Below are 68,548 nucleotides of genomic sequence, written 5' to 3' on the forward strand. Positions count from 1 at the left end.
ATACTACTTATCAAGTAGCACTAAAGTGACACTTGGAAATGGACAACCTTAAATGCTTATTGTCAGGAAAGAGAGACTAAAAATTGAATTAAATATCCAACTCAAAAAATTGAAAAAAGAATCATAACACAATAAAAAAAAGTAGAGAAATAGAACAGAATAAAACAAAATAGAAAATTGAGGCGATTAGCAAAATAAAAAATCTAGGGGCGCCTGGGTGGCTCAGTCAGTTGGGCGTCCGACTTCGGCTCAGATCATGATCTCACAGTTAGTGGGTTTGAGTCCCGTGCTGGGCTTTGTGCTGACATCTAGCTCAGAGCCTGGAGCCTGTCTTCAGATTCTATGTCTCCCGCTCTCTCTGACCCTCACCTGCTCACACTGTCTCTTTCTCTTTCAAAAATAAATAAAGCATTACAAAAAATCTAATTCTTTAGAGAAATAGTTTGTATTCCCAGAAATTAAACTGAACAAATCAGACTTGGGATGAAACAGAATCTAAATATACTGATAGACATTAAATAACTAGAAGTAATAAAAAATCTACCCACAAAAAATATACCAGATCCAGACAGTTTTACAGTCAACTCAATGTTAAAGGATTCCTGCCTCATGTACTCTGCTCTGGAGTTCGGGACAGGGTCTGATGTAAAGAGAGAAAGATGGATATGATGAGCTTGCAGGCTGAAGCTCTGATTTATCCACTCAGCAGATATATGCTGCGCATCTACACCCCACCAGGCACTATTCCAGGGCTGTGGACACATCTGTGAGCCACAGGAGCCTACGTTCTCATAGGGCAAGACAGACACTACACAGTAAAAAAGTGAGTAACGGAGTTAGAAGAGGTGCTGTGGAAGAAAGAGAAGCAGATCAGAGGAAGGGGTGGAGCAGCGAGGGGAGGAGGGTACACTGGAGAGAAGGGCAGTCAGTGGAGGGCTAAGAACAGATTGCCCCACCAAGTTGTCATGGAAACCAAGCGGGTGTCTGGGGAGCTGGGAGAGGGCCCCACAGGAGGGCAGGGTTGGGATTTGGGTGAGGAAGTGGGCCCCAGGAGTGTAAAAGGAGGGAGGGGCACAGCCAAGCTGACAGGAGGCAAAAAACTTGGGACCACCAATGCTGGAGGGGGCTTAAGAATGTGAGGGCTTGGGGGTGCCTGGGAGGCTCAGTCAGTTAGGCATTCAACTTCCACTCAGGTCATGATCTCACAGTTCGTGGGTTCAAGCCCCGCGTTGGGCTCTGTGCTGACAGCTAGCTCAGAGCCTGGAGCCTGTCTTCGGATTCTGTGTCTCCCCCTCTCTCTGACCCTACCCTGTTTATGCTGTCTCTCTGTCTCAAAAACATAAATAAAAAACTTAAAAACTTTTAAAAAAAAGAACGTGAGGGTTTGGAGCATCAAGTCAAGGGTGGCAGCTGACTGAGGTTTGGGAGGCTGAGGGGGCACGTGTGGAAGTGGGCGGCACGAGGGAGGTGGGAGGCCCTGCATGGTTGTGGGCAGGGGCTCATCTAGGAATGGGCTTGCTCTGTGCCAGGCACTGTTCTAGGCGCTTTGACTACATGAACATGGGTTTGTCCTATGAGGCCTGTTTGCATCTGAATACGTGTGGTGGGAGAATGTGGGAAAAGATCTTTCTGGAATCTTGGTTTGGATGGAAGGAGTGGGAAGCAGAGGGCCATAGGTCTGGTGACCCCCTCACCTTCAAGGACAGATATAGGAGCGCAGAGGGGGCTGGGCTGGGCCACGGAGGTGGGCAGTGGCAGGCAAAGGGTGGTCCTGCCTGAGAGGTGAAGTCTGGCAGAACCTGGGCTGCTCAGGAGTCGTAGGGGAGGTGGTGAAGGGCCTGGGTCTTTTATTCTCAACAAAATAAAGGGCAAAGACACCCACTATCCTTTGCCTTCCTCCTCTATAAACCCATCATGTTGCAGGGATGGAAGGACATAATGTGGGTAAAGTGCTTCTGTGTATTGTTATTTTTGCTGTTTGCTGGGGTGGTGGCAGAGCTGGGGGGGGGGGATGTGCAGGCTTGGAATTCATTCATTACGTGCCCACCCTAAGTGCCGGGCACTTTGTGGAACCAGCACAGAACTGAGCAAGGCTCTGGTGTTACCCTGGACAGTGTCAGGCCCAGCTGAGCCTGGAGACCATAAATCTGTTTGTTGGTTGCCGATCAGCAAAGATATGAGGTTTTCTCCCAAAAGGTTTGATGGCCACAGTGCAGGACTCGAGTGGGACTCACCCTGGGCAATAGGTTGGTGACAGAGGCCTGGGAGGCTGAAGGGGCTCCCATGAGGTCCAGGCTGGGTGGGCACAGTACCACAGCCAGTGCAGGGGTCTGGGGCTGCTCCTCTTGGGTTTCCTCCTTCATCGACCCTGAACCAAGGGCTCTACTGAGCCTGTTTATGACCCAGCATCAGCCACAGCAGGATGGAATGCCGAGAGCGGGAGGGAGGTCACGTGGGGGTCGTGGTGGGGGGGCTGGGGAGGGCAGGGTGGGCAGGAATTGTGGGCCTGGATGACTTGGTGGGAGGGGGGCAGGAAGATAGTGGAGACAGGAGAGGGGCTGGGAAGCATTAGTTTCCTCTCTCCGGGGCAGGGCCACAGGAAATCCAACCCTCGTGCTTCCCAAGGTGCTTCCTGAAGATACAGCGGCCTTCTGCTGGCCCCTTCCTGCTCCCGCCTTTCCCCAGCCCTCCCATCCTGCCCCAGCCCCCAGGGGACCATCAGCTCTCCCACTCAGGCCCGTGGCCTTGGGAAGAGCCTGGACAGGGGGGTGGGAGGTCTGGGCATCCTGGGGCCACGCTTCCGGGCAGGGTGGGTCCGCCCAGGCTTGAGGAGAAAGCAGGAACAGACCCACAGACAGCGCTGGAGACTCGGCTCTGCGGGGTCAGTGGGGAGTCCTGGGAGGCAGAGATTCTCCCTAAAGCGGTAGTGGATGGACGAGGAGAGAGCCAGGGCTTGTCCTTGGGAAGAGGGCCTCCCTCTGGCTTGATCACAGACGGTTCTGGGGGCAGAGAGGTGGGTATTGGTGGGGAAGGGGCTTCGTGGTGGGAGACACTGGTCAAGGTGGCTCTGTGAGGAGAGGGTCTGTTCTTGGAGGGGTGCCAAGCACTGTTCCTGGGGGGTCAGGGTGTTTCTAGGTTGTGGTGGGGGAGGGGGAGGGAGATTTTCTGTGTGTAGGGGGGGTTCATTCAAGTTTGTTCCTAGGAGGCTCAGGGGATCTAAGGCTGTTCCTGGAGAAGGTTTGGCGAGGCTGGGGGTGGGGGCCAGGGGCTCTTTTCTACCAGGGAACAGACGGTGTGCCCATGCTTGGTTGTTCTGTGAACATGATCAAGTCTGCCCAGTGAGAGAGTGAGCAGATCGGCTGGGGGGTCAGGGCCAGCTCTTCAGGGGCACCGTCAAGGCATGTTGGGGAGTTCTATGGGCGTCAGGAGCTGTTTCTCCGGAGTTCAGGGATGTTCCTACATTTAGGGGCTGCTCTTTGCTCTCGGGGGTCGTGAGGGCACGGGTTTTGCAGCACTGGGGTAGTTCTGTGAGGCTTACCAGTGTTGGGGGGGCCATGCTCCAATGGGGCGGTGGTGCCTGAGCTAGTTTCTTGACTGCGCTCCCCTCTTCTCCGCCCACTCATCACCCCCTCCCGCGTTGCCACGACAACGTGTAAAACTAAAATTCACTTTCCCGTTGCAGGTGGAGACTAGTAGCGCCCCCTCCCCTAAGCCTGTCCTCATAGGTCGCACCCCCATCCTGTCGTCGCTAAGGTGACGGGGAGGGGGTGACGGGCACTGGATCTAGGCAGACCAGGGGGCCTGGGGACTGGGGAGGAGGAGAAGCGGCCTTGGAGTCCAGAGCGAACTCACAAAACTCGGCTGGGGATGTGGGAAGCCCCGCTGAACACTATTCAGCGTGGTCGTAAGGGTTAAGTCGGAGGGTTATTGGCTCCGACCGTGGGAGAGCCCCAGGCCGCCGCCCCCCGCCCCTCCCTGGCCCGGATGTCTCCTCCGTCTCACCCCCAGGACTGGGGCAGTGTTGGTCACCGTCTCCCCCAGGCCTTGAGTGGGGTGGGGAGGTCGGTAGAATGGGGGGGAAGCTGCCACCCCCGGAAATTAATTCTCCTGTTTTTCTCTCCCCTTCCTGCCTCGTCTCTGGTCCTTGTGCCCAACGCGGACCCCACCCCAGCTTCAGGACCCCCTCCTCGCCAAATCTTCCCCGGTGGTCCGCGGATGCTCGCGCGCAGCCGGAGGGCGGCGCAGCCTTCGCGGCTCAGCCACTCCCCCCACGCCGAGGCCTAGGATTCCCCACACCCCCCCCCCACCCCGCGCGCAGCCCCCAGGGCCCCCGCCCTGTGGGGCGGCCCAGGCCCTCCGCACGACCCTTCCCACCTCCCCCGGGGACCCGCCCGGTCCCCCTCGCCCCCGGTCCCCGACTGGCCCGGAGCCCTCCCGGCCCCCGCCTCCGGCGCAGCCCCCTAGCCACCCCCGCTTTCCTCCCGGCTCAGGCCCCCTCCCCCCGCCGCCCCCGCCCCCGGGGAAGGCAGGCGCCGCGCGGAGCCGGGGCCGATGCAGCTGAGCCGCGCCGCCGCCGCCGCCGCCGCCCCTGCGGAGCCCTCGGCGCAGCTGTCCCCCGCGCCGGCCCCGGCCCCGGCCCCCCCCGGCCCCCTCCCGCATAGCGCGGCCGACGGGGCTCCGGCGGGGGGGAAGGGGGGGCCGGGGAGCCGCGCGGAGCCCCCGTGCGCTCCGCTCCCGGCCGCGAGCCGCCCGGGCCCCGGCCGGGGCGCGGGCGCGGGGATGGACGGCCCCGGGGCCAGTGCCGTGGTCGTGCGCGTCGGCATCCCGGACCTGCAGCAGACGGTAAGCCCCAGCGCTCCGTCCCGGCAGCGCCCCAGCCCTCCTCGCCCAGCCCCCCCCCCCCGCACCCCCACCCCCACCGCGCACTCCGAAGCGGGCGCGGAAGACCCCAGGTCCGCGGCTACTCACCCCTCCCCCGCCACCTCCGCGGAGACCCTCCCCACCGGCCGGGCGGGGGCGGGGCCCAGAGAAGCACCGCCCTCGGGGCGGGTCCTCGCCCGCCGGACGCGGAGGCGCGGGGTCGGCGGCTAGGGCTGGGGAGCCTCGGACTCCTGCAGGGGGCGGGGGTTGGGGTGGGGTAGGGTAGGGTGGAGTGGTGTGGGGGGTTCCCGGGACCTGGTGCCCTGCGCGGGGTCGGGCCGGGCCAAGCTCACGAGCTCGCTCCGCTGCAGAAGTGCCTGCGCCTGGACCCGGCCGCCCCCGTGTGGGCCGCCAAGCAGCGCGTGCTCTGCGCCCTCAACCACAGCCTGCAGGACGCGCTCAACTACGGACTCTTCCAGCCGCCCTCCCGGGGCCGTGCCGGCAAGTTCCTAGACGAGGAGCGGCTCTTGCAGGAGTACCCGCCCAACCTGGACACGCCCCTGCCCTACCTGGAGGTGAGTGGCGGGCAGGGGTGCGCGGTCCAGGGAGGAAGCGAGCGCGCAGGGCGCGACCACATTGTTCCGTGGCAAGAATAGTGAAGGGCACGGTAGCGACGGACGCGGACGAGAAGAGTTAGTGTGGAGCGGTGTGTGTGTGCCGGGGGGGGGGGGGGGGGGGGCGGGGGGGGGGGGCGGGGGGGCGCCAGGGGGGGGGGGGGGGGGGGGGGCGGGGGGGGGGGGGGGGGGGGGGGGGGGGGGGAGGGGGGGGGGGGGGGGGGGGGGGGGGGGGGGGGGGGGGGGGGGGGGGGGGGGGGGGGGGGGGGGGGGGGGGGGGGGGGGGGGGGGGGGGGGGGGGGGGGGGGGGGGGCTGTGTGTGGCCGACGCAGCGAGCGGTACGTACCGTGTGTGTGCGGTGCGCAGTGTGTGGTGTGTGTAGCGTGTGAGGTGCGAGCAGTGTGCAGCACAGGCGGCGAGCCTTGTGTGTGGTGTGCACTCAGCATCTTGTGCGGTAGGGACGCACCGTGGTTCTGCAGAGTGGGATGTGAGTGTGCAGAGCAGTGTGTAGAGTGAGCCGGCGCGTTACCTGTACGCACATTTGTCCCCTCCCCTGACATGGAGTCTCTGAAGGCAGACCTAAGTCTTTCTCGTTTGCTCCCCCCTGAATAATGGAAAGGATATTGAATGCGCTGTCAGACGTGGGGACACAGGCTGTAGTTTGGGGTGGCGGCGGCAAGTGCCACGAGCGTTAAAATATGCATCATGGTGGCCGAGCGCGAAGTTGGCCTGGCCTTTTGGCGGCACAGGGAAATAGGGTGAGTTCTCAGAGAGGACATACCGGGAAGGGAAGCCTGGAATGAGGTCTTGGAAGAGGAGTGGGATTTTCCAGGGGGTCCTGGGGGTGGGAATGAGAGAGGAAGGGTGGGGCAGGACAGCAGGCATGCGTCCCATCGGAGCTTGGTGTTGGCTCTGTGGCAGTGGCAGCGTGAGCTTTGTGTGGCTGGCAGGGTGAGTAGCAGGGCTTGGTTTTGTCCGTGCATCTGCTCACTCAGCCCAGGTGAGTGCCTGTTCTGTGCCTTTTCTTTACCTGAGCAGTTTCGATACAAGAGGCGAGTTTATGCCCAGAACCTCATCGATGATAAGCAGTTTGCAAAGCTTCACACAAAGGTAAGGAGGCAGCCACAGAGAAGGGCTTCCAGCCGTTACCTCCAGACCCCCACGAGCAGTGCTGTCTTCACCCCCCCGCCCTAGCTGGGCTTCCTGATATCAGAAACGGCCCTTAAACATTTCTGAGAGCCCGCCTTGAGCTCCAGCACCCCGCACCCTGGCTGGGGGCTGCGCACAGTCTCTCCAGCCCGGCTCAGCCTGTTTTCTCCTGTGAACGGGTCCGCAGCCTGTGCTGGAGGGCTGGGCGCCGCTGTTGTGGGGGTGGTCTGGTGATGGGTTCTAGTCAGAACAGACCCTGGCTGACCCCTCTGGTGGGCCCGGCGCTGGGTGTGGGTGGAATATGACAGGGCATGGTGTCTGGGTGGGGGTGGGATGGAAAGAAACAGGCACCTGGTGTTCTCATTTGGGGGACCTGGGAAGGGGTGGGGAGCACAGTGAGCCTAGCACTTAGTGGTCGCCCAGTGCTAGGCACTCATGATCGGGCACCTCCTTAATTTTCTCCTGGGAGGGACTATTATTATCCCATTTCCCAGATGAGGATACTGAGTCCCAGAGAAGTGAAGTGACTTGCTCACAGGTGTGCAGCCAGTGAAGCTGTGGTTGAACCCAAATCTGTCTGCCTCTGGGACCCTGTGCCTAGGCGTACTTGCTGAGCACCATTGCTCAGTGGGCCTGACCCTAAGTATTCTCTGGGAGGCACCTCACTGCCTTCTCTGAATGTAGGAGAGGCAGTGTGGGTGCCTTAGCCCCTACCCACAGGCCAACTCCCTCAGCTTCCACCTCAGGCTCCAGTGACCAGCGGACATTTGCTTGTTGGACTTATCATTGATAATCTCTGGAGCCTGTCTCCTTCTAGGAGAAGGATCTGAGCACTGTCACCCCTGGGTCCCAGTGACCCCTCTGTGACCCTGGGGCCTCCACGCCAGGTCTCTCTGCTGCCCCTGGGGCACATAGGGGTCAGAGACCGTGATTCTGGCTGGGCAGAGACTGTGGTGGAAAGGTCTCCCTCTCTCTCCACTCACCCCAGTGTTTGACCCTGTCACTCTGGGTTGCTCCCAAAGTGGTTACCTCTTCCCTAAAACTGTTCCGAGCAATTCCTAGGACACTGGTGACTATTGATCTCCATGAGTCCCACTGGTTTTTAGAGTGAGTTTCAACTCCTTACCCCAGGCCTGTGTTTCTACCTGCCTGGACTCTGACCCCACCCCCACCCCACCCCCACACCATCCGCCCAGGGTCTGGCTGAGGTCTCTCCCCTGTCAGGAGCACCCTGACATTCTCCAGAATGTCATTTCATTCTCCAGACCTACCTTGGTTCCCAATGGGGTTCTCTCCCATTTCTGATATACTCTGATTGTTTTTAGAAGACCTGGGGCCTCCAGCCAGGGCACCTGCCTTGTGCATGTAGCTTCTGTAGCACCAGCCTCAGTGAGGCTTTGCTGAGTGAATTGATGCATGACTCGGTGAATGAATGAAAGGCAGTCAAAGTCATGTCACAGGAGGGGCCACTCATGGGAGGGGAAGGGCCTCTGGGGTGGGGCTCTGCCTTGCCATGATCTCATGAGGAGGAAGGAGCAGGCCACCTTGGGAGTGATGGGCCACCGTGGGCTGTGGTGAGGGTAGCTCCTGCCTGTAATTCTTTGGCTGTTCCAGGCTGGGCAGGTTGGGGCACCAGAGCTGGGGGGAGGAGCCAGGGGTGACGTTGGGGTAGGGACTCTCAGGGGGGCATGGCCAGGGCAATGTGGCCTTGATGAGGGGCTGGCTGGGCTGACACTAATCATTGCAGTGGGCTTGGGATGCAGGAAAGGACTTCAAGCAGCACATGGGCCCAGTTAAGCTGGGATGGGCCATCGTGGGGGTGTAGGGCTTAAGGTGGTATGAAGGGATGACGAGGTCACGATGTAGGGTGACAGGTGAGACTGGGGGTATGGGGCAGTAGATGCTCCACAGGTGGCCTGAGGCTTCCTGGTGGAAGGTGGGTGACAGTCAGATGATATTAGCCGTGCTGCTGAGCTGACCGGGATGGCTGCGTGTTCCAGGCAAACCTGAAGAAGTTCATGGACTACATCCAGCTGCACAGCACGGACAAGGTAGCCCGCTTACTGGACAAGGGGCTGGACCCCAATTTCCACGATCCTGACTCAGGAGGTAAGAAGCAGAGCAGGAAGGGGCATGGCCTTGGAATGGTTGAGACCTTAACCTTCATCTGTCCCTTGAACCCAGAGTGTCCCCTGAGCCTTGCGGCCCAGCTGGACAATGCCACCGACCTGCTGAAGGTGTTGCGGAATGGCGGTGCTCACTTGGATTTCCGCACCCGAGATGGGCTCACTGCTGTGCACTGTGCCACGCGCCAGCGGAATGCAGCAGCTCTGACGGTCAGTGTGGGTGGGGCCCTGGCCTGGAGGGGCACGTGGCCCAGCAGGGAGAGGAAGCTGGGCCCCGCATGAATGCCGAGGCTCCTTGCCCTCAGACCCTGCTGGACCTGGGCGCTTCACCTGACTACAAGGACAGCCGCGGCCTGACGCCCTTGTACCACAGTGCCCTGGGGGGCGGGGATGCCCTCTGCTGCGAGTTGCTCCTTCACGACCACGCCCAGCTAGGGACCACTGATGAGAATGGCTGGCAGGAGATCCATCAGGTAGGCAGGGAGTGTGAGGGTGGGGAGTGTCCGCCTCTGTCTGGGGGTAAGCTTGAGGCTCCTGGCTCCGTCAGGGAGTTCGGGGTTTCCCGGCCCTATCTGTAGGATTGAGGGTCTGCTCTGTTGCTCTGTTTGGGGAACCCACAGCACCTCCCTTCTCCCCCAGGCCTGCCGCTTTGGGCACGTGCAGCACCTGGAACACCTGCTGTTCTATGGAGCTGACATGGGGGCTCAGAACGCCTCAGGAAACACAGCCCTGCACATCTGCGCCCTCTATAACCAGGTGTGACTCCATGCGTACACATGCATGTGTGTGCGCACGTGCCCCCGTACAGTGCTTGCGTGTGTGCGCGCGTCCGGTCCTGTGTGCTGCTTCCTGAGTGCATGTTCTGTGTCCTGCTGTGATCTGTGGCCTTGTAGGCCTGTGTGTGCACATCTCTTCTCTGAACACACATGTCCCTTGTGTGAACTGTGCACACCTGGGCTTTCTGGGTCAAGTGGACCTGTGTGTGTACATGATGTGCTGATGCTTATGCTATGCATATGTGCGCTGGACGTGGAGGTGTGGGTGTGTGTGCCCTGCACCCCTGTCTGTGCCCCGGGGTGTGTGCATGCTGTTGCGTCCTGACCCCACCTCTCCAGCCAGCCAGTTGTGACCCCCCACTCCGACCTTCCCAACAGGAAAGCTGTGCTCGAGTCCTGCTTTTCCGTGGAGCTAATAAGGATGTCCGCAATTACAATAGCCAGACAGCCTTCCAGGTACAAGAGTGATTTACAGGAACATGAGGCTGACCGATGGGTGTCTGTCTCTGTGTGACTTGATTTCCCTGGACCTTGGTTCTTTCCCTGTAAAGCAATAATGGAGCTCTCACTCGAGGATTGGCTCAGGGTGAGGTAGAGGAATTGGGGAGGGGGGGGCCAGTACAGTGCCCAGTCTGTGGCGGGGGAAGGGGGAAGTTCCCTGTGGTTGGTTTCCTTGCTTTCCTTCCAGGGAGAGAGGTGGGTCATGGAGCTCTGGGGTCAGGGGAGAACTACTGTGGGCTTGACCTGAGAGACAGGCAGATACAGAGGCCAAACCAGGGGTGAGAGTATTGATTCCAGCCCCTGACTGAATTCAGGTGATGTCTCTAAGCCCCTTCTCCAGCCGGGTTTGGTTGGTGGCACTGGGATGAGCACATGAAGGGTCTCTGTACGGCCCAGGGTTCGTGGGTAGGGGAGATTTCTGGACCATGGAGGGAGCTGGCATTCTCTTCTCAGCGAATGTGAGGGCTTTCGGAGGTCTCGTCAGAGGCGTGAGGAGAACAGGTAGACCCTTCTGTGGTTGTCCAGTCAGGGGGCAGACGCAGCAGTGGAAGAGCCTGATAGGTTTGAATGAGCCTGGAAGGGCCTATTGGATGACTAGATGCAGGGGTGAGGGAAGGAGGGTAGCAGATCTGAGGCCATGGCTGACGCTGACCCTGCCTCCGTGCTGGTGTGTGTAGAGGGCTGTGACCAGGATCAGGGGGGTGACCTATAGGCCCGGCCTGTCCTAGTTTTAGCTCTGAAAGTCTCACGTCCCAGGAAACCTCTCATTCCTAAGCAGAATAGGGTGGTGGGTTAGACAGGGGCCAGGGTCCGAGCCTCGGGCCCCCACCAAGGAAGGCCCCACAACAGTAGCCCAGGCAGGATGCACAGGGGCCGGAGGGGCAGGTTTGGCGTCCCTGAGCCCCCTCTCGCCCTCCCTCCTCAGGTGGCCATCATCGCAGGGAACTTTGAGCTCGCAGAGGTCATCAAGACCCACAAAGACTCGGACGTTGGTGAGTTCTGCTCAACCCAGGTCCCCGCTGGATGTGGATTTGTGGGGGTTGTCAGGGCCCTAACAGGTACAGGGGTCAGTGGGGATGGTACAGGGGAGCCCTTCCTACCCTGAGCCTCTTCCTCCGAGCTATACATAGGTCGGCGGTCCTGAGGTGGGGGATGTGCCGAAGGAAGGGCCTGCGTAGAGTGGACAAAGGGTCTGAGTAAGGGTCGAGAGTGTGGGTAGGTTAGGGCTGTGGATTAGGGATGTTGCTGGGTTTAGGGATCGATTTAGGTTGAGAGTGGGGTTGAAAGTTAGGGTCAAGGTTCATCTCCTGTTAGGTCATACAAAGCACCAGCAGGGGACAGAGGGCAGTGGACCTGAGTCGTTGACCCTCAGTCTGTCATTCTAGCCTGGATTAAGAGCCAGTTTAAGTGACCCAAAGTGTGCTTCAGTATGACAAGATTATATAAAGAAAACAAAGCACAGTGGTGGGGATGTGCTGAGCTCTGAACCAGTATGTCAAAGGGAGCCCAGTATATGCCTGACTCGTGGTCCCGGAAGAAAAACCAGGAGATGCCACCGGTCAGGCAGAAGTATGGGCAGATCCATCACACTGGAGCCTCAGGGAGGTCCCCACCCACTCCCATGTCAGTGATGGGTATGGGGCCTCTCTGGGACCTGTGCTTAGAATTCTGCTGTCTCTATCCTGTGTGAAGTAAGCAGGGCTATGGGAGAGGGTAGGCCTCCCCTTCTGGAAAGGCCACCCCTCCAGCTGCCTGGCCACAGAGGGGCGCCCTTCTCAGCTCTCTCTGTCCTGGGTGGACCAGGTTTTTCTCCCCAAGGTTCTCTGTGGAGCACAGACTCCCAAGCAAATTCATGTTTAAGAACTCTTCTTCTGTAGAGTCTCCCTGAACAGACCTCCTCAAATGAGGCTTGGTTATGAGCCTCTCATGTCTGAGGCAGGTCAGGGGGCCATGATCATGGACCAGGTCTCTAAGAGGGGAGGGGCAGACATAACCGCTGCAGTAGCTCCAGTGCAGTGAGCATCAGTAGGCACGTGTTGGATAAACGACTGGGCTAATGACATGGCGGAGAATTTGGGTCCAGGCGTGGTTGGGAGAGGACCCCGGTGAGGTTTGTGATTTGAATTAGGGACAGTGAGGGCTCAGTTAAAGTCTGGTTGGGGCTGGTAAGTGTTTCGGAGGCACTTGTTAGTCTGGGAGAACCCTGGTTTGTGGACATGTGGAATCTTTCCATATTCTCGTGATTGTTTGACCGTGGGAGAGCTACTTAGGACCTCCGTGCCTCAGTTTTTCTTGAGTAAAATATGGCTATTTGCATACCCTTCCCATGTCTAACCTGCTGTGGGATTTGATTTTGTGTGTCTGGACTCTGGCAGGTGGCCTTGGTCCAGCTGACTGGAGGGAGGGGGTATCTGGTCCTGGCCAAGAGAGAGGAAGGTTCCAGCTGCCCCTCATTTTCCTGATGTGGACAGAGATGCTAGGGCCCTAGGGTCGCCGTTATTATGATTTACTGTCTGGATGACCCGGAGTGTGAGCACCTGGTTGGAGTTAGGCACGCTGTTGCTGAGCTGATGTACAGAGCAGGTGTCCACACCAGTTAGTGCCTGTGTGGGGGCTTTGCTGGCCATGTGTCCTAACCTGCTCAGGCATCACACATACACCTAAATGGCATAGCCAGGTGTCCCTGAGCTATAGGTAATATACTCATTAGTATTTACTATAAGCTTTGTTACCTTAGGTCACTCGACAACCCCTTAATGAATGGTTCTTGTCAGTCCATCTTTACACGGTTGGTCAAGGGCAGAGCCTGTCTTTGGACCTGGGCAATCCGGGGTTTGTCCTTGTCACCCTACTCCCTCTGTGCACCTTTAGTCCACAGACACTCCCTCAGTGACACTCACAAGTGGCCGTGTCTCACCCCAGCTTGGGGACCCTGCGTGGGCCTGTACACGGAAGAGCTGGAGGGAGGCTCTGCCCATCCGTCATCCTTCTTCTTCCTCGGAGAAGGAGCCCGAGTGGAGGGTCTGGTAGGCTGGGTCCTGTTTCCCTTCAAGGGACGTGACACATTGAAGCCTGTCGGCAGCTCTCTAGTCCTCAGACTGCTAGGCCTGGGAGCAGTTACTTCTGCTTCCTCACCTCTGTCACCTCGGGCCAACTTAGGGTCCACACTCTCCTCTCCAACTCTCCTGTACATGCTTTCAAGGGCAGGTTCTCACCGACTTGCTGTCCCATAGTGCCTGAGGGAAGTGCTTCTCATGCTACCGCCAGGGATCTTGTTAAAATTTTTTAATGTTTATTTTTGAGAGACAGAGAGAGACAGGGTGTGAACGGGGGAGGGGTAGAGAGAGAGGGAGATGCAGGATCCTCAGCAGGCTCTGGGGTCTCTGAGCTGTCAGCGCAGAGCCCAAACCTCACAAACTGAGATCATAACCTGAACCAAAGTTGGACGCTCAACTGACTGAGCCACCCAGGCATCCCGCCAGGGATCATGTTAAGTGTACATTCTGACTCAGTGGGTCTGGGCGGAGCCTCAGAGTCTTCATTTCCAATGAGTTTCAGCTCTGAGGTGAGGCTGAGGGTCTGTTGCCCACACTTTGCTAACAGGAGTCTAGAATAGGGCCTGGTCAGTGAGGTCAATGAGGCTTTGCAGGCTAAATTCAACCCACAGTCTGCTTTTTTGTTTGTTTTGAAGTTGAGGCTTTAAAATTGAGGTTTTATATTTTATTTAAGTTAAATTCATACAACATAAAATTAATTATTTTAAGTGGAATCATTCAGTGGTATTTAATATATTCACAGTGTTATACAACCAGATCTGTTGAATTTCAAAACATTTTCATCACCCTGAAAAGGGAGCCGTGTATACATTAATTATTCCACATTCTCCTCTCTTTTAGTCTCTGTCAACCCTTAACACCCTCTCTGTCTCTACAGATTGACCTATTCTAGATATTTCATATAAATAGAATCATATAATATGTGACTCTTGGTGTTTGGCTTCTTTCACTTAGCTTGTTTTCAAGCTTCATCCATATTGTAGGATGTATCACTACTTCATTCTTGTTTATGGCTAAATAATATTCCATCATTTATATTTATAAAATTTTGTTTATCTACACACCCTCCAACAGGACACTGGGTCATTGTACCTTTCAGCTATTATGAATATTGCTGCAGTGAACATGTGTGAAATGTGTTTGTTAGAATACCTGTTTTCAATTATTTAGTGTATAAACTTAGGAGGGGAATGGCTGGGCTATATGATAATTCTATGTTTAACTTTTTGAGAAACTGCCAAATTGTTTTTCATCATTTTATATTCCCATCAGCAACGTATGAGAATTCCAAAGTCTTCAAATCTTTGCTAACACTTGTAATCATCAGTTTTTGTTTTTAATTATGGCCATTCTAGTCGGTGTAAAGTAGTATCTCATTGTAGTTTTAATTTGCGTTTCCCTAATGGCTAATGATGTTGAGCATCTTTTCATGTATTTATTAGCCACTTGTATATTTTCTTTGGAGAAATGTCAAGTCCTTTGCTTATTTTTTAATTGCTTATAGAAACGAGTTATGAAGTGTTCTTTCCTCTTCTAGTTTTTGGAAGAGTTTGAGAAGGATGGGTGTTTATTCTTCTTTTAGAATTTGGTAGAATTCACCAGTGAAGCTCTGGGATCCTGGACTTTTCTTTGTTGCAAGATTGGTGATTACTAATCCATCTCTTGGCTTGTTATAGATCTGTTCAGATTTTCTTCTTCTTGAGTCAGTTTTGGTAATCTCTGTTTTTTTCAAGAAATTTGTTCACCTCATCTAAGTTATTTAATTTGTTGGCATACAATTGCTCATTGTATTCTTTTTTTAATCCTTTTTAATTCTGTAAGATTGGTAGCAGTGCCACAATTTCACTTCTGATTTTAATTGTTTGTGTCCCTCTTCTCTTTTTTCTCTAAGGCAGTCTAGCTGTAGGTTTATCCGTTTTGTTGATATTTTCAAAGAAACAACTTTTGTTTTCATTGATTCTCTCTATATTTCTGTTCTCTTTTTCATTTATCTTTTTCTATCCTTATATTTCCTTCCTCCTGCTAGATTTGGGTTTGGTTTGCTTCTCTTTTTCTAGTTCCTTAAGATGTACATTTAGGTTATTGATTTGAGACTTTTATCCTTTTTTGATATGGTTGTATACAGCTATGAATTTCCTTGTTGGCACGGCCTCTGCTGCGTCCCATAAGTTTTGATGTGTTGTGTTTTTGTTTTCATTTTCTCAGAGTGTTTTCTAACTCCTTGTGATTTTTTTGGATACACTGGTTGTTTAGGAATGTGTTGTTTAATTGTTACATATTTGTGAGTTTTTCAGTTTGTTGTTGTTATTGTTGTTCTTAAATTCTAGCTTCATCCCACTGTGATTGCATAAGATACTTGTGTGAATTAAGTTGTTTAAAATTTATTGAGACTTGTTTTGTGGCCCAACATATAGTCTATGCTGGAGAATGTTGCATGTGCACTTGAGAATAACGTGTATTCTGCTCTTTTTTTCTGTAGTGTTCTAAACACACATCTGTTAGGTCTAATTGGCTGAAGTCTTCTATGTCCTATTGATTGTTCCTTTAGATGTTCTATCCATTAGTGAAAGTGTGGTATTGAAGTCTTAAATATTATTATAGAACTGTCTATTTCTCCAACTGTGTTAATGTTTATTTCATATATTTTGATGCTCTGTTGTATGGCACATATATGTTAATAATTATTAATCTTTTTGATGAATTGACACTTTTGTCAATATACAGTGTCCTCTGTCTCTTATAACACTTTATCTTTAAGTCTGTTTTGTCTGATATAAATATAGCAACTTGGCTTTCTTAGTTACTATTGACATGAAATATCTTCCTTTATCCTTTTACTTTAAACCTACTTGTGTCTTTGGATCCAAAGTGATTCTTTTGTAAATAGCATACAGTTGGATCATGTTTTTTTTAAACTCACCATCTGCTTTTTAAATAAAGTTTTATTGGAACTCAGCCACACCCATTTGCTGTTTGTGGCTGTTTTCATGCTAGAATGGCAATGTTGAGTCCTTGGGACAGAGACTATATGGCTTACAAAGTCTGAAATAGTTACTGTCTGATTCTTTACAGAAGTTTGCCAACCCTTGTCTAGAACATCTTTTATGGTTTCCCTTGTTATAGTCAACTATAGATGGTCCAGGATAGCAGTACCCTGGTGAGGTTTATCATGTGGCCTGTTCTGTCTCTGATGAAGCCTGTGAAATGGACAGTTCCGAGAGCAGATCTGAGCACACCCAAGACCTCATTTGGCTGACAGGAGGAGCAGGCTTCTACCCCGGAAGCTAGAGTTAGAGGCAGTTTGGGATGCGATCCCTGATGGTAGCTTCAGTCATAGGCTGGCCAACTGTCCTGGTTGCCCAGGCCTGAGGCAGTTCCTGGGACATAGGATTTTAGTTTTAAAATCTGGAAAGCAAACCAGGGTAAGTTGGTCACCCTATCTGGTTGCTCAGAGTCTCATCTGTGCCCCCCACCCCCACCCCAGTACCATTCAGGGAAACCCCCAGTTATGCAAAGCGGCGGCGGTTGGCTGGCCCCAGTGGCCTGGCCTCCCCTCGGCCCCTGCAGCGTTCAGCCAGTGACATCAACCTGAAGGGTGAGGTGCAGCCGGCAGCTTCTCCTGGACCCTCTCTGCGAAGCCTCCCCCATCAGCTGCTGCTCCAGCGGCTGCAGGAGGAGAAAGACCGGGATCGGGATGGTGACCAAGAGAATGACATCGGTGGCCCCACAGCAGGCAGGGGCAGCCAGAGCAAGATCAGGTAGGAGGGGTCTGGGAGGCCCTGGCAGGGTCTGGGTGGGTGGGGTGCTGGGACCCAAACAGGAGGAACCAGCATGGAGAGGCAGGGAGAGGCTAGTGGTGCCTGGCACCTCTACAGTGATGGGCTGAGGCTTGGGGTGGGGGACTTGCAGGCCCCCAGATGGGCCTCCCTGGATGGGAAACGGAAGAAGGTGAGGCCCTGTCCACGCTGATCTGGTTGGAGCTGGACTTGCCCTGAACAGAGCTCAGGGAGCATGTTGGAAGGAGAGGGTCTGGCCAGCTCTGTGCTTTACAAAGTTCCGTGCAGTGCTAGGAGGACTAAGGCTGCGAGGTGAGGCCGGGCTGGGTGGCTGTGGTGAGGGGCTGGGGAATGGAGGAGCCTCACCTCCACGAGGGCTTGAAGCCTATGAGTGACCCCATCACAGTCTCCCAGGGGAGAGTCTTTGTCTTTCCCCCACCTGTCCAGCCCTGTATAACCACAGGACTCTCTCGTTCTACTTTTTGCCCCTTGCCATTAGTGCTGGGACTGGGACCCTGAGAAACAGGGATATGGGAGGGACTTGGCATCTCTGGCACTTAGAGGAAGAAGCCTGGGCTGAAGTCCACTGGCCTCAGTGGGCACTGGCCCTGCAGATAGACGGTTGGGGCCAGTGCAGACCTGGCGTCTGTTGACTGGGTGACAGCTAATCACTCCATGCTTAGGTTTCTCTTCGGTAAGGTAGAACTAATTCCACATGGTGGTTTCCTTCAGGAAGCCTTCCGGAACCTGGGCAGCTGATGGATCCCTACTGGGATCCTCTGGCCCACAGCATAGTCCAGCCAATGCTGGTTAAGGCGTCTCTCTCCCCAGCACTTCGAGGGCAGGAGCCGTCCTCTTACAGCTTCCCCAGAGCCAGTTACATAGGAGGTGCTGAGGACACATTGTTCAGTGGGTTACATAAACAGCACTTTGTTTTCAAGATGACAGCTGGGCCGAGCAGCGTATGTGTATCATTTCACTTCACCTTGGCCATACATGAGGCTGTGCTCTATTACTATTTTACAAATGAGGGCCTGATGCTCAGATGGGGTAAGTGGCTTTTCTAAAGTCACAGAACTAGGAAGCGGCATCATTGGGACCCAGGTAGACCTGGTTCCCAAAGTTTCTAAGCCTGAGTGTTCAGCACAGGGCTTGGGGTGCAGCACGAGCTTATAAAAGCCATTTCTTCCTCTGCCTTTGTCCCTGCTCATGCAGCTGTGGCCTGTGATGTCTCCTCTCTTTCCGTGTCTCTGCCCAGACTCCAAGGCTGTCTGTCCTGCTCCAAATCACCTTAATTCTCCCCTGAAGCTTCTGCACGTCCCGTGAATTTCTTAAGGGTAGGATGGCCCAGTGGCTAAAAGAACAAACTTTGGGAAGTTTCAGGTTTACAGAAACAGAAACCTGTAGATGCCCTGCTTTCATTTATTTTTTTGTATATTCATTTACCTTTTTAGCCAGCATAGAACTGAGACCCGGTCTTTGTGGGGCTCCAGCTCCCTGCTCTGTGTGGCTGGCAGGATCATTATTGCTTTTCTACAAACCTTTAGTAGGTGTTTGGAGTGCCAGATGTGGTAGGAGCAAGTAGCAGGGAGTCCTAAAGGTGTCAGAAGGAAACTGACAGCAGGGCCTGGGAACTAAGAAGCAGTTAGGTGGGCAGTGATTCAGGTAAGGAGGCCTCCTGGTGAGTGGCCAGGAGGGGGCTGAGGAAGTTTGGAGCACCATGGGAGGGAGAAGACCTTGGGAGGGAGAGATGGCCTTTGGTTAAGGAGAGAGGGTGGCATTTGAGCTGCATGCGGGCTGGGGTGGGGAGATGATGTTGTAGAGGGAGGCCTTGTCTGGCATCTCCCTCCCTCCCCCCCACCAGCACCCCCTATTGGTAGAGCCTGGCTAGGAGCCTTTAGCCCCCTGCAATATGTGGCCGAGCCTCCTCCCCCGCCCCCGCTCCACCCCCCCCCCCGCCCCCCAACCCCAGCATCCCAGAGCAGGGCAGAGAAAACTGGAGTTGTAGCTGAGTGACAGTAACTTAATAACTGGACGGATGAGTAGGATTAGAATAGTTGAAGTGTTGGGAACAGCATCATGAATAGCCCAGAGGAAGCAAAGGTACCGAACCATGTGACAGGAGTGTAGCTAATCCTCACCGTCCCAGAGAGCCTGGCTATTGCCTGAGAATGTGGATCTGGGCTGCCGAGCTACTAGGGAGCCAGTGCAGGCTTTTTTTTTTTTTTTTTTTAGCACCGGGAAGGTGGAGGGCTGAGGCCTCAGGCCCCGTGCCCAGGTCCGGGGAGCTGTCAGGGGAAGGTGGTCAGCACGAAGTGGGCATGGGCATCCGGGGCAGATATCACGGAGGAGAGGACGCAGGTCTGGAGGAGGATTTGAGCGCCCAGCACAGGGCAGTGGCCCGGAGGAGGAGGAGGCCAAGGCCTGAGCTGGGGACTGGGGGCGGGCCGCTGGGGGAGCCCCTCCCGGCCGCGGAGCCGCCCCCCAGCCCCTCCTCTGCTCCCACCTGGCTCGGCCCACCGCGTTCCCCGCCTTCCTCAGCCCGACCCCTCCTCCGCCCTCTGTGCGCTGCGGTGCCCCTCGCCCCGTGGCCTCTCCCGCCGCGGGGCCGCGGCGGCGAGGCGGCCGCTGGAGGAGAGGGAGGAGGGCCGGCCGCCGCCGCCGCCCGCAGAGGGAGGAGCCCGGCCGCGGAGGAGGCGGGGCGCGAGGAGCGGCCGCGGCATGGAGCGAGCCCGGCGCGCCCGGGAGCGCAGCCCCGCGGCCCCGGAGCCCTGAGCGGGCGCGGCTCGTGCGCTGGCGGGAGCGGGCCGGGCGCGGCGGCGCGGCCCATGGAGCGGCCCCGGGCCGGGCCCCCGGCGGGCGGGCGGGCGGCGGCGGGCGGCGGGCGGCGGGCGCTGCGGCGGCGGCTGCGGTGAGGCCGGCGGCGGGGCCGGGCCGCGCGCCATGGAGGCCCCGGGCGCCGGCTTCGCGTGCCCGCTGCCCCCCGGCATCGCGTCCGTCACCTACGTGTTCGTCTACAGCCCGAGCGGGCCCGGCGGCCCCGGCGGTCCCGGCCCCGCGCCCGGCCCCGGCCCGGCGCCCCCCGCGCCCCCCGCGCCGCCGCCCCGGGGCCCGAAGCGGAAACTTTACAGCGCCGTCCCCGGCCGCAAGTTCATCGCCGTGAAGGCGCACAGCCCGCAGGGCGAGGGCGAGATCCCGCTGCACCGCGGCGAGGCCGTGAAGGGTGAGGGGGGCGCGGGGGGGCGGGGTCGCGGGGCGCGCGGGCGGAGGGGGAGCGCCACTCCCGGGTGCATGGTTGGGGTCCTCCGTGATCGTGGAGGGGCTGATGCCATTTTCGGGGTCTCTGTCATGGGGGGGGGATCTCTGGAACTCTGAGCCGCTGTGGTCATTATGGGATGCACCTGCCACCGGGGATTCCTTGTGTCACCGTGAAGGGATCTGTTAGGGAGGGGTGCCTGCCTCTACCGGGGTCCTGTCATGTGGGTCCCTCTCCGTCCTCTGTCACTGTGGGTTCCCTGTTGTCACCATGGAGGTTCCTCTCATCATGGGGGTGTTTCTGTGTCATGATGGAGGTTGGTGTCATTGGGGTTCTGTGTATTTGAAAGACCCTATCCCATCAGGAACCTTCCTCGAATTATGGGATTCCTGTGTCACTTCTGGGACTTATTCGTTGGAAATCCTTGTGATATGTGGGGACCTTGTCCCATGGTGGGGGTATGTGTGACAGTTCTGTGGGTGTCTGTGTATCATGAAGGGTTTCTGTCACTGACGCTCCCCGTGTTTTGGGGAGATCCTGTGACATGACAAGCTCCTCTCATTATGGGGGCCTCTGTCATTACTGGGGTCCTGTCCTCGTGAGTACTGCATGTCCAGGGAGCTGAGAAGGAAACAGTTGTAAGGTCGGGCCTCCTTTGATCCATCATGTGGGCCAACCCTTGGTCACAGCACAATGACCCTGAGTTCTTGGCAGTGACCTCTGGGGTGGGCGACAGAGCAAGGATGGGGATTGGTTCAAGGGGTGGGAGGAGAGGGGTCGTCTGGGAGGACAGGAGCAGGATGTGGCCCCTGTCTCTGCCTCCTGTCCCCCCTCGAGTGTGTCCATCTGTGTGTCTCTCTGTCCCCCACATGCCTGTCCTGTGCTGTGTCCATCTGTTCATTTCTGTCTTCTGTGTGGCTCCCGGAATCTTCCCAGGGAAAAAGCCATGAGGATGAAGGGAGAGAAGGGAAGAGGAGGGGAGAAACGGTGAAGGGTGTGTGTGTGTGTGAAGGGTCAGGGTAGGCAGAGTCTGAGCTCGAGGTGGTGGCGGGTGAGGTGGGTTCCTGGGTGTCCTGCTCTATCCTGACACCCTGTCTGGCTTCTGTCCCTCCAGTGCTCAGCATTGGGGAGGGCGGTTTCTGGGAGGGGACCGTGAAAGGCCGCACGGGCTGGTTCCCGGCCGACTGCGTGGAGGAGGTGCAGATGAGACAGTATGACACACGGCATGGTGAGTGATCCCACATCCCCTGGGTGGCTACCGACGGGTACTGCCCCTTCTCGCTCCCCTGTGGTCTTGCTTGGAGATAAACCTGTGGATATTCACAGACAAAGGACTAGAGTAAAGTCAAACACACGTCCGAAGTGGACACAAACTTGTGTTTGTGATAGGCACAGTGTGCACATACCCTGTGTGTACTTAGGAGCACGTGTGCAGGGGGCTGGGCCCTTCACAGCTGTAGAGACACACATGACCTGCCCATAGAACACACATAACGAACGTGCATCTGTACGTGATCTCACACATGGCTTCCAGTGACCGTAACCCCCCACCCCTCCCCGCCCCCTGCCCGACACACACACACACACACACACACACACACACACACACACACACAAATACTAGTCCTCACAGAAGTACTGGGTGTTTGGAGTGAGAGATTCCTGCGTGGCTGGCAGATGAGTAAAGAGGTCAGTATGAGAAAAGAAGCGTCTTTCCAAAGTGGACAGATTGTCCAAGTGGGCAGTGCAGGGAAGCCTGGACCAGCCAAGAGGAAATGAGGCCAGTTGGGCCCAGAGGGGCTGTCGTGGGTGCCTTGGGGCCAGGCTGGTCTGAGGGCAGCAGGTGGGGGACGGCTACATCCTTGGCCTGCAGGGAGGCCGTGAGGGTGAAGGCTGCTGTTCTGAGGCTGACAGACAGCTCTAGTCAGACCTTGCTGACTGTCTGGGCCTCCAGAAAGCACCCCCTCTGGGTGTTGGGATCTGAGGTGGTCCTGGCAGAAGAAAGCAGTGTCTGTTCCTTCTGCGGCTCCCAGGCCAGGGCTGGCTGTGTGTCTGGGCTATACCCTTAGCTCAGGGGTCCTAGGAGTCCCCCAGATTCGTGAGTGTTACTTCTGTGTTGGAGAGTTAGTGGGAGAAGTGGTGGCCAGTGGTTCTTACCAGTGTCGTGTCTAGACTGACGATGCACGCATCCCTCCCTCTGCCTATGAAGGGCTTGGGCCCAGGGTTGCTGTGCCCCTTTGCCCTGGGTTGTGAGTTTCCCGAGGGGAGCCCACCCCCACGTGGCCCAGATCCCTGCTCTGTGTGGAGCATTGCAAAGACCCACGGAGGTGTGAGTGTGGCTGCTGACCTGTTCCTGAGCAGATGCCTTCACTACTTTACTCAGCCATTCCCCATCTTGCCCTGATGGCTCTCCTGGCGGCTAGGAGCATGGAAGGGGCATAGCCCCCTGGTATCTCCCTACGGAGGGACGTTGGGGTGGTGTGTCCAGGTGGGGAGTGGTTTCAGAGATTTGGGTCCTGGTGCCAACTTCATGGAGGAGGGTGGGGGAAGAAGGGGTCTCTGGCCTGTCGAGTAGGGATGGGGTCCTGTGTGCCCCCGTGGGAGGACAGTGAGGGCTCTGGTTTGAGAACTGTGTGGATCCAGAAGCCGAGTCTGAAGCTGGGAAGGGGGCTGGGGTAGGGATTTGAGAAGAGCAAATGTTTACTGGATGTTTGATGAATGCCGGGCCCTGTGTCGGGACTGGGTTGCCGAGGCCGGCTTTCTGCCTAGAGAGGAGCAGGCACGCGTAGCAGTTGCAGCAGATGTGCTGGTGCATGGCTGTCATGGATGTGAGAGTACGGGGGGTGGGGGTGGGGTGGGGGGAGCGGGCGGGATTGCCCTGAAGGAGTTGGAAAAGAGCCGCGAAGGAAGCTGGGGGTCTGCTAGGTGGTTGGTTGGCTGATGGGGCCGGGGGCCAGGCCTGCTGTCATAGACCTGCTTGTGCCGGCATCTAGCACACTCCTAGCAGCTTCCGGATGTCTGGCATCGTTTGAAGCACTTGTACAGATGAGAAATCACTTACTTGTCCCAGCAGGTCTAGGAGGTAGAGGCTGTTGTCAGTTCATCTCAAGGAGGGCAGTGGGCTGCAGGGTCTGTGCTGGAGCTGTCACGCTTCAGGGCCTCTGAGTGAGTGAAACTCCAGTGTATGCGTTGAGGGATGGTGGGGCTGCGCTAGGGAGATGAGGCGGGTCGGGTGGCTGTGAGACCAAGTAGAGGAACTTTCCAGTTTGCTGCAGTGTTGCAGGAGAGTGGGTTGTACTGTCTTGAGTATGCAGGTCGTTAAGGGTTAGGGCAAAGGCCCAGGCAGGGCAGAGTGAGGAGGTGGAGAGGGCTGGGGTGGGCTGAGAATCCGGAGATGGGAGAGTGTAAGGAGTAACCTGGAGAAGGACCTGTAAGCCTCTGGACACTTGCAGGGCTCTTAGACCAGGGTGGCTCTGAGGTTTGTCACCTGAGAGAGCATCAGAAGGGACCCTAGTAGATGGGATCCTTTCATGGGTGGGCAGAGGGAGAGAGGCCTGGGGGGTGTTCCCGCTGGCGAGGCATGGGAGTAATCCGCTCAAGACCAGCCACCAGCTTCTCTATCTGGGACGCAGGTGTTGAGTTCTGCCAGAGGCCGGAGGGCAGCTCAGGAATGGGAATCTGCTTCCAGCTTTTTTTCCCAAAGAAAGATCTGTTTCTGAGACTGGAGTGGGGACAGAGAAGGACTTAGAGGCCAAAAAGGGGCCATTGCTGTGGGCCAGGCTGATGCCCAGGGTCATCAGAGAGTGTACCTCGCAGGCACTTGTCTGGGGCAGAAGGGGTAAAAGGAGCAGTTGCAGGCAGAGAGCTGTGAGGTGAGATGAAACCCCATATGCTCAGAAGGGTCTGTAGGGCTCCTGGAAGGCTCTGGCCAGCTCCTCCCTCCTCTCCCTCCATCCCTCTTTCCCTGTCTTTCCAGTACCTGGGTGTGTGTGTGTGGGGGGGGGGGGGTGTCATGCTGTGTGTTTTCACTTGAGCTGGCTTTTATGTGTCTGATTAATAAGACTGGAAGATGAATTTTTGTTATGTAATTAATGTAATTTATTTGACAAAATCTAAAAACTGGAGCTTAATGAACTGTGCAGTTTGAGAGTGTCCTTCTGCAGGCAGGTACCATGAACATTTCAACATTTTCAAATGTTAGATCAATGTGAGGAAGGGTGTAATGGAGGCAGGAAGAGGTCTGGTGCCCCCCTCCCCCAGCAGTGATGAGGCGGAATGGGCTGCTCTGGCCTTGGGAGCGGCAGAACGGTGTGTGCAGCTGCATTCCGGAGGGTCTGAGGGCAGGCGGCCTGTGGGCAGAGGGGAGAAGGGAGCAGATGAGCTGTTGGGAGGGTTATGGTTCGGGTGATGGGTTGTAGGCCATCGGAACCTAGAGGACCCTTTGAGGTAAGTTTTCCTGCTTTACAAGGAGAGGCTTCAGAGGGTTCTGTTGACTTACTGAGAATCATACTATGGCAGGATCCTAAACTTCAGACTAATTCTTTTCCTGACACCTGTGTCTTCTTATATTATCAGGAATTTTCTTTGTTCTATCCAACCACTGCTCCATCTACCCCTATAATCATTTATCCCTTGGCTCACTATCCTTTCCTGCTATCTATCTACTCTTCTATCAACCCACCCAGCCAACCCCTCCTTCCATCCATCTTCCCACCCACATATGCATCCACTCAACCATCTATCCATCTATCGATCAGTACATTGATCAATCTACCAATCCAGCTGTCTCCTCTCTGTCAACCTACCCTGCCCACCTATGCATCCATTCACTCATCTACTACTGTTTGTTCCATCCATTCTCCCCCCACCAGCCCATTCTCTTTCCCTCCCTCCCTCTTTCACTTAAATATCTACTTACCTGTTATCTGAACTATCCTTCTACTTCTCTCTTGTTTCATCTATCCATCCATGTACCTACTCAGCCACTTGTCCACTCATCTATTCTTCTAGTTAGCATTTGGACGGCCTGTTATATGCCAGCTGCTATACTAGGTGCTGGGATCACAGAAATTAGTGGGATGTGGTCCTTACGTACGAGGAGCTCACAATCAATTGTAGGTTTCCTCTCTGATCTCATGTCCTCTCTTTCTCGCTCCCTCTGCTCCAGCTGTATGGCTGTTCACTGCCCCTTCAACACCTAGACTCAGCCCTGCCGTGTGGGTTATGCCTTGTGTGCCCCTGCTCCCTGGAAGCCCTTTGCCCACAGAGTCCTCAGGCTGCTGCCTAATGTTCTGTACCTCTCAGCTGTCCTTTCCTGATGAGCCGTCACGTGACCACCCCAGAATTGCTGATTTTCTCTGTACCCCCACCCTGCTCACTTCTCTCCTAACATTTGCCAGCATTTGACATGTTATGCATGCACCTGTTTCCTGTCTCTCTGTTCTCGCTCTTCAAATAGATTATAAACTCCACAGGGTAGAGGCTTTGTTCTGTTCTCTGCTATATTCACAGAGCCTAAAACAAACAGTGCTTGGTATACAGTTGGAGCTCAATAAATACTTGTTGAATGAATGAATTAATCTTGAGAAATGTTAGGATGATAGGGAATGGGAGAGGAGCTGTGGATGAAGTGTGAGGTGGTGGTGCAGCCACGCTGGGAGGCTTCCAGGGTGCTGGAGAGCTGGAAGCCAGGGGAGCAGGAGTGGGAGCGCAAGTGCAAGAGAATCTTCCTGACAGGTGGCTGGAGAGGAAAGCCTGCAGCCCAGCGGTTGTGGCTGCAGATGTGCCCTGGGACCTGCAGGCTTGCAAGAAATCAGCGAGGCCATAGGTGGGGCAGCAGGTAGACAACCGGCCAGCCCGGCAGCAGCTGTGAGGGACTTAGAGATCAAGAGTACAGATGCGCACAGGAATCTGTGGGATGCAGTGACATCAGGGAAGAGGACCCAGCCCACACCTGCCCGTTCAGAGGCAGGCTCTGGAGGAAGGGACCCTGTGAGGCTGAGCACCAGTGGGCTCTTATGAGAGTTTCAGTGAGGACAGTGCAGCCTCCGTGCCAGTGTGCATCGCCTGCAACATGACGCTTATACATGACTGTGGTCACAGGCACACACACGCCTGTATGAGCATGGCGCTTACACGTGACTACAAGTCACACACACACCTAGGCCTACACGTGTGCACACTTTCTTTGCTCTTAGCTTTGGGGCTTGCTGACTCTTTCTGAAGATGGCCCTGGCCTTGCCCCTGGCTGTGTGCAGCCACTCAGGGGAGCGATGAGCCAAAGCTCCTACCTTATTCTGGACCCTGACCCCTAGAGGCCAGGATTTCCAACACGATCCCCTCAGCCTTCTTGCCTTAGGACCTTTGGGCCCCCCACTTCCACGTGGGCACAACCAGGCCAGGGGTGTGTGTGTTGGCAGAGACTGGTGACCAGCATGGTTGAGGGGCAGTTCAGGTCAGTTGGAGGATGTGGCCCTCCATCAGCTCCTAAAACTCCCCTCAGAAACCCGAGAAGACCGGACGAAGCGCCTTTTCCGTCACTACACAGTGGGCTCCTATGACAGTCTCACTTCACACAGGTACAGGTGGGGGCCAGTGGGCAGGTGGGCAGGGGTGCGCATGCGTGCAGACGGGCTATCCGATGTGGAGGGAGGACCGAAGCTGGTTGAGAAGGCCTGAGGATGAAGGGGTCAGAGGAGGGGAGGTGGTCCTCAGCCCGCCCCTGTCTCCTGCCTCCCTCCGTCAGTGCAAGGGCGACTTCGGGGGTGGGCCATGCCTGTGAGATCCTGTTTGGGACACGTGTGGGGTCAGTGTGGCCAGCTGTACACTCTCGGGCAAGGCTCTCCTCACCCCTCCCCACTTTCCTCCACCAGCGATTACGTCATTGACGACAAGGTGGCTGTCCTGCAGAAACGGGACCATGAGGGCTTTGGTTTTGTGCTCCGAGGAGCCAAAGGTAAGGAAGGGTAGATGGCACCGAGGGTAGGTGTGCGGCTGGGCTGGCAGGGGCTGCATACTGCTCAGGGTGTCTTCTGTGTCTTGTCTCTGCTCTTCCTCTCTGCTCTCCTCCCTGCCTCACCCCTGCCCCCCAGCTTTACCCTTTTATCCTGCCTCACCCCATCCCATCCTTGGCCCCTGCCTCCCTCACTCCCTCTCTCGCTCCCTCCCTGCCAGTTCTGCGCCTGTCCCCCTGCCTTGCCCCTCTGCTCTGACTCTATATTCTCGGTTTGTAATATCTCAACACGAGGCAGTCCCTTCCCCCTGTTGATTTCCAAGATCTCTGCTGGAGGATGTCTAAGGGAGTGGGAGTCCTTTCTGGTGGGGCCGAGGGGGGTTTCTACCCTGGGTGTCTCTGCCCGCCGCCCCCCAGCCCCAGGACACCCTGACACGCTGCCTCAGTTGTCCTTTGTGCAGCGTGTGGAGGAGCTACATGTGGGGAGGTTGCTGTGTGGCAGCTGCCACCACCCGGACCATGCAGTTGAAGCACCTTGCTAACTACCCTCCCCCATTCCCAACCCTCCCCCCCCACTGCAGCAGAGACCCCCATCGAGGAGTTTACACCCACGCCGGCCTTCCCTGCGCTCCAGTATCTTGAGTCGGTGGATGTGGAGGGTGTGGCCTGGAGGGCCGGGCTGCGCACAGGAGACTTCCTCATCGAGGTGAGGCTTGTCCTTACCTGTGCAGCCAGGTGGGGTGCTGACCTCTGAGTTCTAAGGAGGACATACTTGGAACACCCCCGCCACCCACCTGTCTGTCCCAGGTGAACGGGGTGAACGTGGTGAAGGTCGGGCACAAGCAGGTGGTGGCTCTGATCCGCCAGGGCGGGAACCGCCTCGTCATGAAGGTTGTGTCTGTGACGAGGAAGCCAGAAGAAGATGGGGCTCGGCGCAGAGGTGAGGGGCCAGGCTTCAAGCCTCTGGGCTCAGACTTTCCCTTCTGGCTCCTGGCCTTAGACCTTTGACCCCAGGCTCACTTTCCTCTGCCCACTCCCTGACCCCAGACTGTGGATGTCAGATGCCTAAACCTAAGTGAAATACCCACATTCATGGCCTGGGTACCTTCCCAGTCCCTGATGTTAGCCCACCAACCCTGGCCCCCAGCCTCTGACCCCTGACCCCAGGGTGTCCCTCCTCAGATCCCCACCCCCTCCTTCCCCGGCGTCCCCCCAGCCCCTGGTGTGGAAGAGCCCTCCTTCCCGACACTGCCAGCAGCTGCCTGGAGGCCGGGGTTGCCATAGCAACTGTGAGGTTGACGCTGCCGCCGCTTTATTGTCGGAGGGAAGGGGGAGGCGGCACCTGAGGGAAGAGGAAAAGCGTCTTCTCCCCGCGACGTCGCGGCACAGCCTGGGCCCAGGAGGCTTTGCCAGCTTGGGCCAGCCCAGCCCAGGTCTTGGCTCGGCTGCCCACACCCTGGTTCCCTGAGGGGCAGTGGCTTCCAGGGCCTGGGGTGGGGGTGCCCTGGAGCAGCAGGAGCTCAGCCTGCCGGGAGACCCCTCCCAGCCCCCACCTCATGGCTCTGGTGCCCCTTTGCTCAGCCCTCGGAGCCTATAGGGTGGGTGCTCAGGCGGGAGCTGGCCAACACTGTGAGCCTCAGTGGGGCCCTTGACCACCTACCTCCTGAGGCCCCACCTACCCTGGCCCCGCTGGGCCCTCAGCACCCCCCTGAGCTCCCAGCGCCATGAAGAAGTTTGCATCTAGCCGCAGCCTGAACAAGATCCTGGCACAGTGCGACTCGTCCTCGCGGGAGTACGAGGAGATCCAGGCGGTGGAGCGCAAGTGGCACCTGCACCTGGCCACGCCGCGCTGCCTGCTGCTGGACAGGAGGGCCAAGGCCTCCCTCTTCTTTGCAGCCCCGCCGCCCCCCAAGAGGGCTCCCAGCACCACGCTGACCCTGCGCTCCAAGTCCATGACGGCTGAACTTGAGGAACTTGGTGAGCAGTGGGGGCGGACAGCACGCAGATGGCCCGGGGTGGGAGGCCAGGCAGAGTGAGCTGGGGCCAAAGCCAGGTAGAGATAGAGGAGAGGAAGGACAGACAGATGGACGAATGAATAGGTCAGAGATAAATGGGTGGGTGCTGGAGTGGCGAGGAGGGGGCATGGATGGCATGAGGGCTGGAGGTAGACACAGGCCAACACAGGCCTGGCCTCCCCGTGTGCTTGCATGCGTGTGCACCTGCTGCCTCTGGCTCTGTACACTTCCCGTCTGACTTCACTCCCTGTTTCATCCAGGTGAGGGAAGAGCAGAGGTTAGGGGACCTGGGCTCTGCCCTGGCTCTGCTGGCACTAGCTGCGTGATCTTTGTACTTATTTTTGCCCTCTTAGCACCTGTGCACTCATCAGTTAACCAGGGGTTACAGCGAGCTGCTGACCTTATAGGGCTGTGTGAACATCGCTAGTATGATGGTGGGATAGGCCCTCATAAGCCTCAAGTGGCAAATAAGAGTATGTCAGGGCTTTGATGTGGCATGTTGTGAGCACGATCCCAGGGTGGCCCCCAGTAGCCTCATTGTGGGCATGTCTTGAAATAAGTGAGTGTTAATAGCCTCAGCATAGTGGTGTCCAGATCTACATCACTGTGTCCTGACATATGTGGCAGTTAATAATGGGCATGTCCCAATATACATGACTGTTAACATGCTCTGTGTTCCTTTAATTTAAACCTAATTCTAGTCTCAGACTTTACTATGGCCCTATCCACAGAAGGAATGCTGACTCTGGTCCTAGGCCAAGTTCTGAGATAGTCCTGGCTACAGGAAGGCCCTGACCTTGGTTCTAGACTGATCCCCAGCCCTGGATTCAGACTTTGTTCATTCCCAGCCATAGAAAGAACACTTACCTGTCTTCAAAAATTATTCTTGATCGTACAAATAGAGTGACCCCTGACCTTGTCCTGGCTGCAGTTTGAGCTTTCCCCTCCTTTCAAGCAGAGACTCTTGATTGCAGTGTCATTTAGTGTGGAGTTCGGCCACCAAGATAGACAAGGTTGACATGGTCATACTTTTCTTCCCCCTAAATATTCTGAGTAACACGAAAGTCAAAAGGATATAGCCAACTCAAGATAAAGGAAATTTCCCAGATCTCAAGAAAGAAAAGGGAAGTCAATTAAGTAAGTGAGAGCCAGCTGATGATGCTTCTATAGTCCATGAGGGCTTTGGACAGTGTTATAGATCCTAAGGACAGGGCCTGGAGTTCTGATGCTTTCACAAAGCCAAGAGATGAGGTTGTGGACCCATGAGAAATAGGAAAACTAGCACCAAGCCTAGGAACCAGCATTAGCATCAAGAGAACTAGAATCAAAGAAGAATATGAAAGAAGCAAAATAAGGTGTTTAAATACAAAGTTTAAGGAAACTAACAGAACTCATAAAGAACAACACAGTACAAAAAAACAAAAACAAAAACAAAAACAAAAACCAGATTTTAAAAGGATCCCTAAAGAACTGTTATGGAAACAAAACAAACTGAGATTTAAAAATCCATGACTGGGATAAACAGTATACTAGACTCAGCTGAAGAAAGAAACAGTGAATTAGAAGATAATTCTGAGGAAATTATCCAAAATGTGGCACAGAAGGATAGGGAGATGCAAAATATCAAACAGCAGATAAGAGATAATGGAAGACAAATGAGAAAATCCCAGTATAATGAGAGCCCCAGAGGGAAAGATTAAAATGGGGAAGAGGCAATATTTAAAGAGTAATTGGCTAAGAATTTTCTGAAATTGAACAAGGACATGAAATTCCATTTTGAAGAAGTATAAGTCCCAAGCAAGGAAATAAAAACAAATCTACATCTAGAGCTGTCATAGTAAAACTTCACAACACCATAGACAAAAGAAAAATCTTAACTACCAGAGAAAAGAGCTGGATGACATAGAAAGGAACAGTGGTTAGACTGACAGCAGACTTCTCATCAGCAGTAGTAGATGCTAGAAGACAATGGAACAATAATTTTAAAGTCTTGAATCAAAATGCTTTTCCACCTAGAATTCTATAACCCAGCTAAACCCGCTCATTGAAGAGTGAGGCAGAGAAGCTGGCAGACTTCTGGCCCCAGGGTCACAAAGGTCCAAGACTTGTTATGGGGGAGCTGATCTGTCACACTGATTGAGGATGCAAACTGATTGACAAACCAGTACCAGTAGGCACCTGGGTCTGGCTAGACTCCAGAGCAAGGCTCTGGTGGGTGGGTCCCAGGAGTCTCCTTCCAGAGGCTGTCCCATAGCCACGGTCAGCTGCATGTTCAGAAGGGACCCTCCTAGTTCTGCCTGAAGAGGTGCATGGGCAGCCTGAGATCTGTAATCCAGGGACCAGGGGACTGAACTCTGTGGAAACAGAAGAATTGCCTTCTGTTTTCTGGGATGCTTCTGTTGGAAGAAGCTCCTTCCTCTCTGCTGTGGTCGGGGGCACTCCCGCTGCTGCATGACAGGGTCATCTGTACACCCTTGTCTTCCAGAGGGGCTCACTCTTGCTGCCTCAGGTCAGCATTGTTTCCACCATTTTTTTCCTGAGCAGAGTCTGGGGGAAGCACAGAACCTCCATCCACTCTGCGAGTGAGGGCAGGCTCACGGCTTTTGTTGAAGCTGGACCTAGACTCTACGTAGCTCCATTCAGAAAGGGAGAAGCCACTCCTGCCTCTAGAGGAAGCTGTCCCGGGAAGCCAGACAGCTTGCTTACTTTCTGTAGGGTTGAGGAAGCCAGGCCAACATCAGGGTTTCCCTAGGTACCTAAGAGATCATCCCATGATCCAGTATTTGTGCTTTTATAAGATAGAAATAGGACCTCTTGGCTCATTGGCAGCATACACGTGTCAGTTCTCTTCACACTGTTAAGAACTGAGAGAACCCGTTAGGATGCTGTAGTCTATTGAGAAGATGGCCTGAACACCTGGAAAGAAAGGAAAGTGTGAGGCCACAGAAAAAACAGGTAGCAAGGGTGGCGACTCGCCCAGATGGCTGCTTGCTGCATGGTGGGTGTGGGGGAGAAGCAAAGTCCTGTAGGAGGAAGAGGTGGTAAAGAGCATCCTGGAGGGGGTGGGGTGGGGGGGGTGGTATGAACAGTGGCAGTGCCCGGAAAATGAAGGCCCAAGGTGACTGGCAGAAATGGGGTTGAGAGGAAGAGGTTGTGGCAGGAGCCCTCCTCCTAAAGCAGGTGGTGGGAGGACACGGGAAGGGTGGGGCTCTCCCAGTGCCCTTCAGCATCGTCAGTGGTCGCCACATGTCCATCTGCCTGAACCAATAATGAGCCAGGGTGCAGAGATCAGTGGAGACTCAGGCCAGGGACGGCCTTGTTGGGTCTGAGCCTCTCCTGTTTCTCTGCTTTCCCGTGAGAAATCTGGAACTTTTGGGTCCCGTTTTCTTTTGTGACGGGAATGTTAGAGCAGGTGCCGTGCTCGTGTATGGCCCCTGATTGGTCGTCGTCTGGCAAACACATTGGCCTGCTTTTCGTTGGAAACATACTGTACAGAATACTCAAGGGTGACCACTGAAACTATTATTGGCCTCTGAACTTTTTTTGGGGGGGTGCCTTTTTTCTGAACAAACATTTGATTGAACTGAGTATGATTAAGTTGTGTGTGGACATCTCCACACGTGTGTGCATGTCTGTGTGTGCATGAGCGCATTTATGCATATGTGTGAGTGGAGGTGCATGGGTGTGTATGTGTGTGTGTGCATGTGCATGTGTATGCGTACACACAAGCATGTGTGCCTGTTTGTGGTTGTTTCCACCTGGAGTTTCAGGCTGGGTACCAACTTGGCATTTGGGCACACTTGCCACTTGGGGTCGGATAGGGTTAGGCCAGGGCTGTACGGGATGTGGGAGGTCCTGGTTGTTGGGAGGGGTGGGAGTTGGAAGGGGGCCCAAATGCCGAGGGATGAAGCCTGACTCTTACCCCCTGTGCTCTGTTTCTTGATTGCAAGCCTCCATTCGGAGAAGGAAAGGGGGTGAGTCATCTGCTGGGTCCCCAGGCCCCCAGCTTTGCCTGACCTTGTCCAGGGAAGTGCTGATGTGTGAGGAGGCTCCATGTCAAGTCAGGGTGGTCTAGAAGCCTGGGCTGTACCTTCCTTTTGGCCTTCTCCCTGGGGATCTGGTGGGGGTGCAGTAGAGGGAGCTGGGGAAGGATGGATGGCGGGGTCCAGCGGTATGGCTCTGTGGGGGTGTGATAGGCACAGCCATGGCCTTTGGGGGCTCAGGTGAGTGTGGGGGGTAGTGAGAGTCACAGGGGCGGCCTGGTGAAGCAGAGCTGGGAAGGCTTCCCAGTGGAGGCCTCAGCATGTGCTATGTCCTGGAGCTGGGGTAGGGGGAAGGTTCAGAGGGCTCAGCTGTGGGTCTCCTCAGGGAGCATGGTAACTGGGCCACTGTGGGCCAGAGTGTTGGGTTCTCAGCTCTCATCCATTTGCTTCTTTCTGACTGTTTTCTGGGGGCTCCTTGTGCCTGGTATGAGGGTCCCATTTCTGTGCTGATCTGTTGTGGGGTTCAGTCCAGTGCTGATAGACCCTCCAGAGCAGAAGTCTAGGCCCCACAGCACTGGGGAGGGAGCGTAGAGCACCTCCACCCAAGATAGCCCAGGCTGGTGACTTCACCATCCTCTGCTCCACCCGTCAGGCCTCACCTGAAGCCTTTGAGGCTCCTTCCTGTATGTTCTGTGTGTCCAGCCTGGCTGCAAAGAATGTAGCCTCCATGGGGCGGGGTGGGGCAGAGTCTGAGGTCCGGCATCTGGTCAGATCTCAGGGCCTGGCCTCAGCCAGCCTTCTCTATCTCTGGAGTGGACAAGTGAGTCTTTCTGCGGAATAGGAGTCAGAGCCAGATGGAAGTCTGAGGTGGCTTTGTGGTCCCAGGCATGTGCATTTGCTCATTTGTCCGTGTGCCTGGTGCCCACCCCTCCTTCACTCTGGGATCCACAGGGCCTTCCCTGTGCCAGCGACACACCGGTCCCATCTGTCTGGGCCCAGGCTCTGCAGCATGGCCTGCAGCCTGGCCCTCGGAGCTCTCCTGCTGACCCTTGCCCTAGTCTCAGGTGAAGTGCTTTCCCTAGTGTCTTTTCATGTATTAAAACTAGGTGTAGACACTGGCAGTAGGTATAGACACCTTTCTTCACTCTATGAGGCAGACACAAGCTGTTTCTGGAATATTTTGGTTCTGTCCTGAGCTCATTAGTGGAGCTCCCAGGGTGCTATGCTGTGGCCTGTGCATTTCTTCCAGTTGTATGGGAGGTAACAGGTGATTCCTCACCCCTGGGGCCCTGGCTGTTTCAACAGCTGCATCTCGAGCTGTGTCCCCACCGCATGTGGAATCTTAAAAGCTGGTGTATGTGAGGCCGACGGGAGTGTGTGGTTCCCTGTGTCCCAGACCAGGTTCCTAGTGGGCTTCATTTTCTTTTTTGAGCATCTAAAATAACTTATTTAAAAATATATTTTCTAATAATGGTGGGGATTGGTGTCAACCTCACCAACTTGTAGTTTGGAGAATTCTTGATTCTTTCCCTTTTGGAAATAACTCTTGCCTGGCCCCAGCACGTCCATCACCGTACCTCCAACAGTATTTGCTTTGCTGACTTCATGTGCACGCTGCTTTTGGTCTCTGGGACTGAGTCCTTCGGGACCTAGAGATGCAGCTTCTAAGTCCACAGCTCAGGGGAGCACACGCCCCCTGGAAATGTTTCTACTCTACTTGTGTCTTTATGTCTGAGGTTTCTGGATAATATGGTTGTTAAGTCTGATCTCTTACTTACTGGGTTTATGATCTGGAGCATTCTGATCTCTCAGAGCTTCAGTTTCTTCTTGGGTAAAATGAGGGCAGTGTCACTATTTTCTTTGTGTGGTTGTGAGAAATGAGAGGAGAAAGCTCATCAGAAGCTCTTCTAACTGAAAACCACCAAGGACTGAACAAAGGGGGGCGATGGTGGTTTCAGCTTCCAAAGGGAAATTACTTGTTTCATTACAAAAACAAAGACGACGACCCTCTAGCAAGCCCTTCCTGGCGTGCACCTGGGCCGAGGCACCGGTGGACCGGTAAGCTAGTCTGTAGATGGAGCGTGTTCTGGTGAGTTGTAACATTTGCCAAACTTCTGTATTAGTCAGGGCCCAGGCTGGACACTCAGGACATGCAGGGGAGAGTACGGGCTCTCTCCTTCTGAGAGCCCACCAGCTCTTCGGGGAGGCTAGGCGCCCCGTGTGTGTTCAGTGCTCACCTGGAGCCAGGCAGAGCGGTAGCACTTCACTTCTTATGTGTAGACACTGGCAGTGACTATAGACATTAGACACTGAAGCAGCCACCATTTTAGGCTTGTTTTGTCAGATAAGGAAACTGAGGCCCAGGTGAAGTCAGGACAGAGGCAGTATGTGGTGTGGGTCTGGTCCGGGTTGGGTGCCAGCCAGCTCAGAGGAGCTGACTTGTTTCTCCACGTCAGTTAAAAGAGGCAGAGCCCGGAGGCGCCAGTGGGAGGGGTTGGGGCTGACTGTGTCCTCCGACAACAGGCACTTGCAGAGTGAAAGCCCAAGAGTGACCAGACACGTGCTTCTCTAGGGCCGGTGTCACTCCTGAGGGCTTATGAATTCAGAGCCCGATTGACCTGAGGGGTGATGTCAGCGTGGCAGCCAGGTGGGCACGGGAGCTGCCCCCAGCTCCTGCTGCAGCCCGCATGCTGGCCCTGAGTGGACCACCCCAGCCACGTGGCCAGAGCTGCTCGTTCTCAGACACGTGTGTTTAACCAAATTTCCAAGTCATGTTGATAATCAAAAACATCGCTTTAAAACATACTAAATAGCTTTATTTATTTATTTTTTTTCTTTATTTACCGCGTGGCGCTGCAACTGGAAAAGCTAAACAGCTTTAATAAAAACAAGCAAACAAAGCTTTTCATTATGATGGATTTGAAAAGAACGCTGCCTGAGGCCTCCTGGTGCCTCTCTCCCTTCTAGGGCCTTGTTCACACATCAGCTCCCCCCCACCTCCCATCTTCCTTACCCTCCTCTTCAGGGGCCGGTAGAAGCCCCTTCAGCACCATCAGCACCTCCCACCCAGCGTGGGGCTGCTTCTCCAAGAAAGGAGGTTCTTTGGCCTATTGGTCTGCATAGAGCCATAATTTTAGGTCCCTAGCCTGGGTCTGTGAGTTCTGTTTCCAGGCAGTGTCCCCTGTTCATTCGTGCTTGGCTTATTCACACCTTTCGTGGGCACCAGGGTCTGTCCTAGGGCTGAGGGGCACCAGGGGCGGCTTAGCTTTTGGTGCAGCGGCTACAGACAGACGAGTAGTGCCAGGTTCTGGGGAGAAAAGGGACAGGGCCAAGGGCAGCACATTCAGGAAGATTTGAAGCTCCACATGGTGCTGTTCCTGCCCCAGGCCTCTCCCGAATGGTCATGGGCTTTTCCTGGATGGGTTCTGAGGGGTGACCTGGACCACCCTTGGAAGGCAGAGCGGCCAGGCTGGAGTGGGACTCAGATGGGATGGATGTTACGCAGCTGCAGTCCCCCAGTCTTGGGCCTGGAAGAAGGGGTGTGGGGTGGGCAGGGGCCAGTGTCCATCAGCAGCGCCAGGTACATCAACCTTGCCGGGAGGACTCAGCAGTGGGGTGCGCAAGGGCGGAGCAGGTTCAGGGTCCAGGTGGCTGAGACGGTGCCTCCCTTGGCTGTGCAGAGAAGCTGGATGAGATCCTGGCAGCCGCCACGGAGCCTACGCTGAGGCCAGACATCGCGGACGCTGACTCCAGAGCCGCCACTGTCAAACAGCGGCCCACAAGTCGGAGGATCACACCTGCTGAGATCAGTGTAAGCCCTCCCGGCAGCTGGGGAGGGGTAATGGGGAGGGGAGAAGGCAGGGTGGGGTGTGGGGGTCAGACTTCCATGTCCCCTACAGGGTGTTGGTGCATTTTTCTGGGGTGGGAGTCCATCATTTGGACCCTACTCTCCATGGGTGAGGGTGAGGGAAGCAGCCATGTCCCTCCAGAATGGCCACAGTGTAACAAACGCTCAGTGCTCACTCTTGGCTGTGGGTTTCAGCGCCTCCTGCATGCCACAGCCAGGACCGCCTAGAGCGCCCCAGCCCCGATGAGGGTACAGTGCAGTGTGTTTCTGCCCCCCGCACCACTCTTCTCACTTGGCACCATCTGGGCTACTCCCCCAGCCTTGTCCATACCAACCCTACCCAATACTTTATGCTCAGGCCACACTGGCTATGCCCCTGCCCCCTGGAGGCAGGCCCTGGGTCTGAGTCCTGATCGGTGCCAGCACCATTGTAATCAGTGCATGGGGTGTTTGATCTCAGGCTTAGAAGGATGGCTGGGGCTGGATGGAGAACTGGGAGCCCCAGTGCCCTAGAACCTCCATATAACCCCCCAACTCCAACAGTCTTTATTTGAGCGCCAGGGCCTCCCAGGCCCAGAGAAGCTGCCTGGCTCCCTGCGGAAGGGGATTCCACGGACCAAGTCTGTAGGTATGGCTGGGCAGGGGACTGCATGGGGCTGGCAGGAATGGGGCTGGGGCTAGGGCTGGGGTGGATGTCAGGCTGGAGGACCCTATCTCTCCCAGCCCCTCCAACTGGGTTCCAGGTTTCCTCTGAGAACCGCCTCTCTCTGCTCATAGCCCAGGATTCTATTTGTTTGTGGACATATGTGGGGTTAGTCCTTTTCCCCCAATCCAGAGAAACTGCCGAAAGAGACCCGTGAGGCTTCCTTATTCCATCCACTGCTCACCGTCCACTGTGTGCCCCCCATCCACTCCTCCCCGTCCAGTCTGCGCCCCCATCGACACCTCTCTGTCCAGCCTGCGCCCCCATCCACTCCTCCCCGTCCAGTGTGTACTTCCATCCACATGACCCCATTCAGTCTGTGCCCGGCATCCACATTCCAGTCCAGTCTGTGCCACCCCACCCCCCACTCCCCATCCACTGTTTATCTCTCCCCCCTCCCCTGCCCTACCCCCTTGCTCTGTATCTCCCTTTTCTTTACAGACAGTTTTCTCCAGAAGTCACTTGTACTTACTGTCTCTGTCCCCACCTGCACCTCAACTTGGAGCAGGCTAACCCTGTCCATACCTAAAACTGAATTTGCTGCCACCAGAGTCACCAGTGGTTTCCAGGGCATTCCTTCCAGCCGACATATGACCATCCCTTCTCTTGCTGACCTCAACTGGCATTTGATGTTTTGCTCTATCCTCCATGAAACTCACCTCCCCAGGTTCTTTCCTCCGTTCTCAGGCTGTACCTGTTCAGGACAAGATGTACACCTAAAAAAACCTCCACCCCAAATGTGCGTCCTTCTCAAGGCTGTGTCCTTAGCCTCTACACCTTCTGTACCTGTTTCTTTGGGGCCTCATCATGCCCCACACTTGCTGTCACAGCCCTCATGTAGCCATCTCTCTTGATCCCAGACTGGGTCATCTCATAAGCTCCACCCACTGCTCATCCCTCTAGGCATCTAGTCCCCCCTCGCCTGCCCACTTGTCCATCCATTCGCTGACAGACGTGCCCGCTTGTCCATCCATCTATACATGTACACTGCAGCGTACCCATCATCTGTTCACCATCAGAGTAAACACCACAGTGTTTTGCACACACTGGTTCATTTAATATGTATAGTAACCCCGTTGAGGTAATGTTATTAGTACCTCTGTGTTACAGATAAGGAAACTAAGGTAAAGAGGTAAAATGACTTGCCCAAGGTCACACAGCTGCCTTCCCTGTCTTCTGGTAAGACATCAGGCCAGCCAACTGCCCAGATATGGCCAAAGGGGACTTTTTGCAGAACAGATACCACCCCACATAACCTCTAGTTCACCCCCAGTGGACTCTTCATTGCCTTGGGGCCTTAGGGACCAGCCCTAGCATTCTCCTACTTCATCTGGGGACATTTGTCTCCATTTCCTTCTTACCTGGGTGTACCAACACTTGCTATTCTGCAGCTGCCTCAATCTGCCTGGATGGCCTGTCCCTCAGCCCAGCCCAGTCCCAGGACTGACCACCACGGGTCCAGATCTCAGTGTCTGCCCTGCAGGATGTGAGCCTCTCAGTGGGGATTCCTCCGGGACCCTCCTATGCTCATTCCGTGAGTGAGTGAGGGGTTCATCTTCAGTCCACTTGCCCTGGCCTGCTGCCTATCACCAACATGAATATTGGTCAAGGTGTCAGATTCCCAGAGTCCCCTGCCCACCCTTGTCCTGGGCACATGATTCAGTCCTGGAAACCTCAGGGTCCTGGTCCATAAACTCGAGGCCCAATCTAGTACCTGCCTCCAAGTCTACCATGTGGCTCACCCAGTGGGCTGTACTCACAGGCCGAATATAGGCAGCAATAGCTGGTATTGTTCCTAGATGCAGGGCCTGCATCTTGAGGCTGGAACACAGGGTTTGAGCAATGCTTGCTGCTAGGTCATTGGGCAGAGGGCTGCACCCTACCTTGGGTGGTATCAGAACAGATTTCCCACTTCATCCCAGGCAAGTGACTTGTCTTCACCCTAAGCTAGGGTTTGGCATGCCAGATCTCCTGCCTCTTCCAGGAGCACAAGCTCTTCCTATGCGATTCTGTCTCAAACACAGGTTGTGCAGTGGGGAGGAGGCCTAGAGCGAACCTGGCCCAAATCATATGTCCAGCCATGGGGGTGGAAGGCAGACCTAAAAATGGTGATGATGATCTCGGCCTCTTTCCTGGGATGCTTCTAGGTGCTCAGCCCCAGGCTGTAGGCTTTAAATGGCTCCAGCTGGGGCAACCCCACAACAGGAGGGGCCTGCATTTCTCTCGAGATCGAGAAATTGACCTGCTAGTCACGATCTCGTGGTTCGTGGGTTCGAGCCCCGCGTCGGGCTCTGTGCTGACTGCCGGCTCAGAGCCTGGAGCCTGTTTCAGTCTGTGACTCCCTCTCTCTCTGACCCTCCCCTGCTCGCGCTGTCTCTCTCTCTCTCTCTTCTAGAAATAAAAAAACCAAAAAACAAAAAACAAAAAAAGAAATTGACCTGCTAAGAGGTTAAGGAACGTCAGATGGTAACTGGCAGTGCTAGAATTCAGGCCACGTGAAAGCCCACCTTGGCTGCGCTCGGGGTGAAGAGCTGTCATGCAGGACGAGATGTGAGCTGTACAGTGCGAGAGGCCCGGGGGTTTAGCCCATAGGGAGTAAAACTGAAACATGTATCAGGTGCTTAGCCTACAATTCCTCTTGAGTTCTTCCTCCTTCCCTTCCACCCTGCCTCACTGAAGTTCAGCTGTTAAGGTTACAGCAGTGACCAGGCAGCTTCTCCCGGTCCAGTCCACTTGTGTCTCTGGCATGGAGCCTCTCGGGGCTTGTCTTTTCACAAAGCACCTTCTCACCTGGGCGCCAGCCTTCTTTCTGCCAGATGCATGGGTCAGCTGGCCACAGTCCTGCTTCTCTGCAGCAAGTGCATCACTGTTACTCTGGGAGGGTGTCCCCCTAACTTCTGACTGTCTCCCTTCCTCCGCTCTCTGGTTGCCACCAGGGAACTCCTGGTGACACCTGCTTGTTCTGTTGCTGCGATGTGGCCTTGCTCAGTCTTGGATGGAAGCCGTGCACCAGCCACCCCTACCTCTTCTGTGCAGTTCTGTCTTTGCCATTCTGGGTGGGAGGGTGTGTGGGGGCTGCCCCTACTCTCCCGTGGTGTCTTCTCTGGGCTCTCTCAGTGTGATGGGGCTTGGGCAGGGCTTGGCCCAAATCTGGGTAGTCAGACTTTGGGTCCTTAGTCTGTTGGTGTGGACCTCTCCTTATATCCGAAAGAATACCTCTCCCCAAGTCTTCCCAAGAGCTCCCGCCCTCCCCTGCAACGCTGGGCTTGGGGTGCAGAACCTGGCATCCAGGGAGGAGCCCCGACTGGAGGCCTCATTCAGATCCCCTGCTCTGGACTCCCCCTGACCCCTTTTCTCTCGGACCCCAGCCTTCATGCTCTTCCTGACCCCGTCCACCTCGTCCACCGGCTGGGTATCACTTGCTGCCAGTTTCTAAGGGGGTGTCTTCACAATCCTTGCGTCTGGGGCCATGGCTGGCCCCTGCAGAGGGCAGGTGCTGCGGTCCTCAAGGGTCTCGTCTCACCGGGACCCTTCTGTCTGCAGGGGAGGATGAAAAGCTGGCGTCCCTGCTGGAGGGACGCTTTCCGCGGAGCACCTCCATGCAAGATACGGTGCGAGAGGGCCGTGGCATCCCGCCCCCGCCGCAGACCGCACCGCCGCCCCCTCCTGCTCCCTACTACTTTGACTCGGGGCCGCCCCCCGCCTTCTCACCACCACCTCCTCCAGGCCGTGCCTACGACACAGTGCGCTCCAGCTTCAAACCTGGCCTGGAAGCGCGCCTGGGCGCTGGGGCCGCGGGCTTGTACGATCCCGGCGCGCCCCTGGGTCCACTGCCCTACCCTGAGCGGCAGAAACGTGCGCGCTCCATGATCATCCTGCAGGACTCAGCGCCAGAGGCGGGCGACACCCCGCGACCACCTCCAGCGGCCACCCCACCAGAGCGTCCTAAGCGGCGGCCTAGGCCTCCGGGCCCCGACAGTCCCTACGCCAACCTAGGCGCCTTCAGCGCCAGCATCTTCGCGCCGTCCAAGCCTCAGCGCCGCAAGAGTCCGCTGGTAAAGCAGCTGCAGGTGGAAGATGCTCAGGAACGCGCAGCCCTGGCTGTGGGCAGCCCTGGCCCGGGCGGCGGCAGCTTCGCCCGAGAGCCCTCCCCAACGCACCGTGGGCCGCGGCCAAGCGGCCTTGACTACGGCCCCGGGGAAAGCCCCGGCCTCGCGTTCGGTGGTCCTGGCCCGGGCAAGGACCGGCGGCTGGAGGAGAGGCGCCGCTCCACCGTATTCCTGTCGGTGGGAGCCATCGAGGGCAGCACACCTAGCACCGACCTGCCCTCCCTGCAGCCCTCCCGCTCCATCGATGAGCGCCTTCTGGGGGCTGGCCCCACCGCCGGCCGCGACCTGCTCCTGCCCTCCCCTGTCTCTGCTCTGAAGCCATTGGTCAGCGGCCCGAGCCTTGGGCCTTCAGGCTCCACCTTCATCCACCCACTCACCGGCAAACCCCTGGACCCCAGCTCGCCCCTGGCCCTCGCCCTGGCTGCTCGAGAACGCGCTCTGGCCTCCCAGGCGCCCTCCCGGTCCCCTACGCCTGTGCACAGCCCTGACGCTGACCGTCCTGGGCCTCTGTTTGTGGATGTACAGGCCCGCGACTCTGAGCGAGGGGCGCTGGCCTCCCCAGCCTTCTCCCCAAGGAGCCCCGCCTGGGTTCCTGTGCCTGCTCGAAGGGAGCCAGAAAAAGCACCCCGGGAGGAGCGAAAGTCGCCAGAGGACAAGAAGTCCATGATCCTCAGCGTCCTGGACACATCCCTGCAGCGGCCAGCCGGCCTCATTGTCGTGCATGCCACCAGCAATGGGCAGGAGCCCAGTGGGCTGGGGGCTGAAGAGGAGCGCCCCCGCACCCCGGAGCTGGCCCCCGCCCCCGCACAGTCAGCAGTGGTCGCAGAGCCCCTGGCGAGCCCCCGGGCTCAGCCCCCTGGCAGCACGGCTCCGACAGACCCCGGGCCAGGCCAGGGCAGCTCAGAGGAGGAGCCAGAGCTGGTGTTCGCTGTGAACTTGCCCCCTGCCCAGCTGTCCTCCAGTGATGAAGAGACCAGGGAGGAGCTGGCCCGCATTGGGCTGGTGCCGCCTCCTGAAGAGTTTGCCAATGGGGTCCTGCTGGCCACCCCACTTCCTGGCCCAGGTCCCTCACCCACCGCGGTGCCAGGCCCGGCCTCAGGGAAGCCGAGCAGCGAGCCACCTCCTGCCCCGGAGTCTGCAGCCGACTCGGGAGTGGAGGAGGCTGACACGCGCAGCTCTAGCGACCCCCACCTGGAGACCACGAGCACTATCTCCACGGTGTCCAGCATGTCCACCCTGAGCTCGGAGAGTGGGGAGCTCACTGACACCCACACCTCCTTCGCCGATGGACACACTTTTCTACTCGAGAAGCCACCAGTGCCTCCCAAGCCCAAGCTCAAGTCCCCGCTGGGGAAGGGGCCGGTGACCTTCAGGGACCCGCTGCTGAAGCAGTCCTCGGACAGTGAGCTCATGGCCCAGCAGCACCATGCCGCCTCTGCCGGGCTGGCCTCCGTTGCCGGACCTGCTCGCCCTCGCTACCTCTTCCAGAGAAGGTCCAAGCTGTGGGGGGACCCCGTGGAGAGCCGGGGGCTCCCTGGGCCTGAAGATGACAAACCAACTGTGATCAGTGAGCTCAGCTCTCGCCTGCAGCAGCTCAACAAAGACACACGCTCCTTGGGGGAAGAGCCGGTTGGTGGCCTGGGCGGCCTGCTGGACCCTGCCAAGAAGTCGCCCATCGCGGCAGCTCGGTGAGCAGGGCAGTGTGGGGAGGGTCCTGTCCTGTGTCCATGAACCCCCTCCCATGTCTCTCCTCTTGTGCATCCACGGTCTCCTCCATTCCCTCCCCAGTCCATTCTGTCCCACCCCTTTCCTGTCTGTGGCATGCCTCCGTCCACCTCTGTCCTCTGCCTGCCCTTGCTTTGTCTGTCTGAGACAAACGTCTCGTTCAGGGATCTGAAAAATCTCGGGGCTGCTGTTCTCTCCATCCCTGTTGGTGCTAGGAATGGGAGCTGGGCACCCATCAGAGACCCAGACGGGGCCTGAGCACCTCCACAGCCCTCCCGGAGACGCCCTGCCTCGGGGGTTCGTGTGCGCTCTCACTCTCTTGCTCCCGACCAGAGCTGCCTCTCCTGTCATGGGTTGTTCTGTGCTCCATTCTGGAGTTGCAGCCCGCTCCCCTCCCCCACTGTTCAGCTTCTCTGTGAGCCTGTGGGCCCGCAACCCCATCCCCCCTGTGGCCACATGGCCGGTGCCACCTTTCCTGTAGCTGCCTCCTGCCTTGCTTCCTTCCGAGGCGTAGAATACGTGGACTCCTTTTCCTCTTGGGACGCACCACCAGCTCCTGGTGTTCTGCCCCAGAAACGTTTGTGTCTAAGCTCTGCCTCAGAGCCCCTTAAACACAGACTCCAGCGTGTGCTTTTCAAAGTGCACTAAGAAGCTATCCTTAGGGGGAAGTCACACCGCCTCTCCGTACTCCGTCTGCCCTCTCGCCTTCTCTGCACCTTCCCTGTTCCTCTGTCTGTCTGCCTGTCCCACCTCCTGCTTAGGGTGGGGACGTGAAGAGGCTACGTTGTGCCCTGGAAGTGCGGGTGAGGGGGGCGCTGAGCAAGGGGCTTGGATGCTGCTCTGGTAGAGCTGCCAGAGCCCCTGGGCTGGTCCCTTGGATATTTCCTTGAGGATCCCATTCCCAAGGCTTTGCTCCTCAAGGGGACCCCCCCTTGGGCCCGTGGGCTCCATGGGGGCTGGTGGGAGAGGTGGGTCCTGCCCACTGGTGTTGGTCTGAGGCAGAGCTGGTCACCCCCTGGCTGGCCCTTATCTGCCCTTTTCGAGCTGCCTTTGCCTTCTGTACCCTTAAGGCCCTCTTCCCTCTTCTGGCTTTGGCGGGGGGGGGGGGGGGGGGCGGGCGGGGACCACTGCCTGGCCTCCTTCTTGCTCCCTGAAGACCAGCCTAGTGGGCCCTTTCCTGTCAGCCTTGGAAGGCAGAGATCACAAAGTGAGGGATTCAGTCTTATTCACAAGGGCTTGTCTGACTTGCCTTCTTCCAGTTAAGGGTTCAAAAGATAACGTGGGGGCTTGGGAGGCTCACGGTGCCTCCCCGAAGTGGTCCAGGAATATTGTCCTTCAGCTCCTGTCGTCTCAGGGGCTCGCTCTGGGGCCCTCTCCCCTTTTTGCCTCTTCCAACTCCCAGCTGAATGTGAAAGCCTTCTCTCTAGCAGGGCAATGCTGCAGGTGCCCTGAGGGTGGGCATTATGGGCATGACCAGGCTATCCATTTCTAATGAGTAGCGCAGGGCCTGGGCCGCTGCAGGACCTGACGTCAGCCCTGAGGGCGGGGGTTCCCTGACCCACCCCCACCAACCCCTGTCTTCATCTCTGCTTCTCCTCCCTTGCCACCCCCTCCGTCCTCTGTGTCCTTTGGTCCCAGTGAAAATTAAAGCCATTTAAGGTGGGCAGCACAGTGCCTGATACAGCGCAGGCCCTCAATAAACATTTGCTAAACAGACGAAAGAACTAAGCTAAATGCAAGCACTGTCTTTTGTGACCTGTAATCTAGGGATGGGGCTTAGGACTAATACCATCCTAAGGATGGACAGACACCCGATTCAGATGCACTGGTTGTTGGACCCCTTGATCAGGCTCAGGCGAGCGTGGGTCTTGTCATTTGCTCTGCTGGCTCCCGTGGGGTGGCTGGGCACCTTCAGCATTTCTCCACTGTCAGGGAAATGTCTCTTGTCCCATGGCTCTGGATTGTGCCAGGACCCCGTGTTCGTGTTCCGATTTGGACATGGGATGGGGCAGGGCAAGACCAGCAGGTGCCAGCTTTGCACCCCACCTACCCCACAGGTGCACTGGAAAGGGAGCCTCTTTGACCTGGGCGCTCCTTGCAAAAGTCCAACCTCTGACTGGCTTCACGTGGGTCCCCTGCTTCCCCCTGGATGAATCGGCGGGATCAGGTCAGGGATGATGTAAGGCTGCCATTGGCCAGGCCTGAGTCCTGTGCTCTCCTGGGAGCCAGGGCATTGGGCCAGCCCACCTAGCAAACATGCACTGAGAGTGAGGGAGGGTGGCTCTCCGGAGGAAAATCAGCTGCTGTTACCGGGGTCCAGATGCTGGAAAACCTAAAGCAACAGAAGTCCCTCATGACATGTTCTCACCAACATCGGCAGTTTGCTGCATTCCCTGCCATCAGCCAGGGGTCAGAGGGCCCTGGATACCAACTCTCAGCTAGTTGCATCTGAACTCTGTAGTTGTGGACGAGCCACTGTGAACTTCAGTCGGTCACCTGTGAGATGGTGACAGTGACACACTGAAGCACCAAGCTCAGGGCTGCAGCATGGTGGGTTCTCATGAAGTGGGCACTCCTGAAGTGGGCACTCAGCCAGGCCCTTTGTGGGAAATAAAAGTGCCAGATATTGCACTAGAAAATGTCAGGTCATATTATTTCACTTCTGTAGCCATTCTATTAGATGGACGACAGTATACTCTCCATTTTCCAGACAATAAAGTTAAAGTTCTAAAGAGGTCTTTTGGAGATGGTAAGTGGTGGTATCTGCCTGGCCTCAGGCCCCACTCTCTGTTCACTGTAATCTGGAGGCTCCGTCATTAAGCCCCTTCTGGTGACAGACCCTGGGCTTCTGTGCAGTGGTCTCTCACATAGCGACACAGGCCTGTTTATTCCATAGACCGACACCATCATCTATCGACTGTGTATATCGCAAATAGCACGTGTGTTCTGAAATCACTTATCCTCGGGTCCACGCAGCGCCACCTCATCAGCCCAGCTTCCTGGAGTCTTCTCTCTTCCCTGCCTTCCTATTCCCACTTCCATCTGTACTCCCTTTGCTTGTTTACACTTCCTCTCGTCCTCTGCGCTCCCCCTCAGACCACGGCCCTCTGGCCTGGACCTCACTGCCCACTCTTGACTTCTGGCCAGAGTTGGGGGCTGAGCAGGGGCTGCTGTGAGCGTGTAGAGTCAGCCCTCCGTGTGGCTGGCAGGAGCAGTGGTGCCCACCAGCGCTGCTGGGCAGCTCTTGTTTGCAACTCACTGTGGCTGGAATCTAGCACTCATCTCTCATTTAGTCCTGAACTGCTGGTGATACTGTCTCTATGAGAAACGTTCAAGGTGTGGGATGTCCTGGTGTCTGGGTGAGGCTCTTTCCTTCCCAGGACCGTTCTTGGCAGAGGCCCCAGAGTAATGGCCTTGGCCACCTGGACGGACGTCTGCATTTTTGGAACATCGATCCTAGACCATTCACCTGCTCTAGCTTCTCGCTTCATGCCTAGCCCTGGTATAGACAGGACATCCATCTTCCCAGAGCCCTACCATGGGCCTTGAGGCTCACATCTGTACCCAGCTCCACTCATCTTCCACGATCCACAGTCGGATTGGGATCCCACATGTGGTCTCAAGTCCATGGTGTCCCTGAGCGCCACAGAAACCCTCGGGTCTGCCGTGGCTCTCAGTTTTACATCTGTCTGCCCCTCACATCTGGTTCTGTAGAAAAAAGTTCATGGTGAAATAGCTTTGGGAATACAAAGTGAAAGGGGTGTCTTTCCTGCATCTTCTTAGCCCCTTGATGTGCTTTGTGCCGTGGTCTCAAACCTGTTCGGGCTCAGCTCCTTTGGCAGATCACTAATAAGTGTCTTGCAGAAGACGCACATGCCTTAATGATGGGGTAGAAACCCCGCCCTGGGGACCTTCTGTGGACCCTGTTCTACTAACATGCGTGGCAGGGACCTGGATGCCACCTTGCGTCACTGCAGGTATCTCAAGGCCGGCGGGGCTTCTTCTAAAACCTGGGCTGACACTTGTGGTGTGACAGCTGATGCAAGAGCACTGGGGCCAGGATGTGCTTTGTCCTTGCAGGTCACACGAAACTGGGTCACGTGCTTCAGGAGCCCTGAACTATGCTGGGGGAGCAGGAAGTGGTCACAGACGAGGGGATGTAGAGGCACTTGGAGTGCATTGAGGTTAGAGCTATGAGTGGATATGGGCAGTGAGATGGCAAAAGGCAGGAGACGCCATGAGCGGAGAGTGCACTTCGAAGTTTCTAAGTCTGTACCTGGCATTGTGCTATTGTTGAGGGTTATTTCCCTGAATGGAGCTCCCGGACTGCAAAAGCCCACGAGGCCCAGACCCACCCTGCATGGATGCAGTGGTAGGAGGCCCAGGACAGAGACCGGGACCAGAGCTTGGACTTTTTCCTGTCTGTTGGTACCAGTGGGCCAACAGGCAGTCAAGTCTGGGGGCGGGGGGGGGGAACACGTCACATTATTTTTGTTCGATGACATCCTAGCTTTGTGCTAGGTACTTAGAGTCAAGTGGACAGTGAGGAAATGAGGTGAGAGGTCCTGAGTGAAAATGTCTGGACCCTGAGGCGGCCGAGGGGATGAGGATGAGGGCCTGGGTTAATGCTGGGAGACCTCCGTGAAAAGGAGAAGCTGATGGTGGCTCCCAGGTCTCTGGTGTGGGGAGGACTAGGGGAAGGGAGAGCATGTTTGGAGGCCCAGAAGAGGTCTAGGGCTCAGGAGAGACTGGGATCACATGTGGCATTTGGGGCACATCAGCCGTAGTCAAGGGCAGGAGTGGACCACGTGGCCCAGGAGGAAGTGTGTGGCAAGAGGAGCACCCAAAAAACCCATCTAGGAAGGAAGGGGTGGAGGAAAGGTCAGCAAGGGGTCCTGCTACAGCCTGGGAACTGTAGGGGTGTGGGGGGAGGGGCAAGGCCCGACCTCAGTGGCTGAGGAATCACGAGGCAGCAAGACAGTCCCAGATTCAGACGTTGGTGGAAGAGACGTCCGGGGCCGTGGAGCCTTGCCGAGCCATCTGGAGGAGGCTGCTGACGGCATTCAGGGGTGCCCGGTGAGGTACCGTTCGTTAGGGGGCGGGTGGCGCAGAGGCCCTCTGGGAGGCTGGCGGGCGCTGTGATGCGGCCACACCATGGCTGGGGAGGCGTCAGCTGAGAGTGGCAGTGGACAGTGACAGTTGTGCAGAAGTGGTGTGGACGCTTGGCTATGGATGCTGCTGGGGTTCCTGCTCAGGGGATGGTGTGGGCAGTTCCCCGCTCTGCAAGAGGAAGGAGAGGAGGGGCAAACACCCGGCCAGGGGTACCCTTGCTGTGCCTTGGGAGGGCATAGACTTCTTTACGCTCTTCTTGTAGGCCTCCTGCCATGTCTCCCGTGCTCTGGGCATCCTTAGCTCTGGCTTTCTCCCCCCTTCCCAGCCCAGTGGAATATGGCACTTCATTCCCTCACTCATGGCACCTCCTGGCATCAGTCGTGTTTTCTCTGGCAGGTGCCTATCTCCTGGCACCCAGCACCTCTCCTCAGGAGGGTCTTCCTGAGTGCTGCTAGAGCCCAGCTCACCCCTCTGCCAGGAAGGGGGGCTCCGGCACTGCCCAGAAGGGCCTCCTGGAGCCCAGAGCAGGGTCTGGGCTCAGGCCAAGCATCTCCACTGCACTCCCCAGCACCTGTCTTGTTCTCTCTGCCTTCACAGTGTGGCTGTGGTGCTGCCAACTTGTCTGCATGCTTCCATGGAACAGCCACACGGTTCCACTGAAACTTAACTCTTGGGGTAGGGCGAGGCAGGATCCCCTCCTGAGATGAGGTCCTCAGGCCCGGGGCGCTGTGTGAGAGCTGTGGTGGGGCTGTACTGGGCACCATCCTCTCAGCAGCTTACACGGCACTGCAGCCCCCACCCCAGCATCTCCCTAGCAGTCACCGCCACCTGGGCACCCACCACCCCCTTGCAGCATCCCCTTGGGTATCTTCCCTCTCCCCTTCACTGCCGACCCGCTCTGTCCCAAAGCCCAGGTGGTGCCAGGGAGGTCGGGTGTGGTGGGAGCAGTGAGGGTTTCTTTTGGTTGGTGGCTGTCCCCTGATCCCGCCCCAGGTGTCCTTAGAGCCCCTCTCCCCCGGGGGAGGGGGGGGGAGGGAGGCCTGGGTTCAGGAGGCTCTGCTTTGGGTCTGAGCACTGGGTGGGGAGGCAGCAGGGAGAGAGGCTGAGGGGAGAGAAGAGGTGGAAGGTGATGGAAGCTGGAAACCGGAACTGAGGTTGAGTGGGAGGGACAGACAGAACTGCATCTCTAGGGAGAGGCTGAGCTTGCCCAGGTGGGAGATGAAGAGACAGTGCCTGCGTGAAGGGCGGAAGGATGCTGAGGGTGCCCTGCGTGGTGCCAGACCGGCGCCAGTAAGGGTAGTGCAGAGGTGGATGGAGGCACCCGGGGGAGGGTCCTTAGCCCAGCTGAGGCAGGGGCAGGGACAGGGAGGTGGGATGGCAGCTGGAGAGGCCAGTCAGGCCGCAGAGACTGTAAGGGGACATTAAGTGTCACCAGGTGCCAGGTGTCTGCTGAGCACTGCGCACACAGCGGTACAAGGAAAGCCTGCGGAGGTCACACAGGCCGACCAGGAGCCCACCCAGATCCACCCAAGTGGGTCCTGCAGTTCCCTGTCCCCAACTGCCCCAGATTCGCTGTCTCCCATTGTACCGGAGTTCCTCCCCCGTGGGTGTCTGGCCAGGGAGACCTGTACCTGGCTGCCATACCGTAGCTGCGATTGTGGGCCATGTGCCTGCTGTGTGGGCCTGGGCTGCTAACACTCTTTCTCATTGCTCTCTCCTGCCCATCTGCATGTGGCTGCTCTGTCTAGCTGCGCGGTGGTCCTGAGCGCCGGCTGTGTAAGTGAGCATGCCCATCCCATGCCTCTCACTGTCCAGGAGCTGCACCTGGCCACCCTGGTCTCTGCTCTGCTTGGCTTCGTGAGGCTTCTGTCCCACCGACAGCCCCACCCCCCCTCCCGAGGCTTCCCCTGGGCACAACCGGGGATAGGGATGGGAAGGAGGGGGGTGGGAGCGGGGAGTGGGTTTTCTCCGGAGGTCCCCCCAGGTAGGCCTCCCACCATGGCCATGCTGGAGAGGGGCTGCAGGTCTGCGGTCCTGTCAGGTGACGTTGGGAAGACAGGCGTCATTTGTGTGTGCGTGTGCGCGCACATGTGTGCTGCTGTGTCCCTGTCGTGAGCAAGCTGCTGCCATTCCTGCCACTGCTGCTGCATGTCTGTGACACGTGTGGGTGCTGTCCTGTGCAGGGAGGCCGAGTGTCATGGGCGTGTCGCTGCCTCACACCTGCACATGCTGCTGCTCTGTGTGGGCATGAACGCTGCCTGGTGTCTGTCTCTGACTCATGGACTTGGTCAGTCTGTGCAGCCACCAGTCTTTATCACGACTCAGCCGTCCCTGCAGCCCGCCCAGGTTTCTCTGGGTCTCCTCTGGAGAGCAGAGCTGTGTGTGGGAGTGGTGAGAGGTACTGACAGAGCCTTGCCCTCCAGGGCAGGGGGCGGATGGGGCAGTGCCCAGAGCCAGTGACGGAGGCTGACAGGGAGGAGCCCCGGGAGAGGCTCTTTCCTCTGCTGGGCTGCTCTTGGATTCCCCCGTGGAGTGAAGGGGCCCTCTGGGTTTATTCTTTATATTCCATTCAGTTTAGTCCCCATCTCTCCCAGCAGGGCCCTGGCTCTGACCCTGGGGGCCAAACAAAAGGGCCCCATCATGACCACAGGATCCCACCCTTCTTTCTTCCTGTGGCCCTTAAGGCTACCCACCGCCCAGCCCCAGTACCCACCCCCAACCTGCGTCCTCCAGGCCACGGGGCCCCCCTCCCCTCTGCCTGCCCCCATGTCTCCTGGCGCCCCTCACCTGGCCTTGACCCCCTCTCCCTCCGCAGGCTCTTCAGCAGCCTCGGTGAGCTGAGCTCCATCTCAGCGCAGCGCAGCCCTGGGGGCCCGGGCGGCGGGGCCTCCTACCCGGTGCGGCCCGGCGGCCGCTACCCCGTGGCGCGGCGCGCCCCGAGCCCGGTGAAGCCCGCGTCGCTGGAGCGGGTGGAGGGGCTGGGGGCGGGCGCGGGGGGCGCGGGGCGGCCCTTCGGCCTCACGCCTCCCACCATCCTCAAGTCGTCCAGCCTCTCCATCCCGCACGAGCCGAAGGAGGTGCGCTTTGTGGTGCGCAGCGTGAGCGCGCGCAGCCGCTCTCCCTCGCCGTCGCCGCTGCCCTCGCCAGCGCCCGGCCCCGGCCCCGGGACCCCCGGCCCACGCCGGCCCTTCCAACAAAAGCCGCTGCAGCTCTGGAGCAAGTTCGACGTGGGCGACTGGCTGGAGAGCATCCACTTGGGCGAGCACCGCGACCGCTTCGAGGACCACGAAATCGAGGGCGCGCACCTGCCGGCGCTCACCAAGGACGACTTCGTGGAGCTGGGCGTCACGCGCGTGGGCCACCGCATGAACATCGAGCGCGCGCTCAGGCAGCTGGACGGCAGCTGACGCCCCCTCCCCACGTCCCAGCCGCGCCCTGCCGGCAGGGCCCCCCACCCCCACCCCCGGGCCGCGGGCTCGGCCTGCCCCCCACAAAGGCGCCCGGGCCAGGAATGTTGCATGAATCGTCCTGTTTGCTGTTGCTCGGAGACATGCCCTGTACATTGCTTAGTGCCCTCCCCGGCCGGCGAGTCCCACCCAGCACACGGTCAGGAAGGGCGAGGGCCAGCGAGGCTGGAGCGGGAGAGGGTTCGGGGTGGGGTGCTCCAGCCTGACCATCTCTCGCACGGCTGCTCTCCCAGAGGGGGGGACCTAGTCCAGCATGCGAGGTCAGGACACACCTTGGTGACTCGGGGGGAGGGGGGAGACTTGGGGTTCTCGGTTGGGGGCCTAGGAGCCCCCCTGTTTTGCATATTTTAATCCACTCTATATTTGGAACGAGAAAAGGAACAAATATCTCTGTCCTTAATAGCTTCCCTTCCCCTCCCCTACAGCCCCCCCCACTGGTTCCGCTGCTGCTGCCCAGTCTTCCATCTCTGGCCCCTCACTGCCACTGCCACCCCACATGGGGCGGGGGACGCTCCAGCTGGTCTGGGGTTGGCCAGGGTCCTCGTAGCCCTCCCTGGGGCCCCAGCTCGGCCCTCTTCCCTCGCTGAGCTATAGTGTGCCCCACCGACCCTTCAGGTGCTGCGTGGAGGAGGGGCGGCAGGCAGCGAGTCCTGCTGGGCACTAGCAAGGTCAGGTGGCCTGGGAGACGGTTGCCCTGGGGAGGGGCAGGGCCCTGGCATCCGCCCCAGCCAAGTCCCTCACAGGGTCCCTTCCCCAGGAGGGGTCGAGCCTCCTCCCCACACTGTTGGGCAACCACAGCAGAGAAGCCTCCCTGCCTCAGATCCCAAAGTCTCCTGTCCCTGCCCTGTGTGTGTGTGCGCACGCGCGAGTGTGTGAAACTCTGGGTGCGGCTGAGTGCTTCGGAGCCCTGTGTGTGCCTGACTGGAGTGTGGTCCCGACGGGCCACTCTGGACTAGTGTGGGGGCTTCAGCAGTGTGCACAGGGTGCATGTATGGGTGTGTGCCTGTGAAAGCACCCCATCTCCACTTCCAAAGAAAGTCAGAGGCACCCTAGGACCTGCTGTTTGCCCAGCCCGTCCTGTCAGAGCCGAGTCTAGCCCGAGCGGGCCTCCTCGGGGAGGCTCCGCTGCTTGGACAGGCTCCCAAGAGCCCTTGGAGGCAGTGCCCCCCCACAACTGGGCTTCTGGGGGGGATCCTAGAGGACCCCTAGAGTCAGGCCACCGCAAGCCCTGGGGAGAGGCAGAGACCCCAGAGGGCACCCCAGCCCCCCTTACTGTGACTCCTCACACTCAGCAATGACCTGTGGGGTGGGGGGCCCTGGGACGTTTTTAAACCTAGGGTTTGGAGTCTGGACTAAGCTCCATCCACGTCACTCACAAGTTTCTGTTTATATTTCTAGCTTTTTTTAATAAAATAAAAAAAAAAACAACAGAAAACTGAAGTTTTCACAGCCCAGGGGCCTGGCACGCCGGTCTGTGCCCGCCTGCCCCGCCCTGGCCCACCGGCCCCATTCCCTGGGCAGAGTCACACCCAGTAACCCTCTCACCGACAGACCAGGTCACACACAGCAGCAGTCACTGTAACAGACTGCCACATACACCCTCAGTCTCACACTCACCTGTGGGTTTTTGGTTCCGTTCAATTTGGGTTTTTAACTTTACAGGGTCAGTCCCGCTTCACCCCTCCTTTTGTATGGAGTTCCATCCGGGGGATTTCACCCCTGCTCCAGTCCTGAGGCCTCCTGACCCTGACGTTGTGATACACCCCACAGAGATCTATGTTTCTTATATTATTATTATTGATAATAATTATTATAATATTATTATGTAATAAATTTATAAGAAATGAAACTGTCTCTCAGTTGCCTGTTTGAGGAGGTACCGGGAGCACAGACTGCTGTCCTTTGGGCGGGACAAACCTCCTCAGCCTTGACACGAGCATTCGGCCACATTCACTGGTGACCCTCAGATCCCCGTCTCCGTCTCCTTGTTGACCCCCATGCCAGGCTTCTCTTCGCGTCTCTCCCGGACCCCTGCTGGGCCCCAGCCCATGCTTCCTGAGCTGGAAGCTTTTCTCTGCTCGCCAGCTCACTGAGCACGGCCCTCCTGAGGTAGAAGTCCCATTGTCCTCTGTGGCCCCCGCCCCATCTCCCCACCCATGTCCATTTGTTTCTGGATTCTGCTGCTCCCGTCTTTGAACCCTCTCATGTCTGTCCCTGCTGTCCTGCCCCCACAGCTACTGCCCTTGTCCAGGCTTTACTTCTCTCCCCCGCCTGCCCCCGGCTGACAGTCACGTGAGCAGCCGGCTGCTGCCACCCAGTGATGTGGTAAGGCTAGTGTGGCACGGGGCAGGGCGGGGCCCTCCCACAGGAAGGGGAGAGGCACCTCAAGGATGGACGGGAGGACGAACAGTGTGGATGGATGGACGTCTTCCCACAGAGTGGGCCCGGGAGGCCCAGGGGGAGTTGGGAGACGGCTGGGCTGCAGCCATGTGGTGGCAGACGCCTGAGACATCCGTCACCTGGCAGGTCTTGGCAGGGACAGTGCCTACTGGGTCAGGGTGGAGTACAGATATGACACAGTGATAAACGTGCACGTGGACTTGGGTTATCGATGGTTGGGGTGGGACCAGGGGGAGATGCCACCAGGAAAGTGTGGAGATCCCAGAGGGAGGGAAGCGGGTGAGAGACAGACAGACTGGTGTCTTACCAGAGGGCGTGGAGGCAGCCACTGGTGCTTTGAGGCAGCAAATGCGGGCCTGGATGGCCTGGGAGGGAGGGCAAGGCCCTGTGAGGCTTGGACCCTGAGAGGCTTGCAGGCTATCTAGAAAGCCCCGCAACCTCAAAGTTTCAACTTTTTCAAATTTCTAATGTTCATTTTCAAGTCAGACACTGCGGTCGTCATACAGAAGAGGCCATAAGGGAAATCAAGGAGTAAGAACCTGGGAGGGTGTAAATGTGGGGGCGGAGGCGAGACTCCTGCCTCACTCTCAGCCTGAGCCTGGGTGGTGGGGGATGGGCATCCTCTGCGCCAGGAGCCCTGGGTCTCTCTGGGTCTGGGTCAGAGCTTGGGGTAAGTACAACTTTTCAACAGAAGGGAGGAAGAGGAAGAGCAAGGGCAGAGGCAACAAGCCTTCCATGGAAACGGCACCACCCACTCTGGCTCCTAAGGGGTTTGGGGGAGAAAATGAATATCCCCACCCTCATGCATCAGAAGACAACTCAGAACCTTCAGCGCCTGTGAGAGCAGACGTGGCAGACGAAATCCTCTCTGCACGTTCAGGACTAGGGAGCTGCAGCCCCAAATGCTTTGGGGCAAAGACATTTGCGCTCAGGGCTAGGGTCTCTTCAAGGCCTCCACATATCCTCTCCGGGGCCCTAAGCAACTCACCAACACTCTTTCTGGGGCCTGGAGCAGAGGCTGCAGCCCCAACTCTCCCTCACCCCAACCACCGCTGCCTGAGGCCCTGTGAACAAGTTGGGCTGGGTGGACGGACATGTCCATTCTGCCGAGGGCCTCGCCGGAGAACGGCTGAGGTGGGAGCCTCAAGGGTTAGAGAAAAGGGTGAGGAAAGATGAGGTAGGAGTTGGACTGGTCAGGGGAGCGGGGGTAGGAGTTCAGATGTGAGGGGTAGGAAGCAGGTTGGAGTAAGCAGGGGGGCATGTGGGGGTGGGAAGGGAGGGACGGAGGGAGGTGGGGGGGGGCACGGGGAGGCCCTTGTCCTGCCCCCTGTGCTGGGAGCTTCATCTTGGCTTGAGTCAAGCCCCTAGTAGCCATTGGCATCCCTTCTTCTGGCCCCAGAGTCCTAACTGTCCGGTACCTTCCTGCCTCTCTCCCTTGTGCTCTGGAACAGCGTGGAGAACCCAAATGAAGTCACTCTTATGTGAGATGCTTGTTAGGGACACAATTAAACTTGGTGGGCCATGTTCCTATCCCTCAACCCATTGTGGTGGCTATGGGGGCAGGTACTGACAGGCAGCCCCTTCTGGAATCGGAAGTGAGTGTTACTCTGCAGAGTCAGACAGTAGTTGTCTTCTAGAATCTAGACATTGGGCCTTCAACTTTGTCACTGAATAACCCTAGATGTCTTGAAAAACTAGGTGCTACTTTTCATCTTGAGTCTTATAACTAACATTTTCATCATACGTTTAAATAGTTGCAAAGGTTGTGATTTCTAGAAAATCATACATATTAGCATTAAAATAAATGTTGGCATCATTCTGTTAAATGATTCTTATGAACCTAAATACCATATCAATTTTATGCCCATCAAAATCCTGTAAAAACACCTGAAGAGGTGTTTTCTTAAATAGTCAAAACTTCAATTATCACTTCTTGAATGCTTCTTGCTATTTCTTAAGCTATAATTCTAAAGCCTTTTTGGTTACTTTATTAGGCACAATCTGACACTCAGCTAAAATAAGTGAGGACTCCTAACACTCAGTAGGTGAATTGCAACTCAAGTTGGTGAAATAGGTCTTCCTGAACTTCAGGTAGAAGAGGGGAGATCCCTGACATGAAGGCTTAAAAGAAAAAAAAAAAAAAAAAGGCCTTGGGCACTTAAACACAGGAGCATAGTCCTTGTGAAATCAGGTAGAAGAAATATGTTCTGTGATACTCAGGTCTGAGAAGTAAGAAATCCTATCAGTCGGGTAAAGTGCACAAGAGCCCTGAAACTTTCCTAGGAGAGATTGCTCCTTACACTCAGGTAGAAAAGAGAGCGTCTTCCTGACATGCAGGTAACAGTGATGGAAATCTTGTGATACTCACATAGTTGATGTTATTGAAACCCAATTATATTCCTTTAGGGGACATAAAACTTATTGTTTGGCAGGAAGGTAAAGAATGCATATCAAAGCTCAAGGGAATTAATTATCCTGCCACTAATTGGGGGGGATAAGGTCTTGTCACTCCCTGCTAAACAAAGATAAGGTGTCCTGGGCCACTGTTAGAAGGTGGAGGAGGGACAGGAAAGTATTCCACAAACTGAGAAGGCACTTTGAGACTGGAAAACCAAGCCGGCCACTACATATTGTTTACTCTGAGTTTGTTTGTTTGTTTGTTTTAGTTAAGATTTAATTTTGAGTAAGCTCTACACCCGACACGGGGCTTGAACTCACAGCCCTGAGATCAAGTGTCGCACGCTCTACTGACTGAGTCAGCCAGACGCCCCTCTTCACACAGAGTTTTGTTCAGGTGGATCGGGCGGTGGATGACTGCATAGTTGACAGGTTTCATACAATGAGGGGCATGCAGAAGGGCAGGTAGTGAGATCAGGGGACTCACGTGCAACCTTTAATTAGATCTTGGGCCACTACCTGTGCCTCAACAAGGGGAAAGACTGTGTTATTTCCAGCAGATTCTTGGGGGGGCACGAAAGCAAGCTTGGACTTGGTAGGCATTTCTAAGGGGTGTATATCAATCTCCAAGGGGCCCGGAACACACAGCCCCAAGGGAGGTCACTGAACAAACATGAACAAGATGGAGGGCCAGAGACGGAGTCCATATTGTCAGCAATCCTACACCCAGTAATAGGAGAGGCAAGAGCTTCTGACCTGTAAGAAGAGTAGATCTGGGGACACTCATGTACAGAACATGGGAGCTTCTTGACAATTAGGTAGTAAGAGGAGGTATCTGGACAACTATCTAGTGGGAGAGAGACATCTGACATTAGATAGAGGAGATGAGACACTGGACATGCAGGTAGGGAAGGCAAGACCTTGCTACACTCAAATAGGGAAGAGGAGCCCCGTTGGTTGCTAAGAGAAAAGAGTTGGAACCTCCAGACATAGCAGAAGAGACGAAAGGCAAGATCTGACATTCAGGTGCAGGAGACCTCCAGATACCCAGGAAGGAGACAGAAGACCTTCAGACAGTCAGGGAGTTGAGATGAGAATGTCAGACATTTACAAAGTAAAGGAGACCTTGTGATATTCAGGTAGAGAAGATAAAAGCTCATGACTTTTAGGTAGGGAGGGAGACTATACTCCAGTAGGCCGCAGGAGACTTCCTGGGAGCCAGGTGGATGACGGGAGAGTTCCAGGCACCTGAGTGTGGCAAGTGGAGCCTCGGTGCACTCGTGGAGGTGAGATGTACCTCCTGACCTCAGGTAGAGGATGTAAGACCTCTTGGTTCTCAGGTAGAGAAGACGCAACAAAGTGACACTCGGTGGTCAAGATGTGGCCTTTGGCCTTGAGATGGAAGAAAAGAGACATCCTCACATTCAGGAAGAGGAGATGATAGCTCCTGATAGTCTGATAAGATATTTAAGACCTGCTGCATATTCAGTTAAGGGGGATGTGACCTCCCGACAGTTGTGTGAGATGAGAAAGTAGGACATTCATATTTAGAGGATTAAAGATCATCTGACAATCTGAAAACTCTTAATACTCAGGACATGAGGTGCCCGACACTCAGGAGAGGAGCGCCCTGCCGACGGACGGACTAGTTGAGAACTTACATTCAGGTAGAGGATGGGAGGCTGCCCTGCATGCAGGTAGAGATGTGACCTCCTCTTCCAGAGGAGGTGAAACTTGTTAATGTGCCGGTATGTGAGGGAGCATTTGTCATCCTCTGGTAGGTGAGGCGCTGTCTCCTGACGATCAGAAGAGATGAAACTTCATGATACTCAGGTCAGTGTAATGAGAATTCCTGACACCAAGCAGAGGAGACAGCCTTGCTGTGGTAGCTCCCGGAGAGATGGCCCGGAGACAGGTAGGAAACAGCAGACCTTGCGATACTCAGGAATGAATAGAAAGGTGGGCTTTGTGATCCTAAATTAAGGAAATTCAAAATGGGTCTTTGAAAAATGTGCTGATAGCATGTACTTAGAAGAGAGAAAGAGAATTTCTCCTGTACAGCATTAAGGATTGACTAATCTGACCAGATTACCCTGACCCCTGTGACCACTGCCGGGTGCCATCTTGACACAGAGGGACAGAGCTGCCCTTCAACCCATGTTTGGAACCGGCACTGTGCTGACAGAGTGCATGAGGGGCGGACCCTGGGCCTAGAGGATACGGGGCCTCAGAAGACCCTGGCCTTGAGATAGAGGGAGGGGCTGCACCCAGGAGTGGGGGGGCCTGAACAGGAAGTGGGGAACCCTTTTCAGCCTGAACCAGTTAAGCTAAAGGGCTCCTGCCTGGCCTGATGACTGGGGGGTGGGGGCGGGAGGCCGCACTGCTGATTGGTCGGCAGCCCGCAGAGCTTTGTGAGGTCACTAGGGCTCCGGGCCAGGCTGGGGCAGGAGGATGGTGGAGATGCTGCCAACTGCCATTCTGTTGGTCTTGGCAGTGTCTGTGGTTGCCAGAGATAACGCCACGTGTGAGTAAGTGTCAGGGACACCTTTGGGGGTGTGTGGAGTGTCTTCTGAGCAGCAAGCCCCACCCAGACGCCCTCTGTTCAGGGCTAGGGAGGCGGCCAGCACAGCTGTGACCTGCACCCCTGCTCACACCATCCTTGCTCCCAGCTTCATCGGCCCCGAGCCCCCAGGGCTGGGCCCAGGCTTCCTATGGCTCCCACGGCACAGACCCTGGAAGCTCCTCCTCACCTGGAGACGGCCTCACTGCCTCTTGAATATCTTAATTTTTAGAAGGCCCTTTCTTCCCACAGATACTGAGGCATCCCCACATGTGTCTGACCCCAAAGGCTCCATGGTACCATCACGCCAACCCTTTGGGATCCCCCCTTCCACGTAGACTGCTACAGCCTCCAAGATACCCCCAAATGATTGCGGCCCCGCCCAGCTCCCAGAATTCCCGCCTCTGGGCCCCCGCTGCTCCCCATACCTGGGGCCACTGGACCTGCCTTGGCCACTCTGCCTCCCTCTGCCACCACCCACCCTTACCTTGCAGCCCCAAGACCCCATGGCTATGACCACCTCTAGCCTCCCCCTCTGCCTAGGGATCACCCACATTTCTAGGGCCCTTACTGTCTGTCTTGCTTCCTATGGGCCTTTCTTTCCTCAAAACCATTTCCCGGAGTCTGCAGCTTCTGGCTCATCACCACCTTGACAGCGTTTCTCCTCAGCAGCCCCCCACCCCCGCCCTTGGGCTCTACCTACTCTGGACCACCCCACTTTCAGCAGACCCCTAGCTCTGCCTCCCCCACTGTGCAGGCAGGACAGGCTGGACCTATTCTCGGCTTGAACTGTGCCCCTGGTCTCTCCTCAGTGGCCCCTGTGGGTTACGGTTCAGGCAGAACCCACAGGGGAGCATCCGTATCGTTGGAGGGCAGGACGTGGCACTCGGGGCCTGGCCCTGGATGGTCAGCCTCCAGGTCTTCACTCCGCACAACAACCGGAGGTATCACGCGTGCGGAGGCACCCTGCTGAACTCCCACTGGTTGCTTACAGCTGCTCACTGCTTCGGCTCCAAAAAGTAGGTGTGGGGACACGCAGAGGGAGGTCTTCAGGAAGGCTGTTCTGGGGAAGGGACCTTCCCCAGGGACTCTCTGCGCAGTCTCCCTGGGGAAGACTTGCTGGGCCTAGTGGTGGCCGCACCGTGAGTGCATGGGCCCAGACCTTTGCTGGGGACGGGGTGGGGGTGGGGGTGGGGGTCTCTGAGAGTCACGGTCACCAGAGGTTTCTGTCAAGCCAGTCCCTACTGAGGATGACCTGGCTTGCCTCTGTGCCCACAGAAAAGTATATGACTGGAGACTGATTTTTGGAGCAAAGGAAATTGTGTATGGGAACAATAAACCAGTGAAGCCGCCTCAACAGGAGAGATATGTCGAGAAAATCGTCATCCATGAGAAATACGTCCCCAGTTTAGAGTACAATGACATTGCTCTCTTGAAGATCACCCCTCCTGTTCCCTGTGGGCAGTTCATCGGACCCGGCTGCCTGCCCCAGTTTAGGGCAGGCCCACCCAGAGTCCCCGAGGTCTGCTGGGTGGCTGGCTGGGGATTCTTAAAAGAGAATGGTGAGTATGGTGGGAGCTCTCAAGGGGGGGTGGGGCACTGCTGGTCATTCCCTTGGTGGTCTCTGAGGGGAAGGGGTAATATGTGCTGCCTGGCGGAGCGACACGCAGACTCCACCAGAGTCCTGTAATTAGGTCCCGTTTAGTAGCTGGAGAAACTGTCCAAAGCCTCACAACTGATGACTACTCTGGTCACCACAGGGAAGGCTGAGAGCAAGCACAGGAGAACCCTGATGCTTTTAGCACGGGGCCTAGCCTGCGTCTGTATCTGGGGCCCGGAGCCCAGCTGCTGCATTCCAGAAGTGGGTGCTCGTACCCTGAAACAGCACTTGGAGAAGAGCTCGAGATAGGGTTTTGTGGCTGTGGGCCGGTCCCTCTCCTCTCTGGCCCTCCATTTCCCCATCTGTGAGTGGAAGGGGCTGGTTACATGGTTACATGCTCTGAGCTCTGACACCCCTGAGCTCGGCCCTCCTGGTCCTGACCAGTGCACCTCTCCACCCCACCCTGAGTGGTCACAGCCCCAGAGCCCACTCTCCCCATTGAAGCTACTTCATTTTCTCTGTAGGAGAGGTTTTTTGCAGGTCAGCTGTGGGCAGCAAGGGTCTGACCAGCAGGTCAGGCCTTTTGGCTTTCCACAGGTGGCCACGTGGAAATCTTTACCCAGTCACACTGGGAATGTGAAGCGAGACTGAAATCTCCTCCGTCCCTTGCTGATAGAATATAGAGGGCTCCCAATTCAAGGCATTTCAGTCGCTTGGGGTCAAAACTCAGCCTTTGCTGGTGACAGAACCCTGGTAGTTTCAGAGTGCTTCCTGTAACTCTTCTTCCTTCTCTCAAGGCTGGTTCCACTCCCTGACAGGGTTGCTGTGTGTCCTGTCCCTCAGGAAAGGGCTTCTCTTCCTAGGTGTCCTTGCTTTCACTGACCTCTGCTGACCCCTCGCCTTCTCACCCTGGCCTGGGGTGTCAGCCTCTGTCTGGCTGTTGATGTCCATGGCTCTGCTGTGGGCTCCAGAGCATTATTCTTGTCCCTCTCACCAGGCTACCCTGCTCTGTCTGCCCACCCGGACATGGGCACAGCATTCTGGGGTTCTTGCCATCCCTGTGGGGGGCTGACCTCAGGGTTCCCATCTACACTCCCACCCTCACCTTTGCTATCCTATTGCTCAAAAGGTTTATAGGCTCCCAGCTACACATTGGACATCATGAAAAGCCTGTTTTATTCTAGAATTCCTCTCAGCTGAACGGGTTTTGTATTGTTTTTTGGTGAACACTTCCCCATCGCCAAGGCCAAGTCTTAAAGAAATCTCCAGTTGCCAAACTTCCGTGACATTCCTTCAGACCTTCCTTTATCTATGGCCTCCTAGAGCCCATATGCTCTGGGGCTGGAAGAGCACTTTTGGGGTAGTCTTCCTTTTCCATTGGATTTTGAGTTCTTGCAGACCTTTTTAGCATTTGTCATTTAAAGCCACAGTGTTGAGATTGAGAAAGCCCTTTTCTGTTTCAGGGCACCTGGCTTTTGACAATGAAACCTGTGGCTGTCCAGACTATGTAGGCTGTGCCATAGATTTAAAAGGTCACCTTAAATGACCAAGCTTCTTGTGGTAATTTCAGTGTCACCCCTGCCTCAGGGGCGGTGCACACCCAACACCCTCACTGCTGCTTGGATGGTACGCAAAGCTGAGCTAAAGGGACCCGAAACATAGTCAAAGCCATACAGACACACATTCAGCTGTTTGCCGGGTGCTTACTGTGTGCCTAGCCCCACCCACCCTGCTCCACGTGGTTCTGGCTTTGCGCTTGGCCTGCGCCTCCATGTTCCAAGTCTGATCTGCCACCTCTCCACCTGTATGCAGGCAGGTGATTTCAGACGTCCCCTAGGCTGTGGCTGGGCTGTGGGTGCTGCTGTAGGAGGGCCCTTCTGTCTGTAGGCAGGGGGTGGGGGTGGGGCACTTGATGAAGAGGGGATAGATAGCTGCACCCGTTCTCGAGTTCTGTTGAAGCCAGATGTAAGGTTGGCTGATTGAGGCATAGCCTGGGCTGGACCTCCTTTAGCCGGAAGGTCATGATGGAGCATCTGGCGCTTCAAAGGAAGTTCTGACTTGGCTTCAGGTCATTCCGACCACCTGCGCCCCTGACGGGTCTGTCTGTGTGTGGACATGACTGCCACAGCTCTCCCTTTATAGAATCTCCTCAAAGCAGAAGGGAGGCACATGGGAGGGACTCCTCCCATCCACAGCTGAGCGGAGGCGTCCTGGGTAAAAAGCAGGGAGGGGGACCTAGAGCTGTACTATGGGGGATGAGATGTGTGTCCTGGGCTTAAGTGTAGAGGAAAACCTTGCTCTGAATCCCAGCCTTAGCACTTCCCTACCAGGATGTAGTGGTGCTGCCAGCTCCTGACTGGAAGAAAGGCAAGTCACAGCACTCAACGCAGGGGGTCGCTGTGGGCTGTAAATGAAGTGACACATTCTGGCTGTTAATCTGCCCTCAACACACACAGCCCTTCAGCTGCATCTGCCGTCCTGCATGCCCTGCGCACGCCCCACCTCCACCCCACAGCCTGCTTGCTCTTCTCCTCAGGGGGGTATGAGGAGAGGCCAGGGGCATTCACTTTCATGGATTTAATGGTTTTGTATCATGGGTTTAATCAGAGCATGGGGTTAGGACGATGGGGTTTCTGTGGGGGGACCGGGCAGGGCTTTCCCAGCACATGCCTGTGCTCGCTGACCACTGAGCCAGCCGCCTGGCTGCAGCCTACAGGACGTCACCTACGCTGCAGGAGGCGCGTGTGAACCTCATCGATCTCGACTTATGTAACTCCACCCAGTGGTACAACGGGCGCATCCGGTCCACCAACGTGTGCGCAGGGTACCCTGAAGGCAAGATTGACACATGCCAGGTAACTCCCTTTGGGTGCTCACTTCCCAACCAACACCTCTTGTTTGAGTCCCTGAGCTCCACTACCGCCAAGGCCCTGCTCCAGGGACCCCCTCTCTGGCCCCATCTTCCAGCAGTGAGGGTGGGAGGAGACACTGACCTGCCGCCCCTACAAAGGACCAGTCACCACACCTAGAGCTTATTCTCCCATGTCACAGGGGTCACACCACCCACCGTCACCCCTGAAGAGAATGCTTGCCTCTCTTCACCAGAAATCAAAATCTCCCAATGCACGTGTACGAGGCCCATGTATGCATGAAGCCACATGCATGGACACATGGGTCGCTTATCTTGCCTCCTCACTGGAAGGAAACCCATGACAATCCATACCCTTCTCACATCCCAACCGAAGATGTTGATACCAACTCAAAGTTTACCACAACCACTGTGTTCATGGCAGCAGGAAGTCATGTGACTGCAGAGACTGTCCTTCCAGAGCCTGTGGCCCTGTCTGGGCAGGGGAAACGTGGCTCAGGCAGAGTGTGACTTCTGTGTCCTTCTGGGCAGGGGAAACGTGGCTCAGGCAGAGAGTGACTTCTGTGTCCTTCTGGGCAGGGGGACAGCGGCGGGCCTCTCATGTGCAGAGACAACGTGGCAAATACCTATGTGGTCGTGGGAATCACAAGCTGGGGGGTAGGCTGTGCCCGAGCTAAGCGCCCCGGAGTCTACACGGCCACCTGGCCCTATCTGAGCTGGATTGCTTCCAAGATCGGTTCTAATGCCTTGCACATGGCTCAGGTGCCCACCCCTCCCCATCCCACTACTCCAGCACCCCCAGCTAGACCCCCCTCTCCCCGCCCTCCTGGTCGCCCTCCTTGGTACTTCCAACGCCCTCCTCAACCACTTCCCCTCCGTCCCCCTGCATCTCAACCTCCTCGACCTCAACCCAAACCCCCAGCCCCACCTGCACCCCCATCTCTACCTCCAGCTCCACCCTCGCCCCCACCTCCACCCCCACTCCCTCCTGCACCCTCACCTATCACTAAACCTGTTCAAGTACTTTCTTTTGCCAAGCGACTACAGCAACTCATAGAGATCTTGAAGGGGAAGACCTTTTCTAGCGCAAAGGGGTATTATGAGATGGAGACCACAGACCTCCCTGAACTGACCGCCGTTTCCTGATCTGACCCCATTCCCAAGAGACCCAGTGAGCCCTTCACTCCTGAGAAAGAAAGATGAAATAAATAACTATAACTTTATAACTATAAATATAACTATATATCCATGAAGAGATGCTTTCTGGAGTTCTTCCTACCTGCCCTCCCCAACTCAGTCCAAACCCTCCCACATCAAATCCACCCTTCCTTTGTTACCTTCCAACAAGGTGGAATTGCTTGTATGTTAACATCAATTGTGGTTTTTAAAATCTGGATTTTTATAAAGGTTTTTGTTTTTGAGAGAGAGCGCGCGTGCGCGTGCGCAAGCGGGGGAGGGGCAGAGAGAGAGGGGGACAGAGGATCCGAAGTGGCTCTGTGCTGACAGCAAACGAGCCTGATGTGGAGCTCGAACTCACAAACCATGAGATCACGGCCTGAGCTGAAGTTGGGTGCTCAGCCGAGTGAGCCATCCAGGTGCCCCTAAACCTTGATTTTTAAAGTTGGAACAAGGTGACCTGGGGCCGTAGGCCAGGGATGGTCTTTATTTCACACTTAGTGTGTCTGTGTATTAGATCAGTAGGGGTGGGTGCTGGTAATACTCCTGTGAGCAGAACTGACTCAGGAGGAGGAGTGTGTGTCTGAATCTACTGGAAGAATGACCTCAACCTGAAGTTCTATAGAGTGGTTGACCGATGCTCAGTCCACATGGCTGACCCCAGGCAGCTGTCTGTCCTCAACCAGAATTGCTCATGTCCATTTGTAAATCCTGAGAAAGATTTTGATGGGGTCAGGTCAACTGCCCACTCTGGTCTGGGCATAAATCAAACCTAAATGCTGGGTTAACCACTTGAAAATTGAAGATGGCAGGTCCCAGGGGTGCCTGGGTGGCTCAGTAGGTTAAGCATCTGACTCTTGACTTCGGCTCAGGTCACGATCTCATGGTTCATGAGTTCGAGCCCCGCATTGGGCTCTGTGCTGACAGTGCAGAGCCTGCTTGGGATTCTCTTTCTCCCTCTCCCCTTCTTGCTCTCTATCTTTCTCTCAAAATATAGAAAAATAAACCTAAAAAAAGAAAAGATGCCCCAGAAAGAAATCTCCTGGCTCCTGACTGGCAGTTGCTGGAAGAATCATCCATTCTCTTCTCTGTTCACCAAACTGCCTGTGCACGTTTCATGTGCAGGATGGTCCTCTGTGCTGGCTGCAAAGATAGACGGCAGGAGGTGCAGGAGTGTGAGGGAGGAACCCCGGGGAGGAAGACCAAGGACCCTGTCCTTCTCCTGCTGGGGCTGCAACAGGGACTGATGAAGAAGCCATGAGTCTTCGTTTTCGGGATTCATCAGTCTGCCTGGGCTCAAACAAACACCCTGCTTTACACCTCCTCAGCTGTGTGGCCTTGGGAATATGGCCAGAGGGTTGTGTGACAATGAAATTAGGACAGATGGGAAGCATTCAGAGCAGAGCTGACATGCTGTAAATGCTGTAATTTAGAGCCAACTGGCAAGGAAATGCTGGTAACCTAATGTTTATCTGCAGGGGTGCTGTGGTGCACACCGCCTGCACACTTATGATCCCTGAAATGCTAGGCTACATAGGAAAGCTTGCAATTTGGTCTGGGTGGCCCATAACTCTGTAGTGTAGCAATGTCAGATTAAATAAAAAAACCAAGTTTTATCTGCCTTGGCTAAGAGCTGACATTGTTAAGATTAGAGTTCGCTTGGGGCGCCTGGGTGGCTCAGTCGGTTAAGTGTACGACTTTGGCTCAGGTCATGATCTCATGGTTCATGGGTTCGAGCCCCGCGTTGGGCTTTGTGCTGACAGTCAGCTCAGAGCCTGGAGCCTGTCTTTGGATTATGTGACTCCCTCTCTCTCTGACTCTCCCCTGCTCATGCTGTCTCTCTCTCTCAAAAATAAATAAAACATTAAAAAAATTTTTAAAAATTAGAGTTGGCTTGTCCATTATTCCTTTTGTTGGCTTTGGTCTGTATATTCTAAAGCCAGCTTCTTGCTCTCCCTACTAGGTACATAAGCTTTGTACCCTGGTGTCAGATGCTAGCTATCCTCTAAATACTGAACAAAACTCAGTGTCAGTCACATAGCGAGACAGAAACCAAGCTGTGGGCCACATGGTCCAAGGAACAGAACAGTCATGCAGCAGCTCCAGACCTGCCCTCGCCCTTCCTGGGCAGTCCTGAACCCTGAGCCAGAGCCCGGTGGGCCTGTATTTGGGAGTGGTGGGGCAAGGCGTGCCCAGGCTGGGCAGCAGGGGTGGGTGTGGAGGGTTTGGGACAAGCGTGGAGGAGCTACACTGCCAGCAGTTTCCTTCCACCTGCAGATCATCCCTCCTCCTCTGAGCCTTCCAGGGTCCAGAACGGACTCTCCTGGCACTTTCTCTTCTTTACACACTGGAATCCTTGTCCCTCTCTCCTCATTGGGCCTGTCATCTGTAGCTGACACTTGGGTCTCCTTCCTGGAGAGACAAGGCCTATGCTCAGGGGACACTTGTGGGAGGCCATGGATTGGGTAGAGCCTACAGAATCCAAGTTAGGTTTCTCATGTGTCTTCTGGAAACTTTCCATGCCCATGAATATATATAATCTAATCCCCTTATTTATTCATTGTTTATGCTTCCCTGACTTCCTTTTTCATGCAGCAAACTAGGCATATTTCCATCTTAGCACATAGGGACCCACCTTCTGTAAATTATGTCCTGCAGCAGGGATGCTCACATTGCCTTCCGCTTCAGCCTTCCCTCAGTGTGCCCACTTCCCCACATGTAAGCTGACACTGGTTTATATCAAACTCACTGATCTTTGCAAAACGAACTAATGTTTTAATTTACATTTTAAAAATTATGAATGAAGATACAAGTAAAGGGAGACTCTCTGACCTGCCTTCACGTCCCTGTGGGCCTTGTAATCCTGAAAGCGGCTCCCAGATCCCAGAGTGGGTACTGCTGCACAGAGACGGGAAGAACAGGAAAACGCACAGGCTGCGTGATGAGCCAGCACCGAAGGGCATCAGGGCATCTGTTTCCTTGTGGGATGGTTAGGCAAAAGAAGGGTATTTTTTAAGAATAGAATTCATAATGAATTTTATTGCTAGGAACAGTAACAAAATGATTTGACAGTGGCTAAATCTGTGAACATGGTCAGACCCTGACTCTTGAGCATTCAGGGACAGTAGATGTACAATAATGCATGCAGGTACAAGTTCTAATTTTTAATTTGATACATATTTGAAATCGTATATTTCCAGGGAAAAATGATCCCAATGAATATAATTTTAGTAAATTTTAAATGGAAGCAGAAAAAATGGAGGTAGTTCATTTTTTTTTAAGTTTATTTTGAGAGAGAGAGAGAGAGAGAGAGAGAGAGAGAGAGAGAATCCCAATCACGCTGCACACCATCAGCACAGAGCCTGACTTGGGGCTCAACGCAGGGCTTGAACTCACAAATCATGATATCTGAGCCAAAATCAAGAGTCGGACACTCAACCGACTGAGCCATCCAGGCTTCCCAGTAATTCATCGTTAATGCGTAGAGAACTGATCAAGAAACAGAAACTAGCTTAATGG

At 56.0% G+C, this 68,548-nt stretch overlaps 2 protein-coding genes and 1 long non-coding RNA gene across 6 annotated transcripts; all 3 read left to right on the forward strand.

Annotated features, from left to right (window-relative positions):
• Positions 1–4,454: 4,454 nt before the first annotated feature.
• Positions 4,455–53,450, forward strand: SHANK3 (SH3 and multiple ankyrin repeat domains 3). 3 transcript variants are annotated; one of them, XM_039235385.1, is made up of 22 exons: positions 4,455–4,842; positions 5,232–5,435; positions 6,513–6,584; positions 8,624–8,732; positions 8,808–8,959; positions 9,055–9,222; positions 9,389–9,505; positions 9,904–9,981; positions 10,952–11,018; positions 16,567–16,840; positions 19,879–20,081; positions 21,229–21,342; positions 26,617–26,692; positions 26,987–27,069; positions 27,648–27,772; positions 27,874–28,006; positions 28,963–29,043; positions 33,032–33,055; positions 36,745–36,875; positions 37,455–37,539; positions 41,158–43,411; positions 51,376–53,450. In XM_039235385.1, exons 1-22 carry the CDS (start codon positions 4,552–4,554, stop codon positions 51,965–51,967), a joined length of 5,433 nt encoding a protein of 1,810 aa, XP_039091316.1. In that variant the 5' UTR covers positions 4,455–4,551; the 3' UTR covers positions 51,968–53,450. The 3 variants fall into 3 exon arrangements, with proteins under 3 accessions (XP_039091316.1, XP_039091335.1, XP_039091326.1); XM_039235404.1 differs by lacking the exon at positions 51,376–53,450 and adding an exon at positions 50,309–50,989; XM_039235395.1 differs by lacking the exon at positions 33,032–33,055.
• Positions 53,451–59,258: 5,808 nt separating this feature from the next.
• On the forward strand, positions 59,259–65,092 carry ACR (acrosin). 2 transcript variants are annotated; one of them, XM_039234877.1, is made up of 5 exons: positions 59,259–59,352; positions 60,197–60,403; positions 60,663–60,946; positions 63,694–63,839; positions 64,433–65,092. In XM_039234877.1, the coding sequence occupies exons 1-5, from the start codon at positions 59,276–59,278 to the stop codon at positions 64,997–64,999; spliced, it is 1,281 nt and encodes a 426-aa protein (XP_039090808.1). In that variant the 5' UTR covers positions 59,259–59,275; the 3' UTR covers positions 65,000–65,092. The 2 variants fall into 2 exon arrangements, with proteins under 2 accessions (XP_039090808.1, XP_039090817.1); XM_039234886.1 differs by having other exon boundaries at positions 59,295–59,348.
• On the forward strand, positions 61,151–62,530 carry LOC120233566. Its single transcript, XR_005528848.1, has 2 exons — positions 61,151–62,344; positions 62,448–62,530. It is a non-coding gene; the product is annotated as an uncharacterized LOC120233566 (long non-coding RNA).
• Positions 65,093–68,548: the final 3,456 nt, after the last annotated feature.

The sequence above is a fragment of the Hyaena hyaena genome, unplaced genomic scaffold (genome assembly GCF_003009895.1).
Source record: "Hyaena hyaena isolate Hyena2069 unplaced genomic scaffold, ASM300989v1 scaffold_4, whole genome shotgun sequence".
In the NCBI taxonomy this organism is placed as follows: Eukaryota; Metazoa; Chordata; class Mammalia; order Carnivora; family Hyaenidae; genus Hyaena; species Hyaena hyaena.

What these genes read in the sequence shown, in the direction of transcription:
- SHANK3 (XM_039235385.1), top strand. Translation starts at nt 4,552, where the DNA reads ATGCAGCTGAGCCGCGCCGCCGCCGCCGCCGCCGCCCCTGCGGAGCCC. An exon ending in CCGCGGCGAGGCCGTGAAGG is followed by an intron (nt 20,082 to 21,228) that starts GTGAGGGGGGCG and finishes CTGTCCCTCCAG; the next exon opens with TGCTCAGCATTGGGGAGGGC. An exon ending in GGCTGAACTTGAGGAACTTG is followed by an intron (nt 29,044 to 33,031) that starts GTGAGCAGTGGG and finishes CTTGATTGCAAG; the next exon opens with CCTCCATTCGGAGAAGGAAA.
- ACR (XM_039234877.1), top strand. Translation starts at nt 59,276, where the DNA reads ATGGTGGAGATGCTGCCAACTGCCATTCTGTTGGTCTTGGCAGTGTCT. An exon ending in CACTGCTTCGGCTCCAAAAA is followed by an intron (nt 60,404 to 60,662) that starts GTAGGTGTGGGG and finishes CTGTGCCCACAG; the next exon opens with AAAAGTATATGACTGGAGAC. An exon ending in GCAAGATTGACACATGCCAG is followed by an intron (nt 63,840 to 64,432) that starts GTAACTCCCTTT and finishes CCTTCTGGGCAG; the next exon opens with GGGGACAGCGGCGGGCCTCT.